This window comes from Peromyscus leucopus, chromosome X (assembly GCF_004664715.2).
Source record: "Peromyscus leucopus breed LL Stock chromosome X, UCI_PerLeu_2.1, whole genome shotgun sequence".
Classification (NCBI taxonomy): Eukaryota; Metazoa; Chordata; class Mammalia; order Rodentia; family Cricetidae; genus Peromyscus; species Peromyscus leucopus.
In genome coordinates, this window is record NC_051083.1 from 90470566 (window position 1) to 90542654 (window position 72089).

Below are 72089 nucleotides of genomic sequence, written 5' to 3' on the forward strand. Positions count from 1 at the left end.
ATAAAGCGAATGGATCATGATGATAAAAAGCTCACTGATTGAGTGCTGGGGATGTAGTTCAGTGGTAAAGCATCTGTAGCCTATGCATGCAGGCCCTTGGAATCAAACATTTCTTCCTAAATTGTATTGAAATTAAGAGCTATAAAAGAAGAGGGGGGATTTCTAATTTGTTAATTAGAATTAATTGATTAATTGAAGGAGAATTTCTAATATATTAAGATTACTTCACGGAGATTAATGGTGATGGTGAGGATAAGTGAAAATACACAGTGCATTTGGAAATAGGCTACTAGTCTAGTTTGAGATAAATGACACAGAAAGAAGAGAAGAGGTCAGGCATGGTGGCACACACCCATAGTCCTAACATTTGTGAGTCAGAAGCAGGATCACCAAAAGTTCAAGACCAGGGTGGTCTGTATAGTGTGTTCTGGGTGGGCAAAGCCTTTACGACACTATCATACGAGAGAGAGAGAGAGAGAGAGAGAGAGAGAGAGAGAGAGAGAGAGAGAGAGAGAGAGAGAGAGAGAAGAAAGAGGAGCGAGGAATGGTGAATACCTTTAATCCTAGCATTCAGGAGGCAAAGGCAGGCAGATTTCTGTGAGGTAAAGGCTAGGGCTAGATAGTGAGCTCTTGATTCAAAAAATAAAATGAGAAAGAAGAGGAGGAAGAGGAAGAGAATCTCTCAAAATGAAAGAACCCGGACTTGATGCCAGGCTGAGTTAGGAACCCGAGTCTGTGTAAAATACAATTCAGTACATGAAAACAGTGAATCTCTCCAGTGAAAACAGTGAATCTCTCCAGTGGGAACAGAGAAAGCAGAACAAAGAAGTGGGAGACTGGAGGAATAGGTCAATAAGGTCAGAATTGTCAGAATTTTCATTTTCTAAGTGTAACATGATTTAAACGGCTAGCTTTAGAGTCAAAGGCTGAGACAAGTGAAGGATAGAGCTCTCAATTTACCCATCTAAAAGGGTAAATGAGACTGCACGATCCTTAATGATCTGTCAAGGTCAAAATTCTAAGACATGGTGATATTACAAATGGCAATAAGACATAGTCAAGTTACCTTCTGAAATCAGCTACTTGTGTTTTTTGGTTCTCTTGATGTCTTAGTTTATCTTCCCCTTGCATTTATGACCAATTCTTTTTCAAAGTCTTCTGTCATAGCGCATTTAAAGCTGCTGAACTTGATGGAGTGAGTAGAGAAGGAACATGTAAATTATTTAAAGGTTATTTAAATCTTTTGCTGCCCAAGACACTATAATGACTAAGACACAACTCGGGGAAAGTGCAAAATGACAAGAAGTTACGGAACTAAAAGTGATTAGTGTCCTCTTACATCTTGGAGGCCCTCTTATGTTTATTCGAAACAACATGAATTCGTGAACGATGATAGTGCTTAATTGAAATTACTCACAGTATGGGATGCTTTTTAGGAGCTGCCAGACATCCTGTTGCTCTTTCAACTGCTCGCTGCATGTACAAAACAAACTAATGTAGATGCAAACACTGATAATTGAGGCCAGTATGCCAGCCTGTCTTTTCAGTGAACACAACTGGTTTTGATTTAAATGGTTTTAAGTATGCATACAGTGCATACATGGTTTTCTACATATATAGTCCCCTTGAGATAGCAAGATGCCTCAATAACAAGCAGGATTCTGACCCTCCTTCAGAGACTGAGCCAAGAAGGTACAGACTGGGACCGTAGACCTGCAACAGAACTGATCTTGGTGTGGGGACATCCACAACATGGCCTTTCTCTGGCATTATCAAAACGGTTGCAATGTCAGAAAGAGGAAAAGGAGGATGCCTCAAATCAAAGAGTTTGTTTATGTGTTTACTCGTTTAAAACAAAAGGTCTCATGTTTCTCAGGCTGGCCTCCAACTTACCATGTAGCTGAGAATGACCTTGAATTTTTCATCCTCCTGGCTCCACTTCCCAAGTGCTGGGATTATAGGTGTGCACCAACAAGTTCAGTTTATACGGCACTGAGGGATCAGTCTTGGGGTTTTGTTAATGCTAGGCAAGCACTGCACCGAGACAGCTACATCCCCCATCTTGAGTCATATTACTATACAGAAGCAGGAGCAGAGAATGTGTGAAGCCTTCTTGTGCTGGAGTCCATTTTATGTTGCTGTAACAGCATCTACAGAGTAATTCAATAAGAAGAGAGGTATATTTAGTTCACAGTTCTGGAGACTATATGCTCTGCATCTGCTGATGGCTTTATGTTGCATCATACATAATGGAGCATATCTAAGGCTCACACAGAGCAAGCTAGTCAGACAGATCCCAATCTTCTAACAAAGCATTTCCCATGATAACCCATTGATTCATCCCAACATTGCTAATATGTAAGTAACTGTTTGTTAGAGTTGTCCTTCAATAGCTGAAAGGAATTTATAATCTACTCCTGTAATACTAAGATTTTTTTAACAAATGGAATTTGCATCAGGCATGGCAGTGTACTCCTGTGATCCCTGCATTTGGAAAGCTGAGGCTGGAAAATAAATTCAAGTTCAAAGCCAGCCTGGGTTACACAGTGAGTTGTAGGTAAACCTGAACTATATAGAGGCCCTGTCTCAAAAAAAAGAGGAAAAAGTTCAGTAGAATTTGAAGTTGGGAATGTTGGCACATACCTGTAATGGAAGCACCTGGGAGACTGAGGTGGGGGGGGTGGAACCTGGATTCTAGGTCAGCCAGACTACAAAATGAGGATCCTGTGTTAAAACAAAGCAAAGAAACTAGCTAGAAATCTTTTTGAAAATGGAGGTTAGATTTTTTTTAAGTTTCATATTTTTATTTATTTTTTGTTCTTATATTTATCTAATTTTACTTACACATTTTCCCTTCATAAGGCAATCAGAATTATTTTAAATCTCCTTTTCTTTCCCTCTTCATCAGATTAGTCTTTAAAGAACCTTTTTATTGATTCTTTGTGGATTTGACATTATGCATCCCGATCCCACTCATCTCCCCACTCTCTCACATCTGCCCTCTGTCCTTGCAACCTCCCCCCAAAACGAAACACACACACACACACACCCGGGAGTCACACAGTCTATACACTTTAGTCCACACATCTTTATCTGCAAGTGTTCATTGCTGAGTCATTGGTCTGGTCTGAGGTCTGGCTTCTGCTGCATTATTGATAATGGGCCCTCACTGGGATTTCTCTCGGATATCCTGTTATCCTGTGTCATGGAGATCCTGTAGCTTTGGATCTGTAGGTCCGGCCCCTTCACCTGTTCCTGCAGTTCATAGTTGAGATGGATGTTGGGTGGGCTAACTCATAGACCTGGTTCTGGCCCTGGGTGGTAGCTGCGTTGGTCAGCCCGCCAGCTTTCCCTCATCATCACCACCAGGGGGAGCACTCCAGCACTGCCCTAGCTAGCTCACCCAAAGCAGCAGGCAACAAGGAGCAGAGTCAGTCAGCTCTCCTACACTCAAGCCCCTGGTCCAACTTGCCCACCCCTACAGGACCAGCTCTACCATTGTCCCCAGGTGAGGTACAGGGCCCACTCTCCCGATTTCTGTAGGAGGTATATGGTGTGTGGGGGGGCAGGTCACCTCTCCTGCTCTCATGCCCTCAGGGCGGGCTCGCCTGCATCCCAGCCAATAGGGTCAACTCTACTGTGCTGTCCAGGTGAGGTGTAATGCCTGCTCTCCTGTGTGCTGCAGCCAGTGAGGGACCGCATCAGCTCTCCCATTCTCATGACCTCAGGGTCAGCTCTATCACTGTCATAGGTGGGGAGGGAAGGGGAGGTAGGGAGATCTTCTCTTCCTCTTCCATTCTACCATAAGGCAGGCAAGGGGTGGAATCAGATCTCCCACATACATTCTGGAGGCTGAATCACCTAGCCCTCTGGCCATCCCCCCCCTCCCACCTACCGTCAACAGGGTCAGCTCTCCCACTCATGACCTGTGACCTGGGACCCTGGGACCAGTTTTTCCTGCCTTCAGTAGGTGCTGAGGCAAGACCAGTACTCCCTAGGGCCAGAGGGGTGGGGCCAACTCTGTGAAACCCTATCCTTGCCTTGGGTGGTAATAGGAGCCGCAAAGACAGACCTCAGACCTCAGCTGCAGGAGGGCTACAGACCCAGACTTGGGCCCTGTCAGTAGCCCAGGCCCAGACCAACACCATATCCCTGGGTGGTAGTGCAGGCCACTCAGATCTGTACGGCTCCAACAGAGGCACAGCACTGGGATACTGACACGACCCTAGGTGGTGGCCCCAGACCCCTGACGTCCAAGTGGCCCTTGGTGGCAACATGGGCTAAGGTTATCAACACAGCTCCCGCCTGTGGTTGTACCATGGACCCAGACATGGTACTTGGCAGCATTTCAGGCCTGGACATCACCTTGGTACCCTGATAGCAGTGCAGGCCCCTCAGATTGACATGACCCTTGTGGGGTCACATTCTTCAGACACTAACATGGTTGCAGGTGGCAGCCTAGACTCCTGGCATCTGCAGGGCCCTTGGAAGAAACAGGAGCCACAGATACCCATGACTGCATTAGCAACAGTCCATGCCTGGACCTCACTCACCATAGTCCTGGGTAGCAAGCAGGCCATCTACATCAGCCCGTTCCTCACCGCATTCACAAGATCGCCTCTCTCCCCAGTTCATGAACCATTCTGCCTCGTTCTCTCTTCTCTCCCAATTCCTCACCCTGTACTCACAATAATGGTGCCGGACCACAGGTGCTGTGGGGCTGCTGGTTGATTTCTGCCCACCCAAGCCAAAAGGCATGGTGAGGAGCTGTGGCTTGGCGGTTAGGTTTTATAATAAAGTACTTTCTTTTCTCCTTAAGATGACCAAATGGTTTTGTTTGTTTGTTTGTTTGAGACATGGTTTCTCTGTGTTACAGCCCTAGCTGTCCTGGAACTGGCTCTGTAGACCAGACTGGCCTTGCACTCACAGAGATCTGCCTGTTTCTGCCTCCAGAGTGCTGGGATTAAAGGCGTGCGCCATCCCACCTGGCTTTTTTTGTGGATTTTTTTTGCCTGTTAATTTGGTAGTTTCACTGAATTTTGAGTGCTTCACACTTGTCCCTCAGCAGCTCAGAAGTTTGCATGAGATAGACTCAAGCGGAGAAACCAGAAACCAGCCTTGCTTTGAATCTGACTTGTTTATTGAGTGTCATCTTAAAGTTAAAGACATGCTTTGTTTTGTTGTTGATTTTTAAGGAGTAATATTCCATATTCTGTCTTGTTTTGTTTTGAAACAGAGTTTCACACTAGGCCTGGCTGGTCTGGAACTCACTATGTAGCTCAGGTGGGCCTTGTGGGCAAGGCATTCCTAACTCAGTCTCCCAAATACTGGGATTACAGGGGTGACCCATTATACCTGGCAATATTCCTTGTATTGACAGACACTGAGACACTATGAAGGCTTGGGGAAATTTAAAAACAGAAAGGCTCTGGGAAAATGTTTACTATACACCTTGTAATGCATGCTGATTGTATTTTGGTTTTATTAACTGCTTCTAGATGCTATTGTCATCCCCATTTTCTGTCAGATTTATCTGTGCTCTAAGAAGCAGGTGATCTTAGGGACCAAAGAAATGATCTCTCAGTAAATTACTCTTTTGTGTGTTTAGTTGTGCTTTTAAACAAGGTCTTACTCTGTAGTCCAGACTGGCATGGAATTACTACTATGTAGCTCATACTTTGAACTCATTTGACTCAGTGTCCTGAGAGCTGGATTATAGGTGTGAGCCAACATGCTTAGTTTAGTAAATTACTTTTAACTCCCTTACTGAATTTTTAGATTTTTATTGTTTAGGAACTTCTTTCTTTGAACATGTTTATACTTAAAAAAATAACTTTAAATGAGCATATAAAGTAATGGGTGTTGTTCTGGTATTTTCATTCCTATGCACCATATTATACTTTGTTCTAATTCTTCTCAACCCCCACTGCCCTCCCCATACTGTACACTGCCCCTTCTAGCTCCTTCCCTTCCTTTTCCCCAGGTAGTCTCTGTCTTGCTTTCATGTCACATGTATTCCATTACTCTTTCTCACCCCCTTACTATTATTTGTGTGTGTGTGTGTGTGTGTGTGTGTGTGTGTGTGTGTGTATGTGTGTATGTGTGTATGTGTGTGTGTGGTGTCAGGGAAAGAAATGATAGTAATGTACTAACAACTGTGAGATGAGATTATTCTAAAGGTACCCAGGGCATGATGAGATGTGCCCCTAATTGCAGAGAATGTGTACCTGTCGGTGAAGGGAAGTAGGAGGGAAAGAATTTCTATACAGATATTGTATTCTATAATGAGTAATATCACCTACTTCCCTTCTTTCTAATATTAGTCAGCTAATACTGAATAACAATAAAGTACAAAATTCAACTGGTCACAACAATTAGCATTTGTTTTTTAAACATTAATTAATGGCTGTTTGATCAAGTCACTTAGGTTAGGAGACTGTGCTCCAAGTTATGTATGGAGTTCCTTTCCTGCTGCCGATGGGTTCAAATTTTCTCTAGGTATGTTTACTCTGGGCACAGGATAAAGAAGAACTGTATTTTCAGGGAAAGTCCTTCTGATGACCATAGCAGAAGCACAAGAGGGAAGTGAAGAGTGGATCTCTATAGACAGTTCTCAAAAGATAATATGGTCAATAAAGATGAAAAACAGCTTAATATTATTAGGTCTTAGAGAAATGAAATGCAAACCCACACTGAAATATCATCCTGCACACACTAGCATTACTATAGCTTTAAAAAGAATAATGAGTGTTGATGAAGATGTGAAAAAATAAATTACTGTAGCAATGTCAAATAGTTTGGTCACTTTAAGAAATCATGCTGTGTAGCCTGGTATGGTGGTATAAACCTGTAATCCTTGCACTTGGAATTATAACCTGGGATACATAGCAAAAGCCAGTTGGGGTGGGGTGGAGGAGAGGGAGAGACAGAGTTGAAGGGAGGGGAGAGAAGAGAGAAGCATTTTGTACATTGGTGAATTGTATTTTATATAAATTATATCTCAAATGCAGAAACACGCATTGCCTTTTAAAGTCTAGCTTTGAGATTGGTATGCTGCCATTTCTTGTGATTTAAGTGTAAAGCAAGTCATATGGCTGAGTTAAAAGTCAAAGAGTAGGGAAAGAAATACACATGGCAGACTACAAAGTCACATGACAAAGGACATAGATGTAAAGTTGAGTGAGTAACCATGACATTTTCAGGATAATGAATGGGACTAGAAATCATTACGTTTAGCAAACTAAGCCATCTCTCATATATGGATTGTAGACTCAAATTTTTATGTATGTATATATATATGTATATATATATATATATATATATATATATATATATATTTGTAGAATACAAAAAGAGAAAGGAGCTATTGATATAAAGGGAGGAAGAAGGGAAGAAAAGAACAAGGAGGGTGATGAAATACATGGGACCAGAAAACACCACTTGGTGGGAGGAAGGAGACTACCAAGGAGAGAAGGAAAGGAGGAAGGGGAGAGCGGAGGGAAACAAGTGACAGCTAGCATAATGTTATAAATGTATGAAAAATGTCATTTGTATGAAGGCTTTCCAAAATAAAAAAGGATAAAAGGAGCAAAATCCTTAAGTTTACATCCATTGATTTTACATACTTAAATGGCACTCAGAAGTATTGCATGATGGGATAGTAAGTTAGATTCTTAATACATCAGGGTGGCTAAAAAATGGATTATTTTTACTGGAGTTCTCTGATGAACTGAAAATCAGCAAGAAATCCATGTTTTTGTTTATTTCCATCTTTTTGGTAAAAATTGTGAAAACATTCATGAGTCCATTTTCCTCTCAAATTTAAGAAGTCTAGCAAACTGAATGAAATGCTTGATTCAAAGATTATGTATAAATCGAGGTGACAAAGTCTGGTTTAGGGTCTATCAGAGTCACTTGTCTCCGCTGTGGTTTGGTCCATTTATTTAACCTCTTGGAATCTTAGTTTCCCCAGTCACAAAACAGTGGTAATCATAATTCATGCAAACTTCCTAGTACAGTATTTGGAATATTGTAAGCCTTCAGAAAAAATTGTTACCAGTATCATTATTATTGTTAGTTATAGGTATAATGGGGTGTGGGGGACCAGCCCCCACACTTATTTACCCCAGGAACTCTTGAGGATTGAGGGATAAGAGACTTAGAAATATGGAGGGAGAAACAGAGAAAACGCAGGATAGACTCGGGTGGGCCTGGATCCTTATCCACCGGCCCAGGGCTTTATTCCAAAGGGCTGTTTATAACAATGCCTCCCCTTGCTAGTTATACCCTCACCTGGTACCCAAGCCTGTGGTCCAATCAACCTCCCGTGCAGTCCTGCCGGGTACAGCCACCAGGAAACTTAGTGGGCTCCAACAGTTCCCTCTTCTTTATATTTTAAAAGAAAAAATTCTTGATGCAAGTGCATCAAACTTAAAGACAAACAGGTTAACGTAATTCTAATATAAATATTGCTATGCATAGTTACAATTTTCTCAATCTTACATCTTAAAGCAAATGCAATATTTCTTGCTAATAAAACATAGGATAAACTTCTGATGTATACATCTTAAACTTAAATACTTTCTTAACTTCACTAAACCATGGTGCATCAATATCAATAGGTTCACATAATAATTTCTACAAGCCTACTCTCAACCTGCAATTTAGAACTATACAAAACATAACATTAATTCACTCAAGTAACACGAAAATATTTTTTAAATTAAATATACTGAATAATACTAACATTCCCTTTGCTTAAAAGAAAAACTCTATTTAAACAGTTCCGTTTTCACATAAACAGTTCCACAAGCAGTTCATAAGTCATCACTGTTGATAGAGTATAGATGCATAAGTAAATTCAAACTGCCCCATTGTAATGAAATCATTACTGTCTATTTTATTTTTTAAGTTCAAAAGTTCAAAAAGAGTTCTGGTAGCATTTCTAAAAGTTCCCTTGAGTGCTCATAGTCAGGGCCTGGCTTGTCAGCTGCCCTTAAGTCTGTGTATAGCTATCAGAGTAATGACTCTGAAGCAAACAGTTCCAAATAGAAGTCCCACAACCAAAACTTTTGAGTTCAAGCAAGTCTCCCTGAAACCTCCGATTTCAGCTACCGCTGTGCTTTGCAGTCTGTAGCCTTCCCGAACCAGTCCCGGACCAGGCTAGAGCCACACAGGCTCAAGGCTCCTTCAGCTGCTGTGAGCTGAAAATGAGCTGAAAATGTGGCCTTCCCACAGCAACCCCAGCTTTCGGAGGAAAGATCCATTACCTGCACCGCTGACAGTCCAAGTGCTCAGCAAACCTGGTCTGGAATCCTCCGTAGAGGTCAGCAGTTTTTGTTTTGCTGTTCAGCCTGGAGCGCCCAGCAGTTCCCGTGTTTCTCGCAGTTTTTTGTTTTTTTGCTGTTCAGCCTGGAGCGCCCAGCAGTTCCCGTGTTTCTCGCAGTTTTTTCAGTTTTGGTTTGGGTGTTCAGCCTGGAGCACGCAGCAGTTCCCGTGTTTCTCGCAGTTTTTTCAGTTTTGGTTTGGGTGTTCAGCCTGGAGCGCCCAGCAGTTCCCGTGTTTCTCGCAGTTTTTTCAGTTTTGGTTTGGCTGTTCAGCCTGGAGCGCCAGCAGTTCCGTGTTTCTCGCAGTTTTTTCAGTTTTGGTTTGGGCTGTTCAGCCTGGAGCGCCCAGCAGTTCCCGTGTTTCTCGCAGTTTTTGCAGTTTTGGTTTGGCTGTTCAGCCTGGAGCGCCCAGCAGTTCCCGTGTTTCTCGCAGTTTTTTCAGTTTTGGTTTGGGTGTTCAGCCTGGAGCGCCCAGCAGTTCCCGTGTTTCTCGCAGTTTTTTCAGTTTTGGTTTGGGTGTTCAGCCTGGAGCGCCCAGCAGTTCCCGTGTTTCTCACAGTTTTTGCAGTTTTGGTTTGGCTGTTCAACCTGGAGCGCCCAGCAGTTCCCGTGTTTCTCGCAGTTTTTTCAGTTTTGGTTTGGTGTTCAGCCTGGAGCACGCAGCAGTTCCCGTGTTTCTCGCAGTTTTTGCAGTTTTGGTTTGGTGTTCAGCCTGGAGCACGCAGCAGTTCCCGTGTTTCTCGCAGTTTTTTCAGTTTTGGTTTGGGTGTTCAGCCTGGAGCGCCCAGCAGTTCCCGTGTTTCTCGCAGTTTTTTCAGTTTTGGTTTGGGTGTTCAGCCTGGAGCACGCAGCAGTTCCCGTGTTTCTCGCAGTTTTTGCAGTTTTGGTTTGGCTGTTCAGCCTGGAGCGCGCAGCAGTTCCCGCGTGGCTCGCAGTTTTTACAGTTTTGGTTTGGCTGTTCAAGCTGGAGCATCCAGTAGTTCCCGTGTGTCTCAGCTATTTGTCCAGCACTGACACCGCTTTTCCGTCCTGGAAGCAGTTTGGTCTCTGCAGTCTCTGTTGTTCATTGCTGCTCTGCTCCTTGTTCATCTTTCGGAGGCGACGCAAATCGCTGGGCTTTCTCTGCCATTCACCTTTCTCGAAGTGTAGCGTCTCAAAGGTTGCAGAATCTTGCTGTTCACCTTTCCCGCAGCGCAGCATTTCTGCAGGGCTTTCCAAACTGTTGCTTGTCATTAGTCTCTCTCGTAGCTTAGCTTGTTCATGTTTTCACCGCGGCTTTCTTTCAGTAGAAAGCTTGTAGACCCTCGTGCATCTGCCATCTGCACGGCATTGATGCCTTGAGGATTTCAGCTTTCAAGACCCTGTGGCTGCTATTCTCTGAAGCTGGCTGTCTTTGGAGCTGTTTCTTGTTGTTCTTGGTGGCTTTCTGGAACTGCCACGTTCACACAGTCCACCGTGGACATTGCTGTCTGGGTCCAAGGTTGGGAAAACGTACTCTAAATTACTTTTTTCACCATATCCTTAAACCTAAGGCCTATATATTCTAAACCTACATTTTTCTTACTCATTTTATATTAAACCTATGACCTATTTAATCTATATTCTATCATTCAAGCCTACATAATAAACTTACATTTTATAGGACTACTCTAGTACTTTTTCTAACTTAGCAAACATCTAAAAGAGATATATTATTCTTACTCTTAACTAACTTAAATTAGGAAGACTCTCTTAGCTTCACATCTGTAATTTCAGTGTCTTTCTGGCAAGATGGGAGAAAGGAAAATTTCTGCCTGGGTAAGTGAGCTTGATAAATGAAAAAAGGAGGAGGGGAGTGTGAAAGAAAGGACAGGCTGCAAACAGGCACTCCCTGAATAATTCAGCTAGAGGAAGAATAAGGACAGAATAGCACAAGCAAAATGTGGGTCAGAAATGAGCAGATGAAGATCCCAGGTAGTGAAATGAGAGAGCTGATTCCCACAACTTGTCCTCTGACCTCCACTGAGTGCCATGGTGTGCGTGTGTGTGTGTGTGTGTGTGTGTGTGTGTGTGTGTGTGAGAAGAGAGAGAGAGAGAGAGAGAAGAGAGAGAGAGAGAGAGAGAGAGAGAGAGAACAACAGGATCTCCTGGTGCGCTTTTCTTTAAAAATAATAATACGTGTACAATCCAGATGAGCGTGTGTTCTTGACAAGTGAGCTAACTCCTGTCTAAATGGTGTCGGATATTACGTTACACACCACATGATGACAGCTTAATCAGTGGTGGATTACAAATAACATAGCAGTCTTGTACATTTATATCACCTTAGAGCCACCTTCTGATAGGGTCTGGAGTATGACGCACTAAGGATTGGTCTGTATATGAACCTGAGTCATTTTTCTTTTTTTTTTCCTTTTTATGAGGTTTTTTTTCTTTGTTTTTGTTTAATATGAAAATTACTTGAAAAGACAAGGGACCAACCCCGCCAGGCAGCTTAGCCGCTGCTGGCCGCACCAATTCTAACATTCCAGGTGTAAGTTACAGAGCTCAAGTTCATCTACAAAAAAAGTAATAAAAATAAAATCTAAAATGGCACCTTCAACAGAACACAACAAAACCTTAGAGCCCATCCCGGGGTGAGAAGCCCTGTATGTAGCACAGGGCCCGGGCGTTCCTCATCTCTGCTCCAGCCAGAAAGTAAACACAAAGCTAAAAAAGACTCCTTGGTGTCTTGGAATAAGTTCGACCACACTTCTTCCCCCGCACGTCCACCAGAGGAGCAGTGTCTCTGCTTGTGAAGGCGGGACTTGGGGCGCTATAGAGTCAGAGGGTGGGGTGGGCAGCAGTCTGGGTGGGGGAGGCCGCTTGGCCTCTGCAGGCCTCTCTGGATACTCAGGGGGGGGGGCTGATGGAGGGGCCCAGGCAGGCCACACTGTGGGTGGCCACCTAGTCCTCAATAACAATGGGCTCATCATTGACTGGTGCAGGTAGGAGTGTCCGCAGCGGCAAGGCCTGGCTGGCTCTGGCGCAGGGCAATATAGGCTTGTAGGGCCGGCGGGCAGCATGCTTGGTTTCTGAGGACGAGAGCAGCTTGCGGTTTTTCCTCAGGGTTAGGCTTAGGGTCTCCTCAGTGGCCAAAATACGTCGTCTGTGGCGTCAATCGAGTTCATTCGCCGCCGCTTGACGGGAGGCAGGGAGCCACCAAGGATTAGGCACACTTTGGTGGGGTAGGACTTCCCATTGAGCAGGAGATTTCGACTTGATCCCTTGTGCCTGCTCTGTCCATGGTTTGCCAGACCCCTACTGGGTATCAAGAGGCGCTTCTTCCTGTTGCCATTTACCCACCCCATTGTGTTGCTCATAGCTCCTCTAGCCCAAGATGGTGGGGGAGCCATTGTTGATAACAAGGGCTGACTTGGCAGGGGCCAGACTGCTGAGCACACTGGATGAACTCTTCACAGGGTCAGGCTTGGGGGTGGGGGGAGGGATGGGTCTCTAGGTACCGGAGCACAGCCTCCAGGGGCTTCTGCACTACCCGCTTCAGCGCCAGTGGGCTCTGGGAAGCTTCAGGCAGCCGTGCTGTGCATTCAGCCTTGATTGTTGCGCTGTTAATGGGCACGTAACGGTGGCGTGCGGCATGCCATGGGCGTAGCAGCTCACGGCACAAGCGCCAGGCAATGCGTGTCAACTTGGTAGTGTGCAGGAAGAAGGCCTGCCTTGTCTTCACGGCAAACTTGGGGCTCCCACTGCCCCGGGCTGGGATACCATGCGGACTCACGTTATTGCGGTTTGGTCCCGGCCTCTCTCCATCTAATCGGGTTGGCATTTTCAAACTACCATATTTCTTCCAATACGTCCAACAAGATGCGCAGAGGCGACACGGCTGGACGTATCTGTTGGTGATCTTCCACATGTAGTAATATGCAGTGATGCTGGTGAGCGATTTCCATGGGAGAAAATCTTGTTAAATGTCTGTGAAATCTCTCCCGTATTTTTCCAGAGCTTCCTCAAAAAGGTTGGCTTCTGATGCTGACCACTCCTCCATCTCATCCCTGCAGAGCATCAGCCTACCCTGAGGCACAAGGGCTGAGATAGCCTTGGAGTGTCGTAGATGTTGTTGTGCAGTATGTCCATGGCATGAAACAGGGTGATGTCTCGGGAGGCTGCTATGGCACTCATGTGCAGGCTAGGCTGCCGCACGGAGCTGCTTCAATCCAGGGCCCGTGCGAAGGTGCCCACGGGGCGGGCCACTACAAGGAACTGGTCAGTCTGCTTATCCACAAGCAGATTATGGGCTTCACACACCTTGGTCTCCAGTTTTGACTGATCACAGCCATCCTCCTCACCTTCTTTCAGCAAGTCAGTGATGTCAGCCTGGTACCGGCTTCCTACTTTGTCAGCTAGGAGGGTCTTCTGCTGTGAGTCTTAGACTAGAGAATAGAAGAAGAAATCCTCACGCTCCAGGTAGGATTTGAGTGACTCAGTCTCATTGAGCAGGGTAACACTGCCTTTGCCCCTGATGTGGGTGGCAGGCAGTGACTCCAGCTGCTGAGAGAGGAATAGTTCCCGATGCTGCAGCTGATGCTTAAGTTTCTCAGGCAGGTCCACCATCTCTGGGTTCTCTATCTCTTCCTCCACTTCCCCTTCCTCGCTGGTGTCCGCCCCACCCCCCACCCCGGTCCGGCCCTATAGCAGACTGACAGGGTTGCATGCTTGTCAGCCAGGGCGATGAGATGAGACTGCTGGAAATATCCGGCCTTCTGTAGAAACACACTACCTTGGCCTCCCCTCCACCCTCCACATTCCCTTATTTTGAATCTTATTGAGCTCTTCAAATCTGCGGATCAGGTACGGGTTGCTGGAGGAGTTTTCAAAGTAGACACAGTCTCCCACCCTGTACACGTTGGCTGCCAGGTCCGGGCCGGCGGTGGGGCCGCAGGGCGAGGTCGCTGGCCGCCTACCTGGCGCCGGCCGGGGCGGGGGCGCCAGCGGGCGGTTTGAAGGGAGCAGGCTGCTCCACCGCTGCCGCTTCCGCGGCCGCTCCCGTTTTTCCTTTCTTTTGTTAAGTCCAGATAGCCAGAACTACCCCCCTGGCCTGCACTGTCTACCTCCAAGAGACAGCAACCATGTGACATTCACCACAGAGCTCCCTAAACCCAGCCACAAACAAGGATTTCGTTCTCTGGTGGATCACTACAATCCGATTTTCTACTCTGGCTGTCAAAATCTCTTCTGCTCTATTTATTTGTATCTCGTGTACAAGGGTAACTGGATAGACTTTTTTTTTTTAATAGTTTCTATTTTATCTAAACCAAGATCCAAGATTCTTAGACCTAAAATGGAAAATTGTATTTGAGCACTGCATTCCTCAAAAGCCCTGGCTTTCTGTGGTGGCTATGTTTCTGAAGGGCCGAGGTGTATCATTTATTGCTACCCATGTCTGTACGCCACTTCGTCAATCACTTGTGTCCCTTTGTTTGTGAAGCACAACAGAGTGTGCTTTCAGAAACCTTTTTGCATTCCTGGAGTCTAAAAATATTTGCGCGCAAATGTTGGGAATCCAGTCTCCTTACGATCTATGCTTTGCATGGGGAGCCGTACAGACTGTTGGGGTGCCATTGAAAGTTATATTTTGACCAATTTCACTTTAAGTCCTGGCTCCACACCACACTGACATCTGAGAAGCCTGGCATAGATCAAGGCAAAGCATAAATAACATTACAAAGTGAATACAAATTGTATAATGACAGTTTCCAAACTACTTGCCTACTTAAAAAAAAAAAAAAGTTAATTCAACACAAGTCCAGAGCTGGCTGCTGCATATGTGTTGTGGTGCCAGCCGGCAGAAACAGCTTTCCAAGGGGATTGGGGAAGTGAGAGCACACTCCGCCTTTTGTGAGGGGGTACAAACTGCATCACTCTCTCAAACCGCTGTTGTTCAGAGCTGGTGAATGGACACCATGATACTGCATGTCCTCCAGAGAAATTGCTTACTTTTCCTAGAGGTGAAGTGGCGTGGTGCCTAAGCTTGAGGAGGAGATTCCAGTCTATTTTTAAAGACAGCATTCTGGGCAGATAGACTGGATAAGCACTGAGCTGTACCTGGGCTGCTGTGTGCTGCTCCTTTTGGGGCAGTCTTTGGCCCCAGGGAACCACATGATTACAGAGAGGCTGGCCTTTTCTGGTTAGACAGGTCATTGCACTGTCCCAGCCCCCTGCTGTCTCCTGTGCAAGATGAAGGGAGGGTATAGGGTGACTGAAAGCGCCCTCCCCCATCCTTCCTTTAAATCAGATGTCTCTCAGCAGGAAAAAAAATGCAATTCTTGGAAGAGTGGCGTGGAAAAAATAGGGCTGGAATCCTGTTCTCAACCTTTCCCTAAGAGACTGGGGAACATCTATCTGTCTCATATGGGAAATTAAGGTAATGTTGTGTGAAGGTACCTCAAAAGAAACTACAAACGCATTTGCTAGGAAAGAGATAATGGGGTAAGGGCTCATTCTCTTGCTGGCTTCCAACTACCTTGAAAAATTGAGAAGGGCAGTACGGAGGTCTCAAATAAGTCCTCCTGAAATATCTTGCACTGTTTTCGGGAAAAGAGGTTTATGACGAGATTTGTATCAAGATAGCAGTTTCCTCCAGTGGGTTTGTCCACTCAAGGTTTGAGAACTCCTAGCCAATCAGTATGGGCCAGTTAATACCAACTTTTCCTCTTCTATCAACCGAAGGCCCTGGGCTACCAACAATTAAAATGAGACCGGCTTGAATTATCAATCAGGAAGCACAGTTAAGGGCTTCATCTGGGCACTGTACTTTACTTTGAGGTCTTAACAGCTGTGAAAGTAATCGAACCAGGCCTAAAAGTTTGGATAAAAATCCCTCAAAGGCGGGAGGAGCCGAGCCGAGCTCAGCCGAGCCGGGCAGTGGACGGCTAATGGCGCGAGCAGGTTGTGGGTGGGGAGGCTCCCGGTCCCTGCAGGGCTCGCAGGCAGGCGGAGCGCTCACCCTAACTGTGGCAGGAGCGCCCCGGCAGCTCTCCCCTCTCGCCACAGAGCCACACTGCAAGGCCGCCTGCGACTCCCGAGTTCCACATTCCTGGGCCAGAGCCTCGGCGGCGGCCAGAGCCTCGGCGGCGGCGGCTTTTTTTCCGTCCTCCCCCCCCCCCCGCCCCCAGCTGCCTCCATTTCCTCAACATAAGGCTCCTCAGCCCTCTCCCTCCCCCCCCCCCCCCGCGCACGAGCAGGCTGGGCGGGCGTGGGCGGGCGTCCATCCGAGAAGTTTTTCCAGAGATAACTTCCCCAAGATGTCCCGTGATAGGCAAAGGTCTGCTGATGAGAGCCCCAGCCCCAGCAGTGGCAGTTCAGATGTGGGCAGCGAGACCCTGCAGCTCCAGGGCCTGAGGAACGGGAAGAAAGAAAACCTTCTGCCACCCAGCAGAAGAAAAACACTAAATTTTCTAGCAAAACGACTGCTAAGTTATCCACTAGTGCTAAAAGAATTCAGAAGGAGCCAGCTGAAATTACCCTTGATCCTCCTCCCAACTGCAGTCCTGGGCCTAAAGGAGATAACATTTATGAATGGAGGTCCACCAGGTTCTTTATATGAAGGTGATTCCCCCCCCCCCCGATATCACGTTTTCTTCAGATTATCCATTTAAGCCACCAAAGGTTACGGTCCGCACCAGAATCTATCACTGCCCCATCAACAGTCAGGGAATCATCTGCCTGGATATTCTAAAAGACAACTGGAGTCCTGCTTTGACTATTTCAAAGGTTTTGCTCTGTATTTGTTCCCTTTTGACAGACTGCAACCCTGCGGATCCTCTGGTTGGAAGCATAGCCACTCAGTATTTGACCAATAGAGCAGAACACGACAGGATAGACAGTGGACCAAGAGATACACAACATAATTCTCATGTTTGTATGCAGTGTAAAGGAGCAGAAGGCCTCTTCCCATGATAGTGCAGATCTTTATGCCCCAATACAGACTTCTGTGTATCTCTTTCTACTCTCTGCCTTTATCCTTTGGGAGATAAATGCTATCAAGAGTAGAACTTCGTAATTGTAGATTAATTACGTTTAAAATGCCTACTTGGAAGTTTTGCATCTTTGGGATATCAAAATGTATTTTGTGATGTACTAAGGATACTGGTCCTGAAGTCTACCAAATATTATAGTGCATTTTAGCCTACTTCATTATCTGTATGAAGTTATAAAAGTAGCTGTAGATGACTAGGAATCACATCATTTGTATTAAGCCCAGATTTGTTTCTGAGTATGTGGTTCATGCTATTGTGAAAATGTTTTGCTTTTGTCAGTTTGTAATAGGAGTATTTCCTTTTACCCATTGTCGCTCAGAGACCAATGATGTATCATCTCAAACACAATAAACATGTTCCTGAAGGAAAAAAAAATCTCCAACAGATCCGCTTGTGCCCACAGCATTCCCAATATTAGGTACAATGCTCCATGAGGCAAATGTTTGTTCTTTGAAAACAATTCAAAACAAGTTCTGCTCCTCTGTTTTGTATATATTTATAGTAATTTTCCTCCTTGGTTAAATAATAATCTTCCCGTCTGTTTCAAGGGAAGTACTTCACTTTTATTCTTTTTTAACATTTATTTATGATTTATTTATTTAGCATGTGGCATGTGGGTGTGCATGCACGGGCGCCCCCCCCCCGTGTGTGTGTGTGTGTGTGTGTGTGTGTGTGTGCGCGCGCGCGCGCTCTCTCTCTCTCTCTCTCTCACGTGCGTGCGTGCATGCCATAGCTCATATATGGATGTCAGAGAACAACTTGCAGGAATTCCTTAGCCATGCAGCTCCTGGGGATTGTCAGGAGCTCAGGTTGTCAGGCTTGTTAGTATGTTTGTTTACCTGGTGAGCCATCCTGCCAGCTTGCAAATCTTTTGTTCTTAGGTAATTAATTATTTCTTGGTTCTTCCTTCTTTGTCCTCTTTCCTAAGTACTTGCAGTTCAAACGATGGCTTAAAATTTTGATTCTCAATCACTTTCAGATTAGGATCTCCAAAGTTCTGATTACTTCGCTTTGGAAAATTTCCAGGTTATATACATCTAAATTTAATATGTAAAAGTTCGTTATTCCTAGTCAAATACTTCCTGCCTTCTGTTTGAATAATTTGAAGATGACAATTACTGTTGTTGAGTGTTTCCCAGCCTGTGTTCTTCAGTGTAAAACAATTTTAGAGGACAAGAGCACGTTCAGAATTATAAGCCGACAGTATAATTACCAAGTCTCCTGACTTTGTGTTTGTAACTTTTCAGTCCAAACTAATACCTGCAAATCACTTGTTACTGACAAATATAAGATGGTTAGTTTCTAAACAATGAAAAATTAATTTCCTTATATTAGGATGATGTATTTCTGATCTCTGCCTTGTGGAAATTTGAAATGCACTTTAAGAGGAAGTTTTTTTCCTCCTTTTTTATTAAAAGATTTTCTATTCATTTTACATATCAACCACAGATTCCTCTGTCTTCCCTCCTCCCACCCCCCAGCTTTTCCCCCCAACCCACCCCCTGTTCCCACCTCCTCCAAGGCAAGGTCTCCCATGGGGAGTCAGCAGAGCCTAGTAGATTCAGTTGAGGCAGGTCCAAGCCCCTCCTCCCTGCACCAAGGCAGCACAAAGTGTCTCACCATAGGCACTAGGTTCCAAAAAGCCAGCTCATGCACTAGGGAGAGGTTCTGGTCTCACTGCCTGGGGGCCTCCTAAACAGTTCAAGCTAATAATCAACTGTCTCACTTATCCAGAGGGCCTAGTCCAGTACCATGGGGGCTCTTCAGCTATTGCAGGTTCATGGGTTTCCACTAGTTTGGCTGGCTGTCTCTGTACTTTTTAAGAGGAAGGTTTTATATGTGGTTATTTTAGGATACTTTTCCCCAACCCTTCTTTTGGAAAAAAGAAGACTTAGAACTCACTATGTAGAACAGACTGGTCTCAAATCTGTGATACAACTGCCTCTGTTTACTGGATGCTGGGATTACAGCACTGTGGCACAATATCTCTCTGTTACAACCTAGTTTGAAAGACAGGCTGTGGTGGCGCACGCCTTTAATGCCAGCACTTGGGAGACAGAAGCAGGCAGTTCTCTGTGAGTTCGAGGCCAGCCTGGTCTACAGATCAAGTTCCAGCACAGCAGGACTGTTACACAGAGAAACACTTTCTTCAAAAAAAAAAAAAAAAAAAAAAAAAAAAGCAACCTTGTTTGAGGCCAGTGAAATGGCTCAGCAGATAAAGGTACTTGATGCCAAATCTGATAACCTGAGTCCAAGTTATCCTTTAACCTCCATGTATGTGCTGTGGCACACATGCACACACACACTAATAATAATAATGATAATAATAAACATTTAAAACCTAGACTGAAGAGAGCATTAAACTGCTGAAATCTGTACAATTTTTAAAAATAGTGTACATGTCTCTCGAAGCTCTCATACATGATATGAAAAGAGTATTTACATTTTTACCAAGCTACCAAACAGAAAGAATAACTTCAACGTTCGTGTGTGTCAGACTGGATATGAGAGTCAATTATGAGAATTTAATTTTTATTTCTTTTTATGTGTGTGGATGTTTTGCCTGCATGTGTGTTTGTGTATCACATATGTACTTGGTGCTTTCAGAGCTCAGAAGAGGGTGTACAATTCCCTGGGACTATAGTTATAGATGACTGTGGGTTGCCATGTGGGTCCTGGGAATTGATCAGGGTCCTCCGGAAGAGAAGCCAGTATTCTTAACCTCTGAGCCATCTCTTCAGGCCAAGTGTGGGAATTTTTTGTTGGATACTGTTTGGCTTTGAGCCTGAAGGTATCAAGGCATGATGGGGTCCTGAAACTTTCATTTGTACAAAACCCCCATGGTTCAGAGGGGAAACAACAAGAAGTTAGAATGATTGGATTTCCAAATCTCCGGGAAAGGACAACATTGGGTATACATGGGTATGCCTGGGTGTTCCTTCCTCGAAGTGGGCTGGAGCCTATGGCGCAGTGATGCTGTCCTTGCTGGAAAGTTTCCCATTACATAGACAACTGCTTTGGGTAGTGTTTGAAATCCACAGATGTGGAGGAGGGAAAAGGAATGAAAAATATTGGGCGAGCCATGGAAATTGGGATTTGGTTGGGTGAGATGGCTCAGCAGATGAAGGTCCCAGGTAGTGAAATGAGAGAGCTGATTCCCATAACTTGTCCTCTGACCTCCACTGAGGGCCATGGTGTGTGTGTGTGTGTGTGTGTGTGTGTGTGTGTGTGTGTGTGTGTGAGAGAGAGAGAGAGAGAGAGAGAGAGAGAGAGAGAGAGAGAGAAATGAATAAATAAGTAAAATGTAATACATATTTAAAACACTAAACTGTATGTTTTCCTGAACAAATACCCCCTTCTGTCTGACTTTCTCTCGCTGTCTTTCTCTTCCTTTTCTTTTTTTCTCTAGTTTTGAGATGTCTCACTATGCTCACAGTGTTGCCTCTTCAGGTCCCTAAATGCTGATCACACAGGTGTGCACCACTGTACCACATTAGTAATTGGTGACAGTCTCCTGTAAGTGGAAAGTCTGGTATAGACACAACAATTTTATCTGAAGGACCTACAATAATTTCATAGTACCATCATGCTCATAAAATAATTGGCAATCATTCAAATTTAAACCTCTTACTTTAAAAAGTTTAACGTTTTAAAAATTATGAGTCTGATCCCCTTCCTTCATGCTGCAATGGTTTTGGCTGTTTTCTTCCTGGGTAGACTGTCATAAAGACAATATAAATAAAACAGCATTCTGATAATTTTTGAGTTTCAGTTCTGAGAAGAGAACCTATGATCTCATGCACTTTCTTTTTATTGCTCTGGAGGTGACTGTACTGTCTTGCAAGAATTATTCTAAAACGTCACCCAGGGTGCTATCCTTTGCTGGGAGCAGCATTAAACCAACAGATTTCCTTTCAGTGTTTCACCCATAGGACTAGGATTCTGTCCAGGTGGTTTAATGTAATATATATATTATATATTATATATAATGTAATATATATTATATATAATGTAATATATATATATGAAAATATATGGTGAAATTTCTGCTTTTTACCTGGGAAGTCTGTAGCAACCAGCTCTCATGCCTATGAGTAAGGAAAATGAGCAATATTATCTTATGGTATGTTTCTCTGGCTGGCCTGGTACTCATTGTATAGGCTAGGCTGGCCTAGAAATCAGAGAACTGTCTGATTCTGCTTTTGAAGTGTCTGGAATTGAAGATATGAGCCACCACTCCCAGCCTATGGTCTTTTTAGGACGTTTTAAATTTTTATTTTATGTATGTGTGATGTGCACTGAGTGCCACAGTGCATGTGTGGAAGACAAATCTGGTGAGCTAGTTTTTTCCACTCTGCTGTGAGTTCCAGGGATCGAATTTAGGTGGTCAGGCTTGCATCTTAAGTGCTTTTTCCTCCTGATCTATTTCTCTGGGCCCCCTTTCCAGTCTTGAAGAGTTAGCTTTCATTTTTCGAAAATGGCAGAGCTGTAGAGCCAGAATGACTCCAGTTGCCACCCCCTCCACAAGTTAGAAAGCATTAATTTACAAAATTCGGACACTGGTCAATGATTGGCTACTACCCCCCCCCCGCCCCACCCCAAAGAGTGGTGTGGAACTTTCTAGAATGTTTCTGGAGTCCAGGGTTTGTTGTGAGTTCCTTTGATTGATGGCAAAACAACCCTGCTTAGAAATGACTGCTTTCTTTTCAGAAACACTCCCAAACCATCTGGCACATGCATGTGCTCTCACCTGGGCAAAATAGTAATGTAAATGGAGAGGGTTAGATGTTCAGAGAGACAATGTGTTATTCCATGTATACTTGCTTCGGGCACTTGGAAAATTTCATGATAAACATGTCCTATTGAAATAGAAACCTAGGGATACTATCTTATAAAAACAGGCTCTTCAATATTCTGCTTAAATTTCATTCCCTTAGCAATTTACACCCATACCCTTAACCCGATATAACTCTCAAAGCCAATATGCTGCTAAACCAAACTTTATTGAACATAAGCTTGCAACTTTACAGAATATAAGGCAGTAACTTTGGACACCATTTCATTTAATAAGTGCTTGCTGAGTTACGCTTAACAATGTCTGTAAACAATGTAAATCCCATTGGAAAACAGTTTGGAAAAACTTCATATAGACTTCAGTGTGTATGACCTACAAACTGGCCATTGAGGGCGGGGTCATATCCCATAGCTGCATCTGGCATTTGAACATTAGGTGGCACATGTGGCCAGGGAAATGGAGGTGGATGGAATGGCCTAGGTGGTACAGGAACCCTGAATGGTGGAGGGTGCATGGGTGGAAGAGGCAGCATAAGAGGATCCATGGGCTGTGGCAGCACAGGGTGATATTTCCAAATAACCTCCACAATAGGGATGGGACCATAATGGTCATCAATGTATAAGCCCACCGGGGGACTCATGGCAACTGGAATCATGTTTCTGTATATATGTGTCCTCTGAAGTTGTCTCCACTTGGCCCTTCTGTTCTGAAACCAAACCTTCAATCAAAGGGAAAAAGATTTGTTTAGGATATTGGACAAGTAATGTCATAATAGGAAAAAACCCTACCTGCCACTGAAATCAGAACTAGCAAACTAAGCCTGGTGTATAGTTTGAAATATTGCTGTTTTTCCCCTCTCCCCCTTTAATATTCTTTAACTATTTTCTAGGCCTTAGATGGAAGTGTAGCTTATAAACTGTACGGGGTCGTTGCTGGTAATGCTACTATCTGGTAAACAAGGTAAAGAAGTGTTAAACTAGTTACCCAGCCATTCCCTTCCCCTTTGTACTAGAAATACTGTCTCCCCACGGTGATGAAAAGCTTGTAAAAAAAAAAAAAAAAAGGTGTTTACAAGATTTTAAGTTTCCTGGGGGAAGGAAATTCAAGGGTTGGTGTTTCCAAACAGTTAAGAACATTTTCTTTCCTTATTTTTGGTTTTCTGGTACATCTTCAGAAATCTGAGAGACTGGGAAAACTTAAGAAGCTGGTATGTTTGCGTGAGTGTGTGTGTGTGTGTGTGTACACGTGTGTACGTGTCACTCAGAAAAACTTAAGTTTTTCTTTCCCCCAAATCTGCTTTGTTGGCCTCTCAACCTGAGCTAGATGCCCTAATTCAGTGGCCAGCTTTGTTGGGGACAGTTTTCTATATGTTCCCCAAACAGATAAGCAGCTATTTCTACCACATACCCACTCTATAACAAAAGGAGCCTATCTAGATTTTCTACTAAATACTTATTTGATACAATTATGTTTTTAACATTTTCCCCATAACCCTATATATTTTTATTTTATATTACCTTTTTGATTTCATGATAGAAAATTTATAAACACCTCAATAAATGGAAAAGGTATTTCACATTAACACAGATAAGAAGCCTGAGAGCACTTTCCAGTCAAATTACAGAAAACTTACATTTAAAAAATACCACCAAAAAAGAAAACAAAATCTTAGATATAAAAAATTGTCTTTGCCCTTTGGACTCCAAATAACCAGATGCTTACTTCAATATCATTTCTGGAACCCTTGACCATGTGATCAATTAGGTTACCATTAAATATAATAATCATCACAGTAAAATAAAACAGGCACATTATTTGGACTTCTAATAGTTTTTCTGTCAATTAAAAAAATTTGCTCTTTAAATGTGAAAAAAAATTCTGAATAGAAAAGTTACTTGAACTTTATTTGTAGTTTCATAAAGTTGAAGTTGTATGGAATCTACAAAGATACCTATCTCAGACTACATATTTATAACTTTTCTATCCTTCAAAGGTTAGTGAAACAATATAAAATTGTTAATTCTGTTTTTGTTTGTTTGCAGGGCTCGGGATGAGCCCTGAACCTTACATATGCTAGGAAAATGCCATGGATTTAGCTTGGTAGCCAGCTATGCAGCATTTGGGAGGCCCAGTGTTCAATTCTTTTCAATCCTCAGCATTACACACACACACACACACACACACACACACACACAACAGAGAGAGAGAGAGAGAGAGAGAGAGAGAGAGAGAGAGAGAGAGAGAGAGAGGAGAGAGATCAAAATATAGAATTATTTTGCCCAAACCAGAAAAGACAACAGAAAAACACCAACTTGGGAATGCCCAGGACAAAACATAACCTAAAATGTGTTTTAGAATACCCATCTTACTTAACTGTTTTTCAAAAATTTACTAACCTGCACTCTGGATTCAGGCAAACCCAGGCGTTGGGCAAGATTTATTCTGATGGGAGAAAATAAGTAATGGTTAGTATTGGAGTTGTGGCTAAAAAGAAAGATATGGATGTACATTAAATCTAACTCCACCTCCCAGTGCAGTTTTCTATAATACAGAGACTTGATTTAGTGGGTGGCTTCCTATTCACAAGTTATGTCTTCAATTTAAAATTTAAAAAAGGGGGAATATCTGGTAGTTAGTTAACTAAATATGACTTTCTGTTTGTGAAACAGCAGCGAACAATCCTCGAGAACAATCTTTTTCTTGAGAGGTTCTTCTGTACAAAAGCCAAAATGCCAAGTTACCCATAAAGTGCTACTTCCACTTCCCCACCCCCTACCAGGGTCTTGCTGCTTGGGACTCAACTCCTGACTTTGAGTTTCCTAGCCAAGAACTCTTTTAACACAAGAGGTAATATTTCTGTTTAATCTAAGAGGGCTAGGTAAACTCTCAAAGAAGGAAGCACAAAACTACTTAGGCCCAAGTGTGACCAATGGAAATTATTCTTTTCTGTTCCCAATCTGAAGGCTGAGTGCTGCCTGGAAGTCAGAAAGGGGCTCTGATTTCATTAGTACACCAGCCAGTCCCTCATTTCACCCGGGCTAGAATGAGTAGGCTCTTCCCCCAACAGTGTCAGGACCACAGCACATCAAAGACTTAGGAAATTTCAGCGCTTTGCAGGGCACCCAATGTGGTGCTCATCTAGCGCGCAAAAATTCAAAGGGTTTTAAAATTCACTAAATGCGGAAAGTAATTTTTTACTATAATATTTTAAAGATACCAAACTGCAAAAAAAAAAAAAAAAAACGAAAAGAAAGAAAAAAGAAAAAACTTATGCTGAACGCACCATCTACATTTTAAGTAAAGCGGGTTCCAGCTCCACCTTGAGCTCCTGCCTCAACGTGTGTTCTCCTCCCCGCCCCCAAGCAACATTTTAAGTAAAGCGGGTTCATTCTCCACCAGGAACGAGCTCCTTGCGTCCTCCCCATTCTCCCCGCCCCTCCCCCGCCCTAGGCCGCCCCCCAGTTCCTCCCCCCTCCTGTCGTCCCACCTCGGAGCTGCAAACCCCCCCCCCCCCCCCGCCAATTCTGGCGGGTGCGCACTCTCTAAGATGGATCCCAGGCTCTTGGCGTCCCCTAGCTGGTTCCAGCCTCTAGAGAGCTACAACCCAGCAAAGCCCCGAGCCGCCAGCGAACTAGGCGCCACCCGCAGAATAAATAAATAAATAAATAAATAACCCGCTCACCGAGCAAACAGGTCCGGGTACTGGATGCGCTGGAAATATGCCTCCAGCTCCCGCAGTTGAAGCTGAGTGAAGGAGATACGGTAGCGGCGGGGCTTCGGCTGACGCACGGGCGGCATGGGAGGATGCATCTGAGGATGAGGATGCACCCCAGGCTGCATAGGGGCCGCCACCGGAGGCTGAACTGGGGCCCGCACCCTGGCCATCGGGGCCTGCACCCGAGGCATCATCGGGGCCTGCACCCAGGGCCTCAGTGGAGGCTCCATCATGGGTCGCACCCCGGGCTGCAGAGGAGGCTGTGGCAGGGAATTCGGCGGGGGCTGCTGCATGGGGGCAACTGCCTCCTTCTCCTGCTGAATGTTGTTGGGCTTCGGGAAGCTGTCTCCAAGCTCAAGGTTTTCGACCCCCTCCCAGGCTCGCGGTGCTTCGGCTACAGGGGCAGTTGCTTCTCCATTAGCGGGTTCGATACCCGCGTTTTCCTGGTAGTTTGTTCCTTCCAGAAATGTCGAGGCCAAGGTGATCTGAGTGTCTGGGCAAAGGGGAAAAGCACAAACAAAAAGACCAGCGCATTGGCGCTCAAACTGCGCACAGGAAAGGGAAGGTGAGGGACTCCCTCTAGAGGGGTGGCGGTGACTGCACCTGTTGCGCGCCTCCCTGCCGCGACACCTCCCGCTCCCCGGCGCACACCTCCCCTGCGTCCCCTAAGCCTGAATTAAGTTCCCTGTAGGAGTTCGCAGTGGTATCTACCCAAATCTTCCTCCTTCTGGCCAGCTCCAAAGTTGGAGAAGTAAGTTGTATCGAATTCTGTATTTTCCCCGAAGTCTGCGCCAGCCAAAATCGTCGAGCTCAAGCTAGGCTGTGAACCTGGAGAAGGGAGAAAGCAAAAAAGAAAAACCGGGGGCGTTGGAGCCTAGGGAGCTAGGACAGGAAGAGTGAGGGCTGCTCTAAAGGAGCCATGGCGACCATAAAGGTCGTCGAGCTTTGCGGTGCTTGTCGGTTTGGCGCGCGCGCGGAAGGAACTTAATTCGGGCGAAGCGAACTCAGGAGAGGTGCGCGCGGGGGAGGTGCGCGCGGGGGAGGTGCGCGCGGGGGAGGTGGGCGCGGGGGAGGTGCGCGCGGGGAGGGTGGGCGCGGGGAGGTGGGCGCGGGGGAGGTGCGCGCGGGGAGGGTGGGCGCGGGGGAGGTGGGCGCGGGGGAGGTGCGCGCGGGGAGGTGGGCGCGGGGGAGGTGCGCGCGGGGAGGTGGGCGCGGGGGAGGTGGCGCGGGGGAGGTGGGCGCGGGGGAGGTGCGCGCGGGGAGGTGCGCGCGGGGAAGGTGCGCGCGGGGAAGGTGCGCGCGAGGGACGGGGAGGTGTCGCGGCAGGGAGGCGCGCTCGGGAAAAAAAAAAAGTTTCCTTCCCAAGTTCTCCTTGAGGCACTGACCCTGAAATGTTTCCTCCTTCATTGGTCCTGGTCCTCCTTCCAAGTTGTTGAAGTCAGTGCAATAGCGGCAGCTGCACTTGAGGTATTCCACAGTTTGAGCGCTGTGGACTGAAGCGCAGTGGGTTGAGTCGCTGGCTTCTGCCATTTTCCTTCCCGGCGTCTGAGACACTGCGGAGATGCAGGCTAGAGGTGCTGCCAGCAGCCGTTCCCGGTCCAGAGTGGCTCGCGGCTCGGAGTCACGCCCCTTTTATAGTGTCGCTCGTACGTAGTGCTCAGATTTTACGTGGTGTGCTTCCGCTGGACGCCCCCTGTAAGAAATAGGAGTCTGTCAATTTGGAGTGGGTGGGACCTGTAGGGGGTGCGCGGGTGATCAGGCGCCGGCGTTAGTGCCGGTCAGACTTTGAGCTCACTGCGCGCAGAGATCTGCTTCCATTTGCAACTAGTTAACTGACTTCTGAACTCTGTCTGGGTGCTCTAGCGGCAAAACCCGGCTGCACAGGGTTGTGAATCCCACTTTAGTGGCTACGGGTTCGCATCAGCTCGTAAAACCCGAAGTATTTATTCCATGTTCCTAACGCCATTTCCAATGTTCTGAAGCACGCACTGGCCCCTTGTCATCTACTTCCCACAAGGAAAAGACATTGAAACAGGGATTGGGAACCGACATCCTAACGAAAATGGGTCCGTTTTCTGGCTTTGGAGGACTTTTGATTTCGCAGTGCTCTCACCTAGAGTCTGAGTTGGACCTATGTTTAGGCAGGAGGCTGTTTGAGGTGCATTTAAAATCAGAGTTCACGAAGCTTTCCCTGAGCATAGCGAGACTCCTCAGAAGAAGAACTTGCAGCGAATTCCTGGGTGGCGCTGGTTGGTGCGGTGCGCTTAGGTCAGAGACACCTTGCCAGAAACCCTGTGCGCCCCTTCAAATGCTCCCAGAGCTTCGTATTTTTTATTTTTATTTTTTTTTAGGAATTAACCGGCATCAGAGTACATTAAGAAATCTGCCAAATTCTTAACACGCTTTTGCCTAGGTTGCTTGCTCTTAGTGCAGGGTGCTTTGTAGAAACTTGCTCCATGTTTTCGCTTACACCGAAAGCGCGCCTAATTTGAATTCCGGAGTAACTCTAAAGGCGGGAGAGTGCTCTGCCTCCCCCCCCCCCCCCCCCCCGAGTAACTCTAAAGGCGGGAAAGTGCTCTGCCTCTCCCTTCGCCCTTCCCGCCCCCCCCCCTTTCTGGGACTATTTTTCCATTTCCCCCGTCTAGAAAATGGCGGGTCAAATTTAAAAGGGCTGTATAATTTTCCAAAAGATGTGTGCAAGTGCTTCAGGGTGTATTAATAGTCTTAATATTAAAATACTTTATAATTGTAGTCCCTGTGTTTGTCACCACACGATCTGTCCTACTTTTACCGTCACTTTTATTAACAACCTCACTTTTTTTTTCTTAAACACAAACGAGAGCCCTTCGTTCACAGGAGGCCAGGCAAGTTTGAAGTTTCACTACAAAGTCTTCACTTTATAACTTATGCCTTAATTCAAAGGTGTAAATAATGATGTTCCAGGCAGTGTGTGTGTTGTAGGGGGACTTCAAACCTGGATCCGAGGCTCTGCTTCGGTCTAGGTCCCTTCCCTTCGCACCAGAGCTTTATCTGAAGAAATCGCTTCCAACCGGAGGTTTGGGATCAAGTAGTGCTGGGTTTCTAAGCTACGGCTTTAGTTTGCACAGAAACAAGGAGAGAAATGAGTAGGGCAGGTCCCGACTGCATCGCGTCCCTCCGACCCCCCGTGTCTGTTTCTAGCTGGCTTTGGTTACCTTTGGTCATCTCCAGCAGGGACACATTCTGGTGAAATTCCTAAAACAATTCACGAGTTGAAATTTCTGTGCTACTCAGAATATTGTGAGAACACTTTGCACCGCTCCTGGCCACCCGTCTTGGGATATAAATTATCTTCTCTTGGAACAGGTCCCTGTAAGCTACCTGTGTACTGGATGAGTAGTAGTCGTTTTATGAGATTGTTGTGATAATTCAGTGCTTATGTTGAATTAACCTTTACTATACTAAATAATGGTCCCAGCGAACAAAAGGAGTGATGTTGGCAGTTCTCATATACTAAACAGAATCCCCAAAATACACCGTTTAGCTAAAAATTCCTTTTTAAAATGACAAATATATTTATTACACTTTTAGATTATATACACAAATGAAATCTAGCTATAAAATTCCCCAGACATTTAGATACTTGGATCTGAAGAAGCCAATTCACAAGTCTTCTGAGTTGGTGTGGTGTGGTACTGAATATCTGTAATTCCAATATTTGAGAGGCAGAGGCAGGAGATTCCCGAGTTCAAGGCCAGCCTCAGCTTCATAGTGGGTTCAAGGCTTGTGCTTCATGAGATTCTCTCTTTAAAAAAAATAAATAAATAAAACTTCTAATTCCCTAACTCCGCAGTCCTTTAAAATTATATTTTAAAAAAATCAGATTGCTTTGACTTCAAGTTACACACTCAGAAATGGAAAATTTACTTTTCTATACAAAACCTTTCACAAGATAGTTAAAGCACCGCTGCGGAAGACTCCTATGTGTACAGCCGTTCAGTTTTTTTTTTTTTTTTTTTTTTTTTAAAAAAAAAAAAGGCAAGGTGCTTTCCATGGAGATTTTCTCCTTAGGAAACTTGTGAAGGGAGAAAGCCCACAAATGATCCCAGAAAAATAAGTGGTGCTGAGAGAGGCAGGCAATTCTTGGGGCATTTGGAGATAAGACCCAGAAATTGTTCAGTGGTCCCTCTGTGCCTGTGGAGCGAGCTTCTACAAAGGTATGGAGTCCTAACCTTGCTCCTCAAATGTGTCAAGTGCTGGAAAACAATGGGTCCCTGTAATATGAACATTCTTGGGAGCATTAAATATTTCTTTACACGTACTCTGCCGCCAGTTTATCGAAAGAAAGGAAGGAAGGAAGGAAAAAGAAAAAAAGGTTCGATTTTTTTCTTTCTGATTTTGTTTTTGCATCTGTGCAGCTTGGGATTCTCAGTTTCGACCACAAACTAGAACTCAACCCAGAGGAAGCTCTCTGAACCTAGATTTTTTTTTTTAAAAACCGCTGCCAGCCGCCTCTGGTTCAAAGGGTGAAGTAGACGCTGCGTGAGAAGAGTACAGCCTACACTAGTAAGTCCTTAGTCCTGAGGGTGGTTTTCCTTTGCAGTGCCCAAGGCAAGAAATATTAGCAACTTCGCTGGGCTGCTGAAGCCTCAGCCATTTCCCGCAGCCCATTTTCTTTCCTGCGGACTCCGTGTATTAACATCCAGGTTTATATGGAAATCGAAAGAACTTTGTTTTCCTACTTCACATTTCAATGGTCGCTTCTGTCTTTACTAATGTTGGATCCCTTCAAAAGAAGGGTAGTATATGAAAAAAAAAATTTTTTTTTGAACCAGGATGTTTTGTGGCCCGTCCTGGCCTGGAACTCCCTAGGTAGAGCCAGGCCTCAACTCAGAGCGCTCCTCCTATCTCAGCCTTCTTAGTGCTGGAGTTACAGATCGTCCCAGAATATTTTTGTTGTTAAGAAAGGATCTCACGCTGTAAAGCAGGCTGTCAGCACAATCCTCCTGCCTCAATCTCCTAGGTACTCTAGGGCCTGAAATTATAGGTACGAGCCAAACTGCCCAGCCCTATGGAAGACTTCCACTTTTTTTTTTTTTTTTTTTTTTAATGCCCGAGACAGCGTTTCTTTGTGTAGCCCTGGCTGTCCGGGAACTCTTTCTGTAGACCAGGCTGGCCTGGAACTCACAGAGATTAAAGGTGGGAGCCACTATCGCCAGGTGACACTTCTTCCACTTTAAAAATGATTTTTTAAATTAGCGTACACGATCCTGGTTCTCATTTTGGAATTTTCAGATGTGCTTTTTATTTTGGCTGCACCCGCACTCCCTCCTTTATACCCCCGGCCCAAACCCTTCAATTTGATCTGCTGATCCCCAGGTGGAAGGAAAGGACTGCTCACTCCCTTCTCTCCTCCAATTACCACCTCCGTGTTCACGTCTCAGGTTTTTTTTTTTATTTTTATTTTTTATTTTTCAATACAGTTCAGTTCTACATATCAGCCACGGATTCATTCCCTTGTTCTCCCCCTCCCGCCCCCTCCCATCCCCATTCCCACCTCCTCCAGATCAAGGCCTCCCCGAGGACTGGGATCGACTGGTAGACTCAGTCCAGGCAGGTCCAGTCCCCTCCTCCCAGACCGAGCCAAGCGTCCCTGCATAAGTCCCAGGTTTCAAACAGCCAACTCATGCAATGAGCCCAGGACCTGGTACCACTGCCTGGATGCCTCCCAAACAGATCAAGCCAATCGACTGTCTCACCTATTCAGAGGACCTGATCCAGTTGGGGGCCCCTCAGCCTTTGGTTCATAGTTCATGTGTTTCCATTCATTTGGCTATTTGTCCCTGTGCTTTATCCAACCTTGGTCTCAACAATTCTCGTTCGCATAAACCCTCCTCTTTCTCGCTAATTAGACTCGCGGCGCTCCACCCGGGGCCTAGCCCTGGATCTCTGTATCCAGATTCCTCAGTACTTGGATGGGGTTTATGGCACAACTATTAGGGTATTTGGCCATCCCATCACCAGAGCAGGTCAGTCCCGGCTGTCTCTCGGCCATTGTCAGCAGTCTATTGTGGGGGTATCTTTGTGGATTTCTGTGGGCCTCTCTAGCATGTATTTTATTATCCTCTCCCTCTCTTTAAGCTATCTTTTCCTCTCACGGTCGGATTTCTGATTTTAGCTGCATGAAAGTTCTTAGCCAAGGTTTTAGATATTTAGTACTGAGGCAATAGTTTACAAAACTCCACTGAGTATAAATATATCCCATTATTTTTGAACACAGAAAAGGTAAAAACATTTTAATCTTAATTTTATTTTATGCATATGTGTGTTTTGCCTGTATGTATATCTGTACACCACTTACATGCCTGGTGCTCACAGAGACCAAAAGATGGCATCAGATCCTCTAGGATGAGTTACATCCTATCCGACCCACCATGTGAGTGCTGGGAATCTAACCCAGGCACAATGGAAGCACTCTTAAGTGCACTTAACCCCTGGGCCATTTTTCTCACACCATGGTGATGAATCCTGAACTAAGAAAAAGACTTCGTGCTGAAGGGGCTCAAGTTGCTGAGAGAGAGGCTAAGAATTCATTTTCTAGGAAACTGTGCAGAAGAAAACAGGAATTCACACTAGTTTTATTGTTGCCACTCCAACTGTAAATGTCCCAGCCAAAGTGTGTGACAAGTGGGATGGAACTGGAATTAAGCTTGTATATGGAAAGCACATGGCATAAGACAAAAGTATAGGTACCTAGATCCAGAAATAGATTTCCACTGCAAAGTATTAATGAAATTCTGGGAGAAGCTGTTGATGAAGACAGTGGCATATTCTGGCCTGTCTCCATATTCAGAGTTTAAGAACTTGATTGAAGACTGGCAAGGTGGTGGCTCACTGGGTAAAAAGCAATGCTGCTCAGGTCTGGTGATCTGAGTTCTATCCCCATGTCCCAAGGTAGAAGGAAAGCACTGACTCCAAAAATTGGTTCTCTGACCTCCACAGATGTGCTGTGGCTTGTTGGTGCCCCCTTAAGCACATCATACACATATATACAATAATAAATACATAAAATAAATATTAAAAAGAATTTAAGGAGAAAAATTACCATTCAAAGTGAGACTTCAATTGTGATGAAATCATAAACATGAGCCCACATTAATAAATTTTGAAAGAGAGAAACCATATTTACATAACTCTTATTTATATAATGCCATAATTATTTATTTTATTGTTATTAACCTATTAGGGTATGTGTGTATATTACAGGTTCATGTGTGTATTTAGAAAATACTATATATATATATATATATATATGTATGTATATGTATATTATTTGGTACTATATGAAGTTTCAGGCATTCATTGTTTTAGAGGAGATGTTTTAGAACATATCCCATGAGGGTAAGGTGGAGCAAAGTGTAAATGGAATCATGCAATATGTGATTCTCTGTGCCTGTGATTTTCTAAGTGACATCTTTTGCTTAGCATGTGTTCATGTTGTAATATTTATTCCTTTCATTGACTGAATAAAATTCTATTGTACAGATAAGCTATTTTAAATGGCACTGCTATGAACATTTATGCAGAAGCTTTGTTTGAACACCTGTTTGTGATTAATTTGCATAATATACAAGTTCTGGTTTATCTGATAATTCTATTTATTTAAGAAATTGCTAGACTGTTTTGCATAGCACCTGTAACAGTTCACATCCTCATTAGCAGTGGTGGGGATGTACCTCAGTACAACTACCTGTCTGATGAATCAAACCAAAGATTAAAAGACTCAAACCAGGGGCTGGAAAGATAGTGGGTAAGAGCATTGGCTGCTCTTGGAGCAGATCAGAGCTTCAATTCCCAGCACCCCTCCACCCCTCCCACCCCCGCCCCTGTCTCTGCATTTCCCACTCCTGGGGATCCAATACTGTCTTCTGGCCTCTCCAGGCACCAGGCACGCAGGTGGTACATGAACAAGCACAGAGGAAAAATATCCATACACATAAAATTAAAAATTAATAAACCCCAACCTAAAAAACAAATGTACTGAAGTAACAGTACATTCCTATAATCACAACACTTGAGACATGGGCAGGAGGATACTACAAATTCAAATCCAGCATGGGCTCTGCATAGCAAAAATAAAACAAGCAGAAACAGCAGAAGCAGTATTGATAAAAGATTATTTTAAAAAAAGTATTATTATTATTATTATTGTTCGTGTGTGTGTGTGTGTGTGTGTGTGTGTGTGTTGTCCCATGGCCTGGGTGTGGAGGTCAGAATTTGTTTTCTCCTTTCACTATAGGTTCTGAGGATGAAACTCAGGTCACTCGGCGTGCAAGGCTTATTTATGTTTTCCCCTGATGAGCCATCTGCTAGCCCTTTTGAAGGGAGGGTGATCTCTTCACATTCTATTAATTAATTAATTTGCGTGTATAAGAATAGGTGCATGTATGAAGGTCGGAAGACTTTTGGGGGTTGGTCTTTCCTTCTACCTTGTTGAGGAAGGAAATTGAAAGATAGGGAATGAGGGTGGGTTTGTTCCAAACACATTTTGTGCATGTATGAAATTGCTGATAAAATATAAGGCAGTCTTGGGATAAGGATGTCACTCAGTGATAGAGTGATTGCCTTGCATTCCCAACACACTGGGTTCAATCCCTTGCGCTGAAAAAAAAAAGTAGTCTTATGGGTGAGGTTAATTAAAAAGCATCTTCTCTCCACATTTACAATGTTTTACTCATCACATTAAAGAACACAGTTTCTAGACTATAGAGATGACTCAGAGGTTAAGAACACTTGCTGCTCTTGCAGAGGATCCGAGTTCAGTTACCAGCACCCACATCACAGCTCACAATTGTAACTCCAGTTCCAGGGGTATATGGTGTCATCTTCAGGCCTTGGAGAACACCAGGCATGCATGTGGTACACATACATACATACATACAGGCAAATACTCATTCACACAAAATATAAATACTTAAAAAAAATAACACCATTTCTGACTGCAAGACACAAGGAAGCACAGATTTTAAAATCATATCTCCTACCTACCTTTAAAAAAACTTAAAGTTAGATGATTGTCAAAGATGTATTAGTAATATGATTTATTGTTCAAAAATGAATATAAACAGATTTCAGGATATCATTTGTTTATATAATATGACAACAGTACATACACAGGAAAAAAGTAAAGCACCTGAGTGAAGATTATCAGTGATAATATATATATGATTGGATTATGAATTTTTCTATAATAAATATGTAATAAGGAGAAAAAAGACTGTTTTCAGTGATTAACATATATATGATTGGATTTTGATTTTTCTATAATAAATATGTAATAAGGAGAAAAAGACTGTTTTCAGTGATTTATATATATATATATATATGATTGGATTTTGAATTTTTCATAATAAATATGTAATGAGAAAAAAGACTATGTTTTCAGTGATAATATATATGATTGGATTATGAATTTTTCTATAATAAATATGTAATAAGGAGAAAAAAGACTATATTTTCTAAACTAACCAGGCAATTTTATTTCCTGTAAGCATTTGTTTTCTGAATTCAGGAGTCCCCTAATGCTAATTCAAATACAGTATCTGGTTGGCTTAATAAGGTCTGAAAGTTTTATGGATTTGAAAAAAAATTGAGGGAAGGGGCAAGAAGAAAATAAAGGTTTCCTTCAATGTGTGAATGAGGCTGGGCTGAAAGAGAAAGCCAACCTCAGGCTTCTGTCAGGTAGGAGCAGACTTTGACCCTGGTACCATAGTAAGTGTGAATGTCTCTCCCTCTTTGAATAGTGTACAATATTCTCCTTCATTTACAGGCAGGAGAGACTGATTCTGAGGAAGTGAGGGGTACTGAGTCCACTCGCCACCACCCTAATGACTAAGCTTTCTGCGTCTAGAATTCCCACTGGTAATATTCTCCTCTAGGAGTGACGAGGTTCTAAATACGATTTTCATGAGGACCTTCCCCAGGCCTTTTTCTTTTCAAGAATTTATTTATTTATCCTGTGTGTGTGTGTGTGTGTGTATGTGTGTGTGTGTGTGTGTGTGTAGGTCAAAGGACAATTTGTGGAAGTCATTTATCTCCACCATATGAGTACTGGGGATTGAACTCAACTCAGGTCATCAGGCTTGGCAACAAGTGCATTTATGTTTTGAACCATATTGCTGGTCCAAGATTTTTTGTTTTCCCTTTTTACCATTCTAAACACTGTAATATCATCTTTTAATAAATATTTTCTTTTAAGTTTAGCAGAGAATCATTCCCCCCTTCTCTCTCTTTAGTTTAGTTTAGGGGTTTAAGAGATGACTTAGAAGTTACCAGAGGACCCAGATTTGATTCCCATCATCTAAATGGTGGCTTACAACGTTCTGTAACTCTATTCCTAGGGGTTTCGACAGTCTCTTCCGGTTTCTGCAGGCACCAGACATACATGTGGTGTTAGACATACATGCAGTCAAAATATCCATACCCGTATAATTTTTTGGAACTTTAAAAATTAAAAAAAATGGCCGGGCGTTGGTGGCGCACGCCTTTAATCCCAGCACTCGGGAGGCAGAGCCAGGCGGATCTCTGTGAGTTCGAGGCCAGCCTGGGCTACCAAGTGAGTTCCAGGAAAGGCGCAAAGCTACACAGAGAAACCCTGTCTCGAAAAACCAAAAAAAAAAAAAAAATGTAATTTATATTTTAATTTCATTTTTAACCAATATATAAAACATTGTACACTGTTTTGAGGTACCATGTGATTTTCCTTTTTTACAATTTTTAAAATTATATCATTTCTCCCATCCCTCTCCCCGCTTTAGTCCCTTCCATGTCCCCACTCTCTTTCAAATTCACGGTCTCCTTTATTAGTATTATTGCTATATATATATATGTGTAAATATACACATACAACCTTCTGAGTTGCTTAGTGTTGCTTGTATGTATACTATTTCAGGGCTGACCATTTGATACTGAATAACCAATTCGGGGTATCATTCCTGGGGAAGAGTACTTCTTCCTCTCTTAACAGTCATTATTTGCTTGTAGATGTTTAGGGGTCGGGCCCACTTTACTATAAATAATTTCTAACTGTATTCTGAACATTATCCTTATGTCCACAGATAAATGTATCTTTCAGTCCTCATCAAAGGTACTTCTCTGTCCAAGGGCCAAGCTACTGCTGGGACCATGCTGATCTGGGTGACCTTTGCCCACTACTTGGGGCCATGGTGATATCCAGACCCGGGCTGCTGCAAAGGACTATGTCTAGGTCCGTGCTGAAGTCAGTGCTCCAAGTGGCCACCAGGGGCCACTCAGAGGCCTGGGTCTGGGCTGCCACCTGGAGCCCCGTTGGTGTCTGAGGGCTGAGCTGCCATGCCTGTCTGAGTGGTCTGTGCTGCTACCTGGGGCCATGGTGACGTCTGTACCCGGGCTGCTATGAAGGACCATGTCTGGGTCCGTGGTCCCACTGCAGCCAGGGTCTGTGTTGAAGGCCATGGTCCATGTTGCCACTGAGGGCTGTGTGGATGTCCGAGGTCAGATCAGACACCTGAGTCTATATTTGTGGCTGAGGGACAGCCTACATCCGGGGCCATGCAGATCTGAGTGGCTTACCCTGCTACGATGTCATGGTGACGTCTGGGCCAGAACTGCAGCTGAGGGCTATGTCTGGCTCTATGGCCCTTCTGCAGCCAGGGTCGGTGTTGATGTCCCAGGTTCCTGTTACTATCGAGAGTCACATTAGTGTCCGAGGGCTATGCTGCCACTGGGGCCGTGCTGATCTGAGTGGTCTGCACTGCCACCTGGGGCAATGGTGATATCCAGACCCGGCTCCTGTCACGGACCATGTCTGGGTCGGTGATCCCACCGCAGCTAGAGTCTGTGCTGCCGCCAAAAGTTACATGGAAGCTGGGGTTGGGTCTACAGCCTGTGGCCTTGTTGGTGCCTGGGGGTCCTGGGGTAACCAGAGCCATCCTGATCTTCGTGGCCTGTGTTTCCACCCAGAGCCAGGATATCATGTACATCCAAGCTGCTGCTGAGGGCCATGTCTGGGTTCATGGTCTTGCTGCAGTCAGGGTCTGCAGAAAAGAGGGAGTGGAAAGATTGTAAGAGCCTGAGGGCCAGTAGGTCTGCTTCAAGATTGTGTCTCCTACAAATGACAGGGAAGCAACATCCATGAATACCTCAACAATATAGCTGCCTGAACAAGACCTGAATAATAACAACACCAATAGACATGCTAATGTGGAAGGGGGAAATATCATGAGAGTTATCTTTTAATTGCCCCCTGTACTAATGCAAATACATGGCATCACAGTTTACAGTGCCAGTTTTACTTTTGTCTAGTGTCCCAGGGCTCCTTAAAACTTAGCTTTTGCCAGGCGGTGGTGGCGCGCTTTTAATCCCAGCACTCGGGAGGCAGAGCCAGGCGGATCTCTGTGAGTTTGAGGCCAGCCTGGTCTCCAGAGCGAGATCCAGGACAGGTACCAAAACTACACAGAGAAACCTTGTCTCGAAACAAACAAACAAAAAACCAAAAACAAACAAACAAAAACCCCAAAAACCCCTGAGCTTTTTAGGATAGCCTCCCAAGCAGAAGCAGTGAGCTTGGCCTGCAGCCTCACTGAAGCCCTCTCATGTTCTTCAATAGCCATAGACAAGGAGCCCCTGAAATATGCATTCCTGGGCTAGGTTTGCTGTGTAAACTTTATATCAAGCTCCACTCAGAAACGAGGTGGAGACCAACAGTTACACCATCTGCAAAATCAGCCCTGATCTTGGTTGGGCTGGCAAAAGCCTCCACTTGTGACTTCGTATTCTGCTGGGTTGTTTGCGGGAGTGGGTTTGTGAGACTTGCAAAATGCCTTCGTGGGGGCCTTGCTTAGGAACATGGAAGGCTCTTCTCACTGGCTTTCCTTCTCTCCATAAAGAAATGACTGTGAATGTGATTCAGACATCCCAGGGGTGGCAGATCCACCAGTACAGTTAGTTACCCTTGGAGGTTAACTAGATAACTTGCACATGAAAGCAACAGAGCCATGACAACTACTCTCAGGCAGGCAAAAATATGACATTTTGCTTCCTTAGAAAACGGAGGAGAGGTGTGGGGTGGGCTGTGGTTGGAATGTATTGTATGAGAGAAGAGTAAATTAAAAAACAAATTTAAAACAGAATAAAAACTTGAAGGTATGCACATGCTCGTGTGCACACGCACACACACACACATGAGAGAGGGAGGAGGGGAGAGAGACAGAGACAGAGAGAGACCCAGGGTTTTAGCCTTTGAGAACTGCAATAATTTGGTCGCAAACCTTTCTGATTTACTCATTTGTGTGTTTGTGTACATGTGTACGTGTGTGTACACGAGCCAAGGCACATGTGTGGTCAGAGGACAACTTACAGGAACTGCTTCTCTCCTTCCACCATGTGAGTCCTAGGGATGGAACTCAGGTTGCCGAGCTTGGCCTCAAGTGGCTTTACTCACTAAGCCACCTCACTGTCCCTGCCCCCAAGCAACTGTAAAGGTTCTCACTACTAATAGTAATGATAGTTCTTTAAATTGATATCTGTAAGCACTCTTGGTGTCAATTTCCCCATAAACAAGTAAAGATGTTGTGGGAATAAGGGGGAATAAGGCAATGTGGCTCCCTAATCAATAGCTGTTAGATTTTCTCTTGCCGACCTGGCTGTCTGAGCAAAAGGAGTGTCAGTCTAAACAGCCAGCCAGACTACCTTTACGCTATCAACAGCTGTCTTGAATACTCCATGGATGCCTTGAGACAAGTATGCAAGCATATTTAGCTAAGACTACGTGTACCAGACTTCTGGCCATTCTAAGCCTCAACAAATTCTACATGGCCCTGCAAGTATTTCCACCTTGGCTGGAGAGAAGCACTTGCCCTGGTTGCCTAACAGAGTGATTGCTGTGACAGACACTAAGAAACAAGCCTGTAGCTGGGTGTGGTGGTGCATGCCTTTAAGGCCAGTACTTGGGAGGCAGAAGCAGGTGGCTCTCTGAGTTCCAGGACAGCCAGGGCTACACAGAGAAACCCTGTCCCAGAAAACAAAACAAAACCAAAACAAGACTGTAACTGATTTAAACACAAACTTTACATGGCAGTAACTAGTGTAAGAGTAAGGCCGTAACTGGTCCAAAATAAGCCTTGATGACTGGGATTGGTGCTTAGAGGCAAGGCTGTGGTGAATTTAAAAGAAGCTATGGTGATGGGTCTAAACACCCTTTTCAGGCTATATACACAGGCTGCTCAGGCTAATTTAGTGAATCAGATGGAAGGAACTGTTCTGCTTCTCTGGCTATTTTATTTTAGTTGACAGGCTTTCACTAAGCAGCTCATGATCTTGCTTCAGTCTTCCTAGTGCTGGAGTTACAGGTTTATACCACAAAGACTGTCTTTTAAAAAGTAACATATATTTATTTTCAGATTCAATGTCCTTCCCTATCCAGCCAACTCTGTGTCCTTAAAAAAAAAAAACTCACGACCAACTTGTGCTGCCCCAAATATGCTTGAATGTGTAGTCTTTCAGTGGAGCAGGGTTGACCTACCAGGGGCCACAGTCTCAGAGAAAATGAACCCATCTCTTCCCATCAGTTAACAACCACTAACTTCCCCATGGTTAGGTGTGGTTAGGTATGCCCAACTCCCTTCTCCTTGCTGGGATTGCGTATGTTTTGTGCAGGCTGTCATAGCCACTTTTAGTTTATATATACAGCCACCCTGATATATGCCAAAGATGTTTCCTTATAGTTATTCTCTGCTTCTGTACCATATAATTGTAGCTGAAGTTTTTTGCAGTCCTGCCTGGCCCACGCTCAGGACAAATCTCTCTCTCCTGCCAGTCCCGCTGCCGCTCAGACCCAACCGAGTAAACACACAGAGACTTATATTGCTTACAAACTGTATGGCTGTGGCAGGCTTCTTGTTGTCTAGTTTTTTTTTTATCTTAAGTTAACCCATTTTTATTAATCTATACTTTGCCACGTGGCTTGTGGCTTACCGGTACTTTACACCCTGTTCCCCATCTTGGTGGCTGGCAGCATCTCCTACTCCACCTTCCTGTTCTCCCAATTCTGCTCTCTGCTAGTCCCACCTATACATCCTGCCTGGCTACTGGCCAATCAGTGTTTTATTTATCAATCAATCATCCACAGCATATAATATTTCTACTCTATCTTCTGCAATGATCTCAGGGCCTTGGGTGGAGCAGTGATACATATTCCCCTTAGGGCTGAACATTCTACAGCCTCTTATTCTCTGCATCTTGGCCAGTTGTGAGTCTCTGTGTTAATTATCATCCACTGCAAATTAAAGCCTCACAGATTAATGTCGAAAGATGCAATGATCTGTGAACAAATACTGTCTTTGACCTATAATTTCAAGGATTGAGGGGATAGTTCAGTGGGTAAGAGTGATTGCTATGCATGTATGAGTATGTGAGTTTGAATACCTAGCAACCACACAAAAATCTGCAATGGCCATATGTTCCTGTAATCTCAGCACTGTAGGGTGGAGGATCCTATGAGATCACTGGCCAGCCAGCCTGGCCCAAATGGCGAGCTTCAGGTTCAGTGAGAGGTCAGCATTTCAAGGCAATGAGACAGAGAGCAGTAGAGCAGGACATCTGACGTCCTCCTCTGAACACACACACACACACACACACACACACACACACACACACACACACACACACACAGAGAGAGAGAGAGAGAGAGAGAGAGAGAGAGAGAGAGAGAGAGAGAGAGAGTAGCAATTAATGAGGCAATTCCACATAGTTTATCTGATAGTTAAGAGGTTTATTTTGGGATGACTTACAACCAGTAGAGGGATTGGTTACAGGATATGGGAGAGGTGAGGTGCAGTCCAACGTGGTTCTCTGAAAAACTCTGACTTGGTCTGAAATCCAGCATCCAGGATCACAAAGTAGCCAAGAGAGCCAGCACATATGCCTCTCAGGTCTTAAGAGTCCAAAGAGGCCATGCCCCAGGGGCAGGTCATAGGCAGGTGTAGCAGTTACTGCTGCCTCACTAGGGGCAGTGCTTCAAGGTCAAAGCTGGAACAGCTACCAACTACACACACACACACACACACACACACACATACATGCACACACATACACACACACATACACATACACACAGTCACACTCTCATACACATATGCACAAAGAAATACAGTTTTAGGTGACATGTGAGCAAGCTTTCTAAAAATATGAGCCATCCAGTAACCAACCCATGTTGTTGTATCCTATTTGACCATATTTCCTGTTCCTTTTGTTGAGACAGGGTCTCACAGGTTGGCCTCCAACTCAGTGTGTAGCCCAGGATGACCTGAAACTCATGGTCCTCTAGCTTCCACCTCTAAATCATGTTTACATTTTTTAATTACATTTATTTATTTACTGTACATGTGCATGTGCACACATCTGCCATGGCACACATGTGGTGGTCTGAGAACAACTTATAGGAGTCAGTTCTCTTCTCCATTGCATGGGTCCTGGGGATTAAATTCAGGTCATCAGAAGCATTGACAGGCAGTTTCTATCTCCTAGGCCATCACACTGGTGACGTTTTTTAAAAATAATTTTATTTTATGTATATAGATGTTTTGCCTGCATGCACGTCTGTGCACTGCATACACACCTAGCTCTTGAAGAGGCTAGAAGAGGGCATCCAATACCCTGGAACTGGAATTACAGATGGTTTTGAGCCACTGTGTGGATGCTGAGAACTGAACTTGAGTCCTCTGCAAGAGCAATCAGCTATTAACCCCTGAGATATCTTTTCAACCACTCCAAGATTGTTGGGATTATAGGCATATACCACTCATTATACATGGAAAATTTCCTATTTTTTAAAAATATTTATTTTATCTTTTGACATTATAATATAATGTCCCTTTCCTCCAACCAAGCCCTCCTGTATAACCCTCCTTGCTCTCTTTCAAAATTATAGCCTATTTCCCATTTATTGTTGTTACATGCATATATGTATATGTATGTATATATGTATACATATATAGTTCTAAATACAACCCACTCAGTCTGTATAATGTTACTCATATGCATATTTTCAGGGCTGATAATTTGTTATTGGACAATCACTTGGTATGTTCTTCCCTGGGGGAGAATATTTCTCCTGCTCTCAGCATTCCTTACTTGCCCATAGTTCTTTGCATGGGGTTCAGTTTTTAGGTCTTTTCCCTGTCTACTTTGACAGTATCTGTTATTGTCATCCTTGTTCAGTTCATGTTTAGGTGGTCATGTTGGTGAGACTTTATGGGTGTAGCTTCTGACATCCCTAGGACACACAATTTCACAGCAAACTTCCTGTTACCTTGGCTCTTAAAATGTTTCTGCCCCCTTCTTCTGCAATGTTCCCTGACCTTAGGTGCCGGAGCTGTTTTGTAGTGATATCTATCTATTAAGCCTGGGCTCCACAACTCCACATTTTGATTGATTGTTGTTTTTTCTTTTTTTCTGTCATGGTCTCCATCTGTTGCAAATTAAACTTTCTTTGAATGAGAGGTGAGGTCTCCACTTATCTGTGGAAATAAGGACAAATATTTAGATTGTTAGAGACAATAGTGGTTTGGTTGTAAGTACTCCTCCAAGGTCCATGACTTCACCAGCTCTGGGTTTCCAATACCAGTCCTGGTTTCCCTCTTGTTACGTGAGTCACATTTTCTTTTCCTTTCTTTTTTTAAAAAAATTAAGCTACGTTCATGTCTTGTCTGTCTGTCTGTTCCTCTCTCTGTATGTCCTGGAACATAAGTAGAGAGGTCAGAGGACAATGTTCAGGAGTCAGTCTCTCCTTCTACCATGCGCATCCTGGGGATTCAACTCTGATAGATTTGGTGGCAGGCACCTTTACCTGCTGATCCCATCTCTTTGTCCCTCAAAAACGTTCTCATTATAGGCATACACTATCATGCTTTGCAGGACAGAGGTCTCTCCTTCCACTGTGTGGGTCTTGGGGATGGAAGGTGGCTAGGCTTTATATCCAGTAAGCAATCCTGTGAATCCTATTTACTATCCTCATCCTTGGAGAATGGCTGTTGGCATTTCTATACAAAAAGCAGTAGAGCACAGTAAACGGCTCTGAATCAACTAAGATTTTGAATCTTTATTTCCTATGTGAATAGGAAAATTTTATCAGTCTCTTTGAACTTCAGGCCCCTTATCTGTGAAGAGGGGAAAATAATGGCTTCTACATCACAGACTGTTTAGAAAGTTAAAGCAAAGGTAAGCACTTGGCATAGAGCTCACATCCAGTTTTCTTCCTTCCTTCCTTCCTTCCTTCCTTCCTTCCTTCCTTCCTTCCTTCCTTCCTTCCTTCCTTCCTTCCTTCCTTCCTTCCTTCTTTCTTTTTTCTCGAGACAGGGTTTCTCTGTCTAACAGCCCTAGGTGTACTGGGACTCGCTCTATAGTCCAGGCTGGCCTTGAACTCACAGAGATCCGCCTACCTCTGCCTCCAGAGTGCTGGGATTAAAGACATGCACCACCACCGCCCGGCACATCCAGTTTTCTATAATTCGAACAAGAATTTCTCTCTCTCTCTGTCTTTTTTTTTTGGTTTTTCGAGACAGGGTTTCCCTGTGTAGCTTTGCGCCTTTCCTGGAACTCACTTGGTAGTCCAGGCTGGCCTCGAACTCACAGAGATCCGCCTGGCTCTGCCTCCCGAGTGCTGGGATTAAAGGCGTGTACCACCACCACCCGGCTTAAGAATTTCTATTTTGAAGGCATTTGGCATCTCATTTAATGCGTGCTGCAGGAGCTACTATCATCCTGCCCTTTCTGTATCTTAGATTAAGAACTGAACACGTATCTTGTTGGAAGGACACCTGTAGCTGAGCACCTGTCCGTCACTGGTTGTATCCAGTTACTTGAGCTGGCCTGGACAAAAGACAGGTTTTCTTGAGAAGTAAGGGGTACTATTCCAGCAAGCTGAATGCCCGCTTGCATTTTGGGGAAGTTAGCTGCGAGTCTCACTCTGCACTGATTAGGAGCTCCCTCTACTGGACAACCAGGCTTCAAGCGTCTGCCTTCGTTCTAAGATTGACAGGGCTTTAACTTCCCCTGGAGAATCAGCTGCAAGGCTACAATGAAAAGGAGCAGCAAGTGGACAAACATAACACACAAGTAGGGAAAAATACAAATATACAGACGGTGCCAAGGGATTTTATGTTATCAAACCCGGAGCCAAAAGGTCAAATACAGCCAGGATCTTTTGTAGAAGAGAGTGGTGGAATAGGGGAGCAGACAAATGGATGCTCTAGATGTGGTTCATGTCTGTAGTGGCACAGCACGGGGCGGGGCAGAGAGAAATACTGGAAGGATCTCCCGGAATACAGGAGCATGTCTCTAAAGAGAAAAGTGTCACAGGGAATGGAACACTCAGATTTAGTCTTGAAAAACAAGCTGATGTCCTAGTGGACAAGAACTGCACAATGTGGCTTAGCGATAAAAACTGTTGTGATAACTTTGGCAATATGTGGATGTTTCTGTTTGTTATATCACACCACTTTTCTGCATGAACCAATACCTATAGTGTATTTCTTATAGACCGAGGTCTTTCAAGTTAATTAAAGGACAAGCTGTATGATAAGTCAAATATTAGTGTAGAAGAAAGTTCATTCACAAAGACTGTCTTTGTGTACTGTTTGTGGCTATTTGTCTTCCTATATTTTAAGGAATGTGGTTTTAATTGGGATTAAATAATGATTTTGAATTACAGAGTCGAGTGTGTGATTGGTGTTTGTCAGTTTGAAGTGGCATATTACTTTAAAAAATATTCAGACTAACTCCCAACTCATAATTAATTATGAACTTACTCATTCAGAACACATGATGCTAGAAATGTGCAAATATCAGGTAGCCAAATGACAGTTGATACAGGCTCCTGGATGAATGACACACATTCCTTACCCTCCAGGTGTTTGTGACCTAGAACATTGGACCTCCACCCCCAGTTACTGGTGTTTACTATTACATGGGGCTCACAGAAAAAAAAAAGAGTGAGTTTGTAATCACATCAGCAGTCAATTTCTCTTCAAATAAATGGTGGGCACCTGATATTTTAATTGTATTATTCTGAAAGATTAATTTTTCTTTAGTAGATTTTGACCTTCTGATAGTACCAATTGTCCCAGGAGTCCTAACCTATCTTTTCTTTATGTTTTAAAACAAGGAGGAGTATGCTTTGGGGAGATGGAGTAAAGGCAGTTAGAAAAGAGTAAGCAACTTGCTTTACAATTGTGTTAACGTTTTACTTTCTTTTGAGACAGGGTTCCACTGTCTGTTCCTGACTGGCCTTGAGTTCACTATGTAGCCCAGGTGGTCCTTGAATTTGGACTGGCCAGCTTTTGAAGTACTGGGATTATAGATGTGCATGCACAACCCCTGCTTTATGAAACTTCTTCTTAGGCTGTGATAACCCTTCTCCTTCTCAGCTGGCACCTTTCAGTGGTTTTCTAAACTTTAGTATTTAGCTCTGAAATGCACATTCCCCCCAACTCCTACTCACTCTGTTTCCTTGCCATACTGGGGGAGACCAGGCTCCCATGGCACTTGTGGTGTGATTTCAGAAGTGATGAAGGTTTCTGTATCCTCCTTCAGCAGCTTGGTAAGGCACAGATTCCTGTTAGTATTCAAATTTTCCTTGAGGGAGGTGACATTCTGCCAGCATGCTTCTCACCACTATCGGGCTCTTGCACTGCCATGGTCATGTATTTTATTTACTTATTATGCAAATATTTCGTGTTTTGCTTGAGCACCACGTGTGTGTGCCTGGTGCTGGAGGAGGCCAAAAGAGTGCATCAGATCCCCTGGGGCTGGAGTTACAGACAGTTGTGAGCTGCTATGTGGGTGTTGGGAACTGAACCCAGCTTCTCTGGAAGGGCAGCCAGTGCCCTTAACCACTGACTCATCTCTTCAGCCTCATTGCACTGCCATATTCTGCTGCTGTGATTATGACTGACATCAGTCTTACCCATGAGTGGGAAACGCTGTTTGGGGCCAAGGTGTTGGGGGAAGGGACAGAGGTCAACAAGAACAAGAGGTGTGGGGGAGTTTAATGCACTTCAGGGCAAAGGGGGCTGGTAATGCATGCAGCTCACACTGAAGCTGGATTTTTGAAGACTTTCTAGCTTTGCTAAGTCTTATCATTTATCTATCTATCTATCTATCTATTTATTTATTTATTTATTTATTTATGACATGGTTTCTCTGTGTAACAGCCCTGGCTGTCCTGAGACTCACTCTGTAGACCAGGCTGATCCATCCATCCATCCATCCATCCATCCATCCATCCATCCATCTATTTATTTATTTATTTATTTATGACATGGTGTCTCTGTGTAACAGCCCTGGCTGTCCTGAGACTCACTCTGTAGACCAGGCTGCCCCAAACTCGGTGATCCGCCCGTCTCTGCTTCCGGAGTGCAGGGATTAAAGGCCTGCGCCACCACCACCTGGCGCTTCCTCCCTCCCTCCCTCCCTCCCCCCCCCCCCCCCCCCCCCCCCCCCCCCCCCCCCCCCCCCCCCCCCCCTCCCTCCCTCCCTCCCTCCTCCCTTCCTTCCTTCCTTCAAGACAGAGTTTCTCTGTGTAATAGCCCTCGCTGTCCTGGGACTCGCGCTGTAGATCAGGCTGGCCTCAAACTCAGAGATCCGCCTGTCTCGGACTCTGGAGTGCTGGGATTAAAGGCCTACACTACCACCACCCTGTGCTTTGCTAAGTCTTTTCCTTTTGTCCCATCAGGAAGCTGAGGAGAAACCTGAAGATAGATATCTCAGTGGCGCAACTCCCCCACATCTTCCTCCAAGGAAGGGGGTGCTGGAAATTCGTCGTTAGAAAAAAAAAAAGTAATTTTAGCACGCCCTCTTGTGGCCAAATCGCATCCTGCAGAAATGATCCCCCCGCCTTCCCCCCCTCCCGCATTCCTCCCCCTCCCGCATTCCCCCCATCTCCCGCCCCCGCTTGCCCCACCCTGCCCCGAGACAGGGTTTCTCTGTGATAACCGTCCTGGCTGTCCTGGAATTCGATTTGTAAACCAGGCTGGCCTCAAACTCCCAGAGATCCGCCTGCCTGAGTGTTGGGAGGTGAGTGTGTACCACAGCACCCGACCTGGTGATGACTTCTGATGGAATTAGGCATGTTTTACGGATACCTCATAACAGGCAGTGGTGCTTGGCGAGTGGGTAGGTATCAACAGGGCAGATTGTGTGGAGATGTCACTTATCCCTTTAGGGCATTGGTCCTTAAGATGTTTGGGGTAGCAGCCTTTGAAGAATCTTGTCAGGTTTATTTTTGGAATCACAGTGAAGTTACTTTTTTGATTTAAATCTTATTGTGTGCTCTCTTTAAGATAAGTGGGGCAGACATCTAAAAGAACAAGGAGGGATGATCATAGATATTTTGAACCTAACTTGTGAATAATTGTAGGTAGTGAAAACAATTTTAATGATAAGCTTTGTATGGATTCTCCTCATTTTAACATCATCACGTTTACTTTATAATTATATCTAATTATAAATGTGTATATTTTATCTGTTTGAGAATAAGTTCTCCTTTATCCTTAAATTAGTGTGTATTTTTCATAAACAAGGACATAGGCTTATAAAAGTGCAGCACAATTATCCAAAATGGGACGTTAACACTATTCTTTTCTAATCTGCAGACTTTACTCACATTTCTAAATTGTCTCCCTAAGGTCTTCTACATAGATACAAATGAAGGTCTGGTCTAGCATCATTCACTGCCCACCTCTCTCTTTCCATGCTGAGAATGAATACAGGGCTTCGGAGACTCATACAATCTGTGCAAGTGTTCTAAGGGTAAGTTATATCTCCAGCCCCTTTGTTATGTCTCTTTTTATTAAAGTTTAATGAAATTTTATTTATTATTTGAAAATTTTTACATATACACAATTGTTATCTCTCTCTGACCCTTCTTTAATCTAAAATCTTCTTTCATAACCATGACATTTCAAAAGATTCAGGGGGGCTGGAGAGATGGCAAAGTGGTTAAGAGTGCTAGCTGTTCTTCCAGAAGACTTGTGTTCCATTCACACCCACATGGTGGATCACACCCAGGGGATGTGACACCCTCTTTTAGTCTCTGTAGATACCAGGCATGCTCATAGTATGCGGACATACATGCAGGCAACGCACACATACACATAAAATAAAATATTAAAATAACTTCAGCTTTTCATATTTAAAATAATGGGTTATCTTTACATTCACCAGAATTTTGAAAACTGCTATCTTGAGATTTCATTCTCACTACTGTAAAATCTTGGCTAAGAATTTTCTTGCAGATGAAACTAGAAATAGGGCCATGAGAAGGAAAAAAGAGATGTTAAAGAAGGGGGCAATAAAACAATAAAATAGAAAAAGCTACTGGCTAAGTATTTTTTTTTTTGGTGAGACTTGAGAAATTCTATAGTGGTAGATGTTTTGGGGATATGGAAAGATGGTTTTTAAAGTGACAGCATCAGTCAGTGCTAGAAAGACCCTGGTATTTGGCTGCATGTGACATTTTGATTTATTTCACGTTCAGTTTGGTTGTTCAGTTTTAGATAATGTAAACTGATTGTTGACTGATGTGTATTCATGATTAGGTTTATATTATTCGTTGTAGACAGGAGTATGACAGAAATGACATTCTGTTCATCTGCTGTTAATATTATTGCTATTATAACATATATAAAAGATACACATTATACACACATATATGATTTATTTTCATTTTATGCGTATTGGTGTTTTGCCTGCATGTACACTGGGCACCTCATGCATGCAGGGCCCGAAGAAGCCATAAGAGGGCACTGAATCTCCTGGACTTGGCATTACAAGTGGTTGTGAGCGGCCAAGTGGGTCCTGTGAATTGAATCCGGATCCTTTGCAAGAGCTCTAGTACTCTTAATTGCTGAGACATCTCTCCAGCCCCTATACTGGATATATATATATATATATATATATATATATATATATATTGCTCACAGTCAGGATAAATCTCTGTCACCCACCAGTCCCACAGTCACTCAGACACAACCAAGTAAACACAGAGACTTATATTGCATACAAACTGTATGGCCGTGGCAGGCTTCTTGCTAACTGTTCTTATATCTTAAATTAACCCATTTCTTTTTTTTTTAAAGATTTATTTATTTATTATGTATACAGTGTTCTGCCACCATGTGGTTGCTGGGAATTGAACTCAGGACCTCTGGAAGAGCAGTCAGTGTTCTTAACCTCTGAGCCATCTCTCGAGCCCAAATTAACCCATTTCTATAAATCTATACCTTGCCACGTGGCTTGTGGCTTACCAGCATCTTTACATGCTGCTTGTCATGGTGATGGCTGGCAGTGTCTCTCCCACTCAGCCTTCCACTTCCCAGAATTCTCCTCTCTCCTTGTCCCGCCTATACTTCCTGCCTGGCCACTGGCCAATCAGTGTTTTATTTATACAGAACAATATCCACAGCACTTCCCCTTTTTTCTTTTTTTTTAAAAAGGAAGGTTTTAACTTTAATATAATAAAATTACATATAATTTGGGAATTTGGGCGTAGCTTCTCTTACTACTTCCTGCTGGAGGGGGGCGCTGTATCTTATGGGGACACAAAGAAAATTTAGGATTATGGAGTAGTCCGTGAGGCTGTATTGTCTGAGCCAGTTGTCTTCAAATGATTCTGGATGTTGGATCATCTGGGCAATGGTGTCATCGGAGACTTTCAGGGGGTCTTGGCTGGTCAAACCTGATGTATCTTAATCTGGAACAAATCCATAGCCTCTGGCTTTCTGTGGAAACAAAAGCAGAGCCTCCTTTCCAAAGCAATATATCCTTACATACAAATTTTGAAGTCAAGGTACCTTTAAAATACACATTTTGCATACCTCAACAGCTTTTGCAATCAAATGTTTTTCTTCAGTTACAAATATCAAAGAGAACATAATCAGATTCTCTGTGTGGTAGCCATCTTTACGTGGCTTATTTTTTATATTACCTTGAGCCTATTGCTTTAAACTGCACCATTCTAAGACTGAAATGGTGCTGTGGCTGCTGGTTCTGCCCACTTCAGCTTCCCAACATGGTGGTGGTACATTTTCCGCCAGCTCTGGGAGTCATCAGCTCTCAGAAATAGTGGGTCTATGCTTCTATCAAAGCAGTGTGTAGCCCAGAAACCTCTTTTTGTTTTGTACTAGCAAAGGCTAAATACACGACTCAGCTTAATGTGCCACTTGCAGAGGCCTCATTCCCGCCATACTGCAGGTTGAGCACACACGCCAGGAACCTGCCATAGTAGCTTAAATACGCAGGCTGCCACTAGCTTGAGAGAAACAATTAGGAACTGTTTTTAGCTCCGTTTTAGAATCTTTTATTCTCAGGTTTTAGGTGGAAACTCTTGCCAACACGTTGGGCGCCATTTATAGCTAGAGTTTTCCTGCCTGGCCCATAGTCAGGACAAATCTCTGTCACCTGCCAGTCCCACAGCCACTCAGACCCAACCAAGCAAACACAGAGACTTATATTGCTTACAAACTGTATGGCCGTGGCAGGCTTCTTGCTAACTGTTCTTATATCTTAAATTAACCCATTTCTATAAATCTATACCTTGCCACGTGGCTTGTGGCTTACCAGCATCTTCACATGCTTCTTGTCATGGTGGCAGCTGGCAGTGTTTCTCCCACTCAGCCTTCCACTTCCCAGAATTCTCCTCTCTCCTTGTCCCGCCTATACTTCCTGCCTGGCCACTGGCCAATCAGTGTTTTATTTATACAGAACGATATCCACAGCAGTATAAGACAAAGGCAAGGAGCTGGAAAAGCCACCCACTGCCCTTTGATCTGTTGTGTGAATGTTGTGTGGAGGGTGGAAGATATTTGAGATGAGGGAAGGTGGAATTTGGGGCCAGGGATGTGAAGTTTTGGGTTGTGGACTCTCAGAGTCTGTTTATTCTAATCAGTTTTTGCATATCAGATGCTGGGACTTTAGGGTTTTGATGTAATTGCTGTGTGACCTTAGGGGATAACCTTAGGCAGTTGCTTTGCTGATTGTATAATGTGGAAATTGATGGTTATTCATAAGGAAAGGAGATGCTTTAGGAAGATCTGGCTAGAGGAGGGGGAACCACAGTCACTGTGCTGCCTAATTGAACTGACTCCTTTCAGGACAGGAAATCCACTAGAATCAGCCTACCATGTTTGCATATCCTTCTGACTGCTAACTTACAAGTAAGTGCTAGACAACTCACAAACATCTATATACATTAACTTGTAATGGACTTGAAGACTTAAAACCAGCCACATAATTTCAGCCACTGATACCAAAGATTTAACCTTTTAGGGTGTAATTGGAGAAATTCTATAGTAGTAGATGTTTTGGGAATATGGAAAGATGGTTTTTAAAGTGACAGTACCAGTCAGTGCTAGAAAGATGCTGGTATTTGGCTGCATATGACATTTTGATTTATTTCATGTTCAATTTGGTTGTTCAGTTTTAGATAATGTAAATTACGAATCTATTAAAATTTAATTCCAGGCTGGTGAGAGGGCTCATCAGGTGGAAGTGCTTTCCATACAATTGAATGATCTGAATTCATTCTCTGGAACCCACTGTGGAGGGGGAGAACTCATCTCCCTCCACACACTGGGACACTGCCCTCCCACAATAACAATAAATGAAATGATCAGAGAGTTTCATTTCTAGGATGTTTTCTCAGCTGTCTTGAGCAATATGACTGTGGTGACAATTATCTAAAGATGTGCCGTGCTTCTGGCTGCTGATAAAGTGTGATGGGAGCCTGAATGGATATTTTGTTCCTTATTAATATCTCTGACAGTATATTTATAATCTCCAACTTTTACTTTCATGACACTGTGCAATATTTAATCTGACTAAACTGTCACAATAATACAATATAATTTTCTAGTATTTGCACAAATGTTTTTATGGTTTAAATAGAGGACCCTATGGCAATCTAGAAAGGAAAAAGAATTCATCAATAAGAGACCAGATTGAAGTTTCAGCAGATTAAAACAAAGAAATTTCCACAGGATGGTAGATGAATACTATCCTGATAAGAAACCTGGTTTATATAATTAGTAAATTTGCACAATAATAAATATGATCACAGTCAGCAATATAGTTCATCCTCCTTATTCACTTTATCTATCTATCTATCTATCTATCTATCTATCTATCTATCTATCTGTCTATTTACTGATATAGCATTTCTCTGTGTAGCTCTGGCTGTCCTGGAACTTGTTCTGTAGACCAGGCTGGCCTCAAACACGGAGATCAGCCTGCCTCTGCCTCCTGAGTGCTACCACCACCGCCCAGTGTACCTCCTTATTTATACATCCCAAATTCACAAATTCCAATAAACTTGGGATCATAATATTTGGAAAATAATTGCATATATACTGAGCCTGTATAGACATTTTGATAAGTCGTTTACACCCTGAAGGCCTCTCTGCTGATGCAGCAAACCGAATCAGACCGAATTGGAAAAGCCCAGGTTTAATGGGTAAAGTGTTCACGGGTGATTTTGAGCCCCTCAGAGAGGAGATGAGTCCAAGAGACCAGAAGAACCACGTGTCTGTTTTCTGGGATGCAGCTTATATACCCTGTGGGAGTGGTCTTGAGCCTCTCTGGGGGAGGAGCTCTGTTTGGCAGGCTTTGAAGGGGCAGATTTGGGGAGGAGCTGTGTTTGGCAGGCTTTGAAGGGGCGGGTTTAGGGAAAGAGATGGGGAGGGGAGTTGAGGTGGGTCTTCCACCAGACTCTTTCCAAACATTCCAGACTCTTTGGGTATAGGGATGCCAGGGTGCCAGGGGTTGAGGTGGAGCTCCCACACAAACATTTTGTTGTCAACATTTTCTATAAAATGCAGTATAACAATTATTTACATAGTTTTTACAATGCATTAGATATCCTAATTAATATAATAATGATTTAAAGTCTGTGGAAAAACAAGCAAAGTTATATATGACTACTACAGTATTTTATAGAAGGGACCTTGGATTTAAAATAGTGTGGTATTTGCAAGAAGCCCTATTGTCAGTACTCCATGAACACTGAGAGGTCACTATGATAAAAGTTTATTTAATAAGTGTACAGGGTACCTGCTCTCTGCTATGCATCATGCCATTGACTTTGGTATGGTGTGTTGTAGAGACAGGAAAAAGACAAATGCATGAATACAGTACAGGGTGTGTTCCAATAGGACCCACATGAGGTGCTGTGACAAGATTGAGGAAATCTTGATGAGGTGCTAATCCAAGATTTGGGAACTCAGAATACTTGGTGGAAGAAGTGATTTATTTTTCTTCTTTTTGATTTTATTTATTTTGTCAGTATATATTAATTATATATAATAATGGCTTTCATTAGGACATTTACTTCTGTGGGGGAAATGAAAGATTTATTTTTATTTTGTGTTTATTAATGTTTCCCATCATTTATAGAAGTGCACTATGTGCATGGCTGGCACCAGCAGGGGCCAGAAGAGGGCACTGGAGGGCACCAGATCCCTTAGAAGTGGAGTCATGTAGCTGCCTCCAGGTCTTCTGCAAGTCTCTTAACTGCTGAGCTATCTCTCCAGCACCAGGGCTTCTTTTTGAGACAGAGTTTCAAGTATCCAAAGCTGTCTCCAAACTCACTTATGTAGCTAAGGGTAACTTTGAACTTCTGTGCCTCCTGCCTCCACCTCCTGAGGTATTACAGGCATGTGTCACCCCATCTACTTTACAAAGTGCTGCAGACTGAACCCAGAGCCTTGGGCATTTCAGGCACTCCAGGCATTTAACTGCAGATCTACATCCTTGGTCCTGGAAAAGTGATTTCTAGTGCATAATATTCTGAGTTTTATTAACCTCTCTTCTTTCTTTTTTATTTATTTAAATTTTTTTTCATTTTACATACCAAACACAGATCCCCCTCCCATCCCTCCTCTCTTTTTCCCCTGCCTCCCCCCTCTGTCCCACCCCCTATCCATTCCTCCAAAATGGTAAGGCCTCCCATGGGGAGTCCACAAAGCCTGGTAAGTTCAGTTGAGCCAGGACCAAGCCCCTCCCCGCTGCATCAAGGCTGAGAAAGGCATCTCTCTTTTCAAAGCCCATCACAAATGTAGCTAGATTTGTTTCCCTGCACTGCTTCCTACTTTCCATGGGCCTTCATTATCTTCTCAACCATGCCACAACCGAGCTTCATTAGATACACTGCAGCCTCCAAGAGGACAACAACCCTGTCTATTTTGTTTCCTGAGACATCCTAAACAATGCCTGCCTCCTAATGGGTGATTAATTAATACATCAATACATGAGTGGATAATTTTTTATCTTATATTGTTGGGACACAGTAAATTAATAGTGAAAGTAATATTTTTAAAAGATGTAACCTCTAGGAGTCAGGCAGAGAGATAGCTCAGTTAGTACCAGAGATTGAATCCCCAGAACCCAAGTAAAATGCTGGATACCAATCCATGTCCCTGTAATACCAGCATTAGGTACAGTGGACCTGCTCTGTTACTCCAGCAAAAGAGTCAGAGTCCCTGTCTCAAGGCAATAAGGCACAGTGAGAATGAGGAAGAGGTTTCTGTATGTGTGTGCACATATGTACACATGTGTATGTAGCACATACAGATCACAATACATAATACAACCATAACTGCTTAATTTCCCATCACTTCTCATCTCCTTCATCTTACCCATTTATTTAAATTATGTGTTTATGTGTGTCTTTTGTGTGGGAAGATGCATATCAGAGTGAAAGTGTCTGCAGAGTCTATAAGAAACCATCCAGTCCTGAGGAGTTGGAGTTATAGTTGGTTGTCAGGCACCCAACCTGTATACTGAGAACTGACCACCACTGAGCCATCGTCCCAGACTTCACTCTTTTATTATATACTCCAGCAATTCTGAAGATGAAGGAGACTAGTCATGAGGCAGAGCGGTGAAAGGAAGGGACAAAATTGGGGCTATGATCAAAGTACATAAATACTTACATGAAAATGTCATAATAAAACCCATTATTTTGTACAATGAATGCTAAAAATAGGATGTTAATGCCAGGCACAAATAAAGAGATATGTGAACTGACACCCTAACACGATTTGAAAGAGCCAGGCAATCAAAGGTATTCAAGATCATTCCAGGGTAGAGGACTCAGAGAATACAGACTCTGAAGAAGGGAACATCCTCACTTACTGAAAATAGTGAGTGAAGGTAGATAATGCTAGTGAATAATGTTCCTTTTCACAAACCTTTCTTCATTTTCTCCCCCGCTCCAGGTATCCCACGTCTTCTATTCCTGTTGTGTGAACTCAAGCTACCTCTGCCTCAGGACCTTTACACATGCTGTTCTTTGAGTATTCTTTTCAATCCAGTCTTCCCATGGCTGACAACTTTACATGATTCAAGGTTTAGTTTAAAATGAAACTGCTTGGGGAGACCTTCTCTGGGTGTGTTTACTTCTTAAGACTTCTATAATAAAATAACATTAGTGAGTGTCCTGGAACACAGAACATTTTTGGAGAGCCAAAGTCTGAAATCTAAGCAGTGTTGTTTCTCTGGAGGGTCTGGAGAATATATTCTTGCTTCTTCTAACTTCTGGTGGTCCAGGTGTTCCATGGCTCTGGCAGGTCCACTCTAGTTTGCCTCCATCATTATGAGGCTGTTCTCTGTGTCCCTTCTCTGTATATTGTCTTCCTTTGTTCTCTTGTCATTGGGTTTAAAGCCCATCCTAATCCAGGAAGATATTTTCAGGGTTGTGTGTGTGTGTGTGTGTGTGTGTGTGTGTGTGTGTGTGTGTGCGCGCACGCGCGCGCGCTATGTTGTCTATCTGGAGGTCAGAGGACAACTTTTGGGAATAAGCCAACTCTCACCTTCCACAATGTCATTCTCAGGGATCAGCTTCAGATCATTAGACTTGGCAACAAGGTCATCCATTGCTGAGCTAACTTGCAGGCCTTCCAGGAAGGTTTCCTCTTGAGATCTTTACCTAAACTATCTCTAAAAATCATCCTATTCTAAATAAAGTCACATTATAAGGCTTGAAGTGGACATGCTGTTTTATTTTTGGGGGGAAGAGGTTGCTATTCTGTTCACTCTATAATCTTTTTGCCCCTCTTCTCTCCTCTCCTTCCATCCTACCCACGCTACCCCTCCTTTTCCTCCATTTTCCTCTCTTCTCTTCTCTTCCCTTCTCCCCTTCCCTCTCATTCTCCCTTTTATCCTCTCTCATTTCCTTTCCCCTTTCCATCCCCCACTCCCTCTGAAACACTTTGTAAGTTACATCATGGAGTTTCCCTGACATCCTCCAGGGTGGCAACTCGAAAGTCTCTGCCCTGCAAACATAGGCACAAACCTCTCTTGGTGCATCTTCTCTAACATGGATCTTCAGTTTTCTGTGGAGCCTTGACAGACCATTAAGCTTTTGTTGAAGCCGGGTGCTGAGGAAGTTCGCTTGTAGGCCACTGAAAATTCTGGAATAACTAGGCTTTCTTGTTTCTTCTCAGAGATTATTTCAAAACTGTGTGAGAGCCCACAGAGGTTTCCCAGTGAGATCTGAGCTTGCTTTACTCAGCAGAGCTGCATTAGGGGATGGCTGGACCATGTGCATGGTTACCAGGTGTTTGGAATGGTGTGAACTTGGCTATACTGGGGGGAGGTCTTTTGCTCCACCCCTTGGCATTCCTTTAAAAGCCATTTAGCAGAGACAACAGGGGCTGGTGGGTTTTGACCCAGGCTGTCTTGAAGCTATTCTGTATTTCTATCTGTCTCTCTCCCTCTCTCGCTTCTCCCTCCTCAAGAGTACCCTGGAAGAAAAAGTGGGAGCTTGTCTCCCACAAATTGCACCGGAACAGGGACCTGGACTTGGTGAAAGGGGGTTAGAGGTTCCCGTGGGAAGTTGGGGCATGCCTGATTATGGAAATTAAGGTGGGAGTAATCTATTTTCTGGAGTGAAAGGGGCTGAAAGATGCCCTAGTGAGGCTGCAGTGTATATTTCTCTTTTTCGGGGTTTCTTTTTTTCTCTCTCTCTTAAAATTCTATCTATAAAAATTAAGAAAAAAGTAAGAAAGTGTAGGAATATCGTGTAGAAAAACTTAGAAAAGTAGAATGTAGTAATATAACAAAGAAAACTTAAAATAAGATAAGCAACAAGACAGAGGACTGTTTTTCTAACTATGGGGCTAGGAATCCAAACTGGGAAAAATCAGAGGAAAAAAATCTACCAAAGAGGAGAAAAAATGGGCAGGAAAAATTCCTATGAAAGCTTTTGGCCTGGGGATAGTCCCAAGTGGCAGAGGAAACAGTTTTCCATGAGGCAGATGCAGGAGAGACAAAACCCTCTGCTCTGCCAGCAGTGCCTGAGGAAACTTGTACACCACCATTTTAAAACAGGGTCTGTTTCCTCTTGGCCCTGAAGTCAGAAGTTTAGAGAACAGAAGTCTTGGGAAAACTTGGTAGTCTTTCTCTCTCAAAAACTGAAAGCTTTCTTGGGAAAAAAAAACTTAGCAATCTCTCTCTTAAAAAAAAAAAGCTTTTCAGGTCTTTCTCAAATTTCTCTTTCTGTTAGGACAAAATTTAATTCACCTGGAAGTAACATCTATGGGAAATCACTTGTGATTTGATGTAAGAAAAAACAAAAAGACCTCTTGGAACTAGGCAAATCCTCTCTGCTAGTCCTGTATCTCTCAAGCTAATATTAGAAAAAGAGCAGCCAGAAATTCACCTGCAGCTAGAACCTAGCCATAGATACTCTGGAAAGTGCAGGCAGAGAGCTTCAAAGAGCCAAGTGAGACAGACTCCTCCCTGACTTGGAGGGGCTGCTGGCTGCGGTGGCAGCTGCAGTATCAGGGACTCTGTGTCTGGGGAGGAGACAAGCCAGGACAAGACAAAAATCTGGGAAAGAATCTTTCTGAAAGGGCTGTGAAAAAAGCTTCATTTTAAGTGCTTTCATTCTTTCCCTAACCCAGTAAAAGCAGAAGAACGGGTCCTGAAGGAATTTTGCTTCAGGCACAAAAGTGCCTGCTTGAATACGAGCAAGTGGACGGGTACAACTGAGCTCTGGGGACAGTATCAGGAATGAAAAATACCTATCAATGCCAGTTCAGGGAAAACAGAAATCTCTCGATCTCCCATGGTAAAAAAGCAAAAATCTTGACCCAAATCTTCCGTTGCAAAAAGCAAAAGAAATGTAAAAACAAACCCTGTAAAGGGGACCAGAATTTTGCTCCCAGACCCCAAAGGAATTATGGGAAACGTAGTCCAGAAGGTCATTCGTAACAGTGGGCTGATATAGGGAAATGCACTATGGGAAATGTAGTTTTTCAGATCAAAATGAGGGTACTCCCCCAAAACACTGTTTTTTTTCAGCTAAAAATGAAGTCTCCCCCGCCAAAGTGCTGCTAGAAAGGTTAGAGTTACTTCCCCAGACTAAGAACAGCCAAACAGTTGCCTCTTGTTTATCAACAAGACATTTTGAAACCCTTTAGAAAACAAGGGGAAATGGTCCTTACATTGAGAAGTTGTTTTGGGTGTGAAAAAAAAACTTATAGGATTGAATTGTGCTTAAGATTCAAGAGAGAAACGTTGACATCATTAAAAATGATCATGGTAAACTTAAAAAAGAAGCTTTAAAAAATTAAAAAGGGGAGAAATTTGTACCCTTAAAAGCTTCGCTGACTGAGAGTTTGGTGGAACAGAGGAATGTCAGCTCCAATGAAAACCTGAAAAGAATGGAGCTCAGAGCCACACCACTTTTGTCTGACTAGTGGCAAATCAATGCAGGCTCCTTTAAGAGAAAGATAGTGCCTAATAGCAGCGCAGGGAGTTTTTTCTAAGAGCTTTACAACAGCTCAAAATGGTAATTTCATCCTCGCCCTGAGGCGAGGCTTCTATTGTAACTAAGTGAAGTATTCAGGGGAGCTGCAATGAGTTGGGCAAAGGGACAGCCCCTGATTGGCAACCTGCACTGTGCACACTCCTACCGGTTCTGGAACAGCTAGAAGAGCCAATGGGAAAAGTGACTTTGGAGGAGTGGCATTGTCCTGAGAGTATTACAGCTCCCTAGCAGCAAGTGTTACAACTCTACAGTGACAGCACTCCCTAAATCCCAGGGTTGAGGGAGAGCCATTGATGAATTAGGCTGTTACAACTGTCAGGAGAACTTTCAGAATGATATCAAAGCTGACTATAAACTCCGAACTTTAGAAATGATTTGAGTACTTCTTGTCTTGTTGATAGTTTAGTTAAGAAATTTCTCCTAGATGTTAAGAAATCTCTTCTAGATATATGCTGAAGTTTGTAAAATAGAGTTTGCTCTTGAATATAAGTTTTTAAGAGGTATAATAAATGGTGTAAAATATGTTTAGTGATAATATTTCAGTTCAGAGATTTCTTCTAGATGTTTGCTAAGATTTATAAAGTAGTCCTATAGAATGTAAGTTTAAATATTTATAGTGTTGTAGGTTTGTAAGAAGTCTAAATACATATAGTAAATAGTCATGATAGTTGTAAATATGTAATGTTCATACTAGAATTATGTTGATGTTAATGAACCAGAGTTTGGTGAAGCTAAGGGAATCCTTAAGTTTGATGAAATTTATCTGAAGCGGTTTGCATCAAGAGTTTTGAAAAGAGCTTAGCACAGCTTAAGGTTGTTATAGACATCTTAAGACCCATTTCAAAAAATATATGCAATCTTTATCATCCTCTACTCCTGTACTGTGAGGTGTGGGAACTATAGAGATTGCTGTGGGTGGTTGTAAGCTCAATAGGAACCTAGGCCAGTTAAGCTCAGTACCCCCTCCTGCCAGAGGCTGAGAGCCAGAGATGGGCAACTTTCTCCTGATGGCTTCGAACCTAATACAGAGTATGCTTGATGGAAAGCATTTATCTATGACAGGTAATGGAAGTAATAATCAGGGAGAATGACCTAAGACAGGCTTAAGTCTATCTGAGGGGCCTGAGGAGCCCTTTAAAAATTAAGAGGAGGGACCTGTGGGAGCCTACAGAGGTTTCCTAGTGAGATCTGAGCTTGCTTTACACAGCAGGGCTGCATTAGGGGATGGCTTGACCACATGCATTGTTATCAGCACTTGGCTGCGCTGGGGGGGGTGTCTTTTGCTCAACCTCTTGGAATTCCTTTAAAAGCCATTTATCAGAGACAGAAGGGGCTGGTGGGTTTTGACCAAGCCCTCCGGAGGCTATCCTGTGTTTCTATTTGTCTCTCTTCCTCTATATTTCTATCTAAATATTTCTTACTTCTCCCTCCTCAACACATGTTCTAATAATCAAAGAAAACTGGGACCAGAAAGAGAATATTTTGTATGTAGAGTTCTGGGGTCACCTAGCTACCCAAACGATGGCTTCACACTATTAGTCTCTCTTCTGATTTCTGTTTTGTTTCTTTGAGACAGTCTCAGTATGTAGCCTAGGCTGGCGTTGAGCTCACAATCATCTTGCCAGATGTTGGCATTAGTTTATACCCATAGTACCCTGAACACACTTTATCTCATCAGATGCTCAGATTAGAGGTGTGTTCTACCTTGCCTAGCAGGCACACAATTCTGTCAATACTGAGCCTTAGGTTTTGCCAAAGCAGAAGAGATGATGCTGGTGAGGTGAGCAGGGACCAGGCTATGAAGGAAAAACATATTTACCCGTATTACCGAAAGTATGCAGATCATGTTCAAAGTCAGGTGGATGTGGTACTCAACTTCTGGCAATTTATCCACAATTTGTCAAACAGGAAACTTTCAATTATAAGGTTTAATTAACAGTATGCTTTTATTGTTTCTATTTGAGCAGAAAGCACATGGGAACCATTGTAGCTAGAGTTTTCCTGCCTTGCCCACAGTCAGGACAAATCTTTGTCACCCGCCAGTCCCACAGCCGCTCAGACCCAACCAAGTAAACACAGAGACTTATATTGCTTACAAACTGTATGGCCGTGACAGGCTTCTTGCTAACTATTCTTATAGCTTAAATTAATCCATTTCCATAAATCTATACCTTGCCATGTGGCTCGTGGCTTACCAGCATCTTTACATGCTGCTTTTCATGGCAGTGGCTGGCAGTGACTCTGACTCAGCTTTCCAATTCCCAGAATTCTTCCCCTCCTTGTCCCGCCTATACTTCCTCCTCCCTGACTACTGGTCAATCAGTGTTTTATTTACTAACCAATCAGAGCAACACATTTGCCATACAGAACATTCCACAGCAAACCATAGTACAGGTTAATGAACAATTGATAGGAATTAGTGCTTTCCCAGTGTGCCACTTAAAATTCGTACAATTTTGTATAGAAATTCCATGCCTCATTTTTAAGAAAGCATGATAAAATTTCCACTTTATACTATTTCTAAGATTGTTTTGATACAAATAATTTTGTCCCCTACCCTTTACCTTATAGAATAAAATGGATGCTCCAAGGGCAGTCCATGTGTTTCTTGTAGCTTCTTAAATCTCAAGTTCATACTTCTCAATTCTAGAAATATTTCCCAGTCCTTATGAAATTATCTCTCCTGTCCAAGGGCCACCTGGATTCAGGGGTGTCATGTAACTGAGTCAGTGTCACAGGCCTCATATGTGTGGGGTTTGGGGGGGATTTGAACATAGGTTTCCCAGGGATTATTATTTCTAATACCTAAAAGCCCTGCAAGTTCTGGGAATTTCTATAAGGAGCATAGTGTGGTGATACATTGTGTTCCCCAAAATATTGCACACCCTAATAAACTTAGCATAGTATACTACCTTGCCATACTACAGGATTAGAGAATAATAAAAAGGATAAATACTAGTATGGAATCATTTATAATTCATGCATTAGAGTAGTATAGCCAATTAGTAATGCTGATCTGAGGAAAAAGTTTTGACACCACAAAGTATTTGGAAATTCAATGTTCATAAATCACAGTAAGATGAGGAAAAGCAGGGCCAGTGTCTTGCTGTACAAAATATTTTGTGAGTTGGCACAACAGCCTTTCACGTCAGACTATTGGTTTTGGGTGGCCCACATGCTCAAACCCCTCCCCAAACTCAAGTTGATACTGTGTATGCAGAGTTGGTGATATTTCAAATTTCTATCCTCCCTGTGCCAGGCCGTGTCTCAGTACTTTATGCCTTTAATTTTCAGTATCTAAACCATACTTGTGCCTGGAATGTCCTGAGAACAAGAGCACATACCAGTCCTTTATGGTCAGAAATCAGTTTGTGATCATCTTCAGATCTCTGATGGTTTGGTACAAGTTCCTTTATAAGCCAGGAGGACACCAGGTGAGAGTATGCAAATGATCAATAACTCCATCTTGGCAGGCACCAATAGCTGCCACTGAGCCAGGGGAAGGAACATTTACCTTGCTGCTGTCCTTCATGTGCCAAACTTAACTGCCACCCCTGAAAGTGGGCTGTCGGGAGGGCTCTTCAGAGTACCACAGAAAGGTATGCATCCTAGGGTTCAGAGAAGACAATTGGTCTCTTACATATTTGTTCTCATTTTTATTGAATCTGTATGCCTTCTCTTTCTGCTCAGCTGGGATGCCTGGGAAGACATTTAGCTCTGACTGGCAAGTGCTTACTGTTTCTGGCTTTGAATAGACTTAAATAGACTCTAATAAGGAGTCTATTTTTTTGTTTTCTGGAGCTCTAGTTTTATTACACAGGTTAAAGCATGCACACAAAAAGTCCCAACTTCATTATGCTTCGGTCACAGGCAGAAATTTATAGCAAGAGCCCAGATGTTTGCAGCTCATGCCAGGGTATTTTGATCCTAATGCAACAGAGCTCACATTCTCAAATTGGAAAACAGTATTCAGAGGAGTTGACTTCAGAGTTTTTAGGTTTCCAGGCCAAGTGATGGGTTTCTGGATCTATTTTGGGAAATTCTTCCCTCATACCTTTTCCTCTTCACCTTCTGAGTGCTCTGTTCCTCTCCTGGAACTGGGTCTATGCTGTGAAGTTCCCATTTTTCTACACACATTGTTTTAATCATCTTTTTTGGAGGACAAAGAAATCTCTACAATTTTGTACCTTAATTCTTGCTTTCCGTACTCTTAAGTTTCTTTCTGTTGATTGTGCTTCAAACATTCAAATAATACTAGGTGTAACTCTCCTTCCTTAGATACTCGATAGATTCTGTGCCAGCTGCATTCTGTGTATTACCTCTTTTGATTCTCTGGACACCCTCTCAGGAAAGTACTGTTATTGCTTCGTTTTACAAATGGGGTATTTTGAGGCTTATAGGTGAACTGGATTCTCAAGATTACAGAGTGGTAAAAATGGACTTCAGTTCCTGGTGATTTGTTTTTGAGTCAGTAGCATTTGAGCACACACGTGTGTATTTGTTCATATGCTTGTGTGTACACCTGAGCAGGTGTCTGTAGAGGCCAGAGGTTGACATCAGCAAACCTTCCTCAATTGCCTATTGCCTTTCTTTCTCTGTCTCTCTCTGTCTCTCTCTGTCTCTCTCTGTCTCTCTCTGTCTCTTTCTGTCTCTCTCTCTCTCTCTCTCTCTCTCTCTCTCTTTCTTCCTTCCTTCCTTCTTCTGGCCTCCACAGGAACTGGGGATGCATGTTATGGTGCATATACATCCATATAGGCATATGCTCATGCACATAAGATATAAATAAATGTTTAAAGAATGTTTTTTGTCAAATGTGGGATTTTCTTCCTCCAGTTTCATTAGGAAGACAATAATGTTCATAGCAAGTACCCATGCTATGCACTATTCAAAGTGCTTTATAGTTATTAACTCATTTAATTTTATTTGAAGGATTGTGTGCTGGCATCCCCATCCTAGATTTTTCTCCCAGTGCCTATTTCCTCATGAGTGGCAAAGTCCTATTGATTCTGCTTCATTAATATTCTTTATAGCCAATTGTCAATGTGTACTGATTTCACCACTGTTTTGGTTCAGGTTTATAACAGTTCTCACCTGTAGTATTGTAGCAGCAGCCACCCCTGGCTTTGAGAATAATGCTGAGAAATAACTCCTTGACCTCCCCATTACCAGAAAAAACTTACTTACTTACTTTATGTATTTATTTATTTATTGACAATATTTTCCTATGAAGGCTGGACTGGAACTCACTATGTAGATCAAGCTGCCCTTGATTTACTTATCTTCCTGCCTCATCCTCCAGATTGGGATTATAGGAATGCACTGATACTCCCAGCTCTGAAGGCTTCTCTTGGTTGCTACTAATCTTGCTGTTTTGGTTTTTAGTCTTTATTATTCTCTATATTCCATGGAGTAATTTCTCACTTCAAGTCTCGAGTCCAAATTAATCTTCAAGATTTGGCTCTCTTCTGTTACTGATCATATGGAAGGAGTATTAACTTCTGGGAGAGGAGGGTATAGATTGGAACTCCCAATGTGCTATAAATGATTTCCCTGTGGTTACTTAGAGGTGATTTCTGGATTCCTCATGCTCTTTTAAAGCCCAAGTGACGCTGAGAACTTCACCCAAGCAAAGGAGTCTGGGAAAATTGCAGTTTCTGTCTGCATGTTAGCCCCTACCAATAGCTCTGCAAATGGGAAAGGACATGAAGAAAAGAAACTCGTCTTGCATGAGGCTCTCAGCTTTTTCTCAAGAAAAGGCCAGTGAGTGATGAATAATACCCTGAACATCCAGAGGCACCAAGCTCAATGTCACTATCAACTCTCTCCAAGTCATACTTATTCCCAGGTAATGGTTCAGTTTTAGGCTCAGTTTCCCAGACCATTTAAATGGAGAGGGGACAAAACTGTCCCCAACACCCAAAGTGCAATATTACTAAGGAGATTTATATTTTCACATTGATACAGAATATAAATACTGTAAATGTCCTCTACTCTGTTAGCCTTTTTTTTAGAGCTATAGTTAATGGGCTAACTTTCGGTCTTGCCACTTTATCAAGTTGATGGAACTGTTTAATGAAACCCATGGAGATTGAGCAATTTAGTCTAACGGTCAGTTGCAACCCTTGATGTAAGTAATTTCCAGCAATACTGTATGCATCAAATGTCCAACCTGCCACTGGTTATCAATATCCATTATGCTTTTGGTTGGCTTGAACCATTAATAATATGTCAGATTAAGCAATTAGGCTGTCTCTACTTGCCAGAGGAAATTGTTTTTCCCTAACTGATGATATTGGTTTTGTGGCTGTGCAGATAAGTACTTGGTCAAAATGTTTGGCACCTTCATAGCTGGGGAGTCACTTTTTTGATAGGTTAGGAGCAAGAACTGAAATTGAAGGGGCTAAGAAGAGCCTACAGATAATTCCTAAGAAAAGCATTTTAGCCACGTCTTTATAAAATAGGAACAACTTAATTACTGCTGGTCCTCTAGCAAGGAACTTCATTTGGTGTGTCACTCAGCTGGGAACACATGCCTCTGTGGAGTTCAGCTAAACAAGAACACTCAAGTTTTGATTGGAAATGTGAACAATCAGAGATTCCATAGGAAGCACATGAGGAGCGCTTTTGGGGGTTTTCCATTTTTTCACACTTTGAAAAGAGCAAGATGGGAAAGAGAAGAGAAGGGGAAGAGCTCAGTGGAAACACATTGTGAACCCTAGTTTATATGGTTTGTTTTGGGGGCTGTCAAGGTTTTCTTTTGGCTTTATGATTTACCATTTGCATTTCATGTAACCGTACAGGAGCTTGTGGCTTCTGACCACCCCAGGTTTATGGAACTTACTCACTTTGCCTGCCATGTCTTTCTTTCCCTCTTCACTTGTTTGCACATAGTGATCCATTTGAAAATTTCATTTGGGAGGCACTTCCAAGGAACCATTCAACAGGAACCTCACCTTTATGAGTCTTCGTTTACTCAAAGTGTTCCTATTACTCTGTCATCAGTACACTTACTACTGAAGGGACTCTACCCAGCTCAAGCATGGCAAGCATGGCTCTAGTAGGCCTTCTCCCCCATTCTCTCTGTCTTGCTAAAAACTTTTAGATTACATTCCTAATGCTCACCCTCAAGGTCTATTCCTCCTCCTGAGGCTGCCTACCTAGGTCTAGCTATCAAAATATTGAAGTCCAGCAATCAACCCCCCACCCATTTGGCTCACCCAATTAAAACTAGACACCCCATCCTAAAACAGGGTTTCAAAGCCTTGTATCTTTATAATCTGCCACATTTGTCTCTTTCCTGTCCAGAGCCAGTCCTTTGTCCTCAAGGACGAATAGCCCTGTCCCCTCTCCCTTGCCCTTTTTTCCCTCTCTCCCCTGTTCCCTTCCCCTTCTCCCTCCTCATCTGTCTCCTGTCTTTGTCCCTTATCCCTGCTCTCTGTCCCTCTGGGACAAATAAACCTCCTTCGTGCTGAGAACTTGGTCTTGGGGTGTCTTGAGCCTACTTCGAGGTTTCCTACAACTAATGCATTGATTTCATGCTACTTTAAAAGTTTGTTTCTACTCCCACTGAAGAAATACGAATATAACACACAAAACATTTAAGCCAAATGAGGAGTAATCAGCAACAATTCACCCATAACCTTAAAGGTAACCCTTTGGTGTATATCATTTATTCATTCTTTTATCAACTATACATTGAGTAATGATTTATTGTCCCATGGGTAAGCTTTGGAAGTATAATAATAAACAAAACAGTGTCCAATGGAGCTTATAACCTAACGAGGATTTTCCATTATCACAAAATTAAACATGCAGTGCCAAATTATTTAACATGCTCCGACAGAAAGATACGCTTTGCCACAAGAATGTTTAAGAAAGTGAACCAGTCTGGCACTAGATATAAGGAGGACATTTCTGACAAGGCACTTTCTTTCTCTCTTTCTTTCTTTTTTTTTTTTTTTTTTTTTTTTTTTTCGAGACAGGGTTTCTCTGTGTAGCTTTGTGCCTTTCCTGGGACTCACTTGGTAGCCCAGGCTGGCCTCGAACTCACAGAGATCCGCCTGCCTCTGCCTCCCGAGTGCTGGGATTAAAGGTGTGTGCCACCACCGCCCGGCTAAGGCACTTTCACTAATCATCTGGCTGAAGATTCTTTGACTCTACTTAGAGATCACAGTGGGCAAGAAGTTCTCCAGCGCTGGCCGCCAGCAGCTTGTCCCGTCTTTTAGTATTCGGCAGCAGCAATGGTGGCAGGTAGGTGGCAGAAGCAGTAACAACTGGCACCGACATATGTTTAGTCTCTTTGTAGGCCATGGATCCTGGCACTCAGCCTTCCAGTGTTACACTTTGCATGCAGGCCTTGGGTGTGGTGACCTTTGGCTTCCATAAGAAGCCCGTGCTAGAGCTCTAAACCTGGGCTCTGGGACCCTTGGGTCTGAAGACTCGATGATATGTTTCTGAAACGCTTCTGGTCATCTGAACCTTTAGTTTTCTCTTCACACAGCGTTTGTGTCTGCAGCCGCATCTCTCTGCCCTCTATCTGCTCTGGCTGCTTTTGAACTGTGTATGTACTGTCTTCAGCTGTTAATCAGGTGACTGCTTTGCAGCTTGTTTGTTTGTTTGTTTGTTTAATCAGGTGGCCCGATAACTGCTCTGCTATGACCACCTCCATCCTCATGCCTGTGCTGTTCTGCTGCCTCGGCCATTCTCTGCTGCTGCTTCTCCCATGTTGCCAGCTCAGCTTACACCATTAAAAAGAAAAAGAAACAACTACTCCAGAGAAGGCTCTATGGAGCCCAATGTTGCAACATCTGGAATGGCAGCATAGGAGACTGTTTCCCAGCCAACTAACCCATTGACTTATTGTGTGAACCTAAGCAGCATGCCTGCATAGTCCTAGAAGGGTGTTTGGACCAATTGGCCATTTATTCCGGCCAATCCCAATCTTGCCATTTAGCATTAATCACAGCCCTGGAGACTTGTGTTTTGGACCAATTACAGCCTTGTCTTTTAGTACCAGTCACAATAGTCCCTCTTTTAGATCACCAGGGACAGTGCTCCCACTGTGACTGAGGTAGAAAATGTTGCACAGTCATCTAAAGTTTATTTAGCCTTGCAGTAGAAAAAAAAAAAAAAATGCTCCAAATAGCTTCAAACAGCCTTGGCTGAGACTGTCTTCAGGAACTGGGGAAATCAGCTGTGATCATCCCAAAGCATCCCTGGAGTGTTCCAGAGGTCTGGTGCTGGCATAATGGTGGTCCAGCTGGCTAAGGCTGCCCGGGCAGCAAAGAGAGAGTCCAACAGCTGCTCATTAGGCAGTTAAATTTCCTTTTCCCCATTGTCTTTGATCGCGTACAGGGACGCAAGCTTTCCAAAGTATGCTTGCCGTGTAAACATAAAGAACTTACCATAAAAGCTAATAATGATTTTAACAGTGCTAACAGTGCACACCACCTGCCCAGTGCTCCAGGGAGATGTGAGTTCCCTTCAATGGCTGTCTCAGCCATTTGAATTGCAATATCAAAGATGATTAAGAAGTGTTCAGGTCAACCTTGAGAAGGAGCAATTGGGAAAAGGAAGGTGAGGAGGAAAGGTTTTTCTAAATGGAAGTGACAGTATATTACTGAAGAGGATATGGGATGATTGAGGACAGGGGTGACAGACTATGACTGGAACATTTCTAGGTTTTGTAAATGAAATTTTATCTGATGACACTGTGCTGATTCATCTACTGATGATCTCTGGTTGCTTTGGTGCTAGAATTGCAGAGCTGAGAATTTGCAGTGCTGAGCTCTTCCCACAAAGACCATATGGCCCTATTGGAAGACCTAAAATATTTGTTCTCTGTTCTTTTACAGAAAGTGCTTGCTGAAACTTTTTCTGAGACCTCAAAGTGAAGGTGACAAGAAAAGAGGAATGTGAGAAATGGTGAGGCTGAATATTAGGCCCGACCCAGACAGATGCTATAGGGTTTTAGTTACAATCTTTATTTAAGAATAATGGAAAAGAACTGAACAGTTTTAAGCAAGAATCTGAAAAGAGCTGTCCTGCAACTGGTTGTTAATGTTTTTGTTTATTTGGTTTTGAGACAGTCTCCTGGAGTCCAGATTCACCTTAAAATTGCTATCTAGATGAGGATGACCTTGAACTTCTGAACCTCCACATCATGTTTAGTTTTGTGAAGTGCTGGGGATGGAATCCATGGCCCTGTACCTATGAATGCTAGGCAAATAAGCACCCTGCTAACTGGACTACATCTTCAGCCATTAGTCTTGGCTTTTATTTGACAGTTGATCTTATACAACCTCCTATCATTTAATCATATATTTTCCAACAATATGTATATTGATTTATTGCAACTGAGAATTTTACATATTTTTGAAATTATGTGTGTTCAGAAGAGACTATCGTTGTGCATATTGTTAATAATCCCCTATGATACCATGTTGTTACTGTTTTATAATTTCAGAGGCTTTTTCTTTTCTTATAGCTATTGTCTTCCAAAAGCAGCATTTTTTTGCCCCTAGCAAGGTATGAATATGTCTGACTCTGACATTCTCATGTGACATATAAATATATTTGGTAATTTTATATAGAAAAATAATGCTTATTGTTGCTTTAATATTCACTTGTGATTGTTAGAGAGCAGGGCTTTTCTTTTTAAAAAATATTTATTTATTTATTTATTTATTTATTTATTTATTTATTTATTTATTTATTTATTTATTATGTATACAGTGTTCTGTCTGCATGTATGACTACAAGCCAGAAGAGGGCACCAGATCTCATTACAGATGGTTGTGAGCCACCATGTGGTTGCTGGGAATTGAACTCAGGACCTCTGAAAGAGCAGCCAGTGCTCTTATCCTCTAAGCCATCTCTCCAGAGCATGGCTTTTCTATCTCATGTGCATTTCTTCTTTTGTAACTGCTTATTCATAGCCTTTGCTTATTTTTCTATTGGGCTATTTATCTTTTATTATTGATTTTTATGAGTTGATTATATATTGAGGAGATTATTCATTTATAATCACATTATGAATATTTTTCCAAGCTTGTTTTTCAGGTTTAAGTTTTATTTGATGTATTTTTGACAGAATATATACATTTATAGCTAACAAATCATTTTTCTTTGGATTTTCTGAGCTTGGGGCTATGCTTGGTAAGACTAACAGCACAGAGATTATATAACGGTAACAGTATATTTCATACACTTGAAACTATAGTCCATTATATTTTAATCTTTAATTCATCCGGTATTTATTTTGGTGCAGCACCAGATAGAAATTAAATGGCCTGATTTTCAGAAGGGAAAACTCTTTGAGGAAAGGAAGAAAAACCGCTCAGAAATGCAGGGAACTTTTGGTTTGAAGCCCCACACACTGTAAGAAAATGATTCGAGACCTTTTCTTTTCTCTTCTTCTTTCCTTCCTTCCTCCCTTCCTTCCTTTCTTCCTCCCCTCCCTTCCCTTCCCCTGCACCCTCCCATTCCACTTCCCTCCCTCCCTTCGTCTCTCCCTCCTTTCTTTTTGTCTTGTCTGCTGGCAAGTAATGTATTCTGTATACAATAGTGAGCTGAACCCACTGACCTCTCTCACCCTCTCTCCCTTTTTCACAGACAGGGTTTTTTTTTTTTTCTATATAGTCCTGTCTGTCCTGGAACTTGTGTTTTAGACCAGATTGGCTTTGAACTCAGAGATCTGCCTGCCTCTGCCTTCTGAGTGCTGGGATTAAAGGCATACATCACCACCTCCTGCTTCAAGATATTTTCAAATCTAGCAAGTTAACTTATTCTGGAATGTATATAAATATGTTTTAAAAATTAGTCAACTATCCTGAAGTTGACGTACCCAAACCACTTATACCTCAGGATGCCTACCATCTTAACGTATGTATGTATGTATGTATGTATGTTTGTTTGTTTATTTATTTATTTATTTATTTATTTATCTATCAAGACAGGGTTTCTCTGTGTAGCTTTTTGGTGCCTGTCCTGGATCTCGCTCTGTAGACCAGGCTGACCTCGAACTCATAGAGATCTACCTGCCTCTGCCTCCCAAGTGCTGGGATTAAAGGCATGCACCACCACCGCCCGGCCCATCTTAATGTCTTAAGCCTGATTAATACACCAGAAAGGATATGAATGGCTGGATGTTTAGCAGTTAAGAGCAGGAAGTGGTCTTACAGTGGTCCCAAGATTTGATTTCCAGTACCAACATGAAGACTGGCAAGCTTCTGTAACTTGTTCCAGGGATTCTGATGCCCTCTTCTGGCCTCTACAGGTACTGCATGCATGTGGCACACAAATGCACATGCAGGCGAAACACTCATCCATACACATAAAAATGAATATTTTTTTTGTATGTGAAAAGTGATTGTGACATATTTTAATCTTTTATATG

General features: G+C 43.2%; 1 protein-coding gene and 2 pseudogenes across 1 annotated transcript; 1 reads left to right on the forward strand and 2 right to left on the reverse strand.

The window, feature by feature from the left end:
• Positions 1-12251: 12251 nt before the first annotated feature.
• LOC114681968 lies at positions 12252-15463 on the reverse strand (annotated as a pseudogene).
• Positions 15464-16606: 1143 nt separating this feature from the next.
• On the forward strand, positions 16607-17212 carry LOC114681990 (annotated as a pseudogene).
• Positions 17213-22332: 5120 nt separating this feature from the next.
• On the reverse strand, positions 22333-27518 carry Esx1 (ESX homeobox 1). Its single transcript, XM_028855718.2, has 5 exons — positions 27237-27518; positions 26563-26679; positions 25819-26344; positions 24533-24578; positions 22333-22854 (listed from the first exon to the last, which is right to left on the reverse strand). The coding sequence occupies exons 1-5, from the start codon at positions 27379-27381 to the stop codon at positions 22495-22497; spliced, it is 1194 nt and encodes a 397-aa protein (XP_028711551.1). The 5' UTR covers positions 27382-27518; the 3' UTR covers positions 22333-22494.
• Between the last annotated feature and the right edge of the window lie 44571 nt (positions 27519-72089).

Bases quoted from the DNA above. Each gene is read 5' to 3' on its own strand.
- Esx1 (XM_028855718.2), bottom strand. From the start codon at position 27,381: ATGGCAGAAGCCAGCGACTCAACCCACTGCGCTTCAGTCCACAGCGCT. The intron at 26,680-27,236 runs GTCAGTGCCTCA...TCCCTTCTCCAG, and splicing joins GAAGGAGGAAACATTTCAGG to GTTCACAGCCTAGCTTGAGC. The intron at 22,855-24,532 runs GTTAGTAAATTT...CTTTGATTGAAG, and splicing joins TGCCTGAATCCAGAGTGCAG to GTTTGGTTTCAGAACAGAAG.